The 71,391-nt window shown below is 48.9% G+C and overlaps 2 protein-coding genes and 1 pseudogene across 2 annotated transcripts; 2 read left to right on the forward strand and 1 right to left on the reverse strand.

Annotated features, from left to right (window-relative positions):
• Nucleotides 1-10,915: 10,915 nt before the first annotated feature.
• LOC144148535 (uncharacterized) lies at nucleotides 10,916-12,126 on the forward strand. Its single transcript, XM_077680059.1, has 2 exons — nucleotides 10,916-11,221; nucleotides 11,276-12,126. The coding sequence occupies exons 1-2, from the start codon at nucleotides 10,916-10,918 to the stop codon at nucleotides 12,029-12,031; spliced, it is 1,062 nt and encodes a 353-aa protein (XP_077536185.1). The 3' UTR covers nucleotides 12,032-12,126.
• A 1,670-nt stretch (nucleotides 12,127-13,796) lies between these two features.
• LOC144149578 (uncharacterized) lies at nucleotides 13,797-49,441 on the forward strand. The gene is made up of 8 exons (XM_077681215.1): nucleotides 13,797-14,037; nucleotides 20,136-20,227; nucleotides 27,448-27,549; nucleotides 34,814-34,864; nucleotides 39,370-39,435; nucleotides 41,790-41,839; nucleotides 48,075-48,224; nucleotides 49,195-49,441. Exons 1-7 carry the CDS (start codon nucleotides 13,881-13,883, stop codon nucleotides 48,166-48,168), a joined length of 612 nt encoding a protein of 203 aa, XP_077537341.1. The 5' UTR covers nucleotides 13,797-13,880; the 3' UTR covers nucleotides 48,169-48,224; nucleotides 49,195-49,441.
• A 13,419-nt stretch (nucleotides 49,442-62,860) lies between these two features.
• Nucleotides 62,861-71,391, reverse strand: part of LOC144148536 (serine/threonine-protein phosphatase 4 catalytic subunit B-like) — a 13,615-nt pseudogene continuing 5,084 nt past the window's right edge.

Genomic DNA, 71,391 nt, shown 5'->3' on the forward strand with positions numbered 1-71,391 from the left:
CACTGTTGAGGAAATAGCACACCCGCTTCCCGAAACTATAAGACGGAAACATATAAACTAAAGCGATGCAAGAACGCATAATTACAAGAGAAATGGTAAAAAAAAGAGATAGGAGGCGGAGTTTTGAAGAGAGAAATGAAATTTTTGTACCCGTAAATTATGCTTAAGAATACGAACTGAAAGGGTAGACCCCTGATTATGATGATGATGATGATGAACAACAACTTGGTCTCCGAAACACATGCGTGAGTGGCTGCAGCCACACCTCAGTGACAGAACCATACGGGCTGGTTCCAAAGAGAGAGAGCGAGAACTTTATTACGCAATATTCCTCAGTCCAAGAGTTCATGTGCTGTCCAGGCTGCCGTAGCCCTGGTCACAAGCAGGAGCTAGTCCTCAAGTCGACAGCTGGACAGCAGTATCTCCCACTGCTCAGGGGAAGGGGACGGGTTCAGGGGCGGAAGGTCCGCGTTTTTTGTGCAGTCGAATAATATGTGTGCCAGAGTTCCTGGTTCGTGGCAGAATTTACACTTATCAGAGTACTGTGTAGGAAAGAGTAAATGCATACGGATGGGGTGGGGAAAAATACGTCCTTGAATTTGTCTGAGTGTGATTTCTTGGCTTTTGGTCAAAGATGTGTGAGAACTGGGGAAGGTGTGTCTCGTGGTTCGGTAGTATTGGGTGATTTCTCGGTAGGTGAGGAGAGGTGCGGAAACAGCCCCGGTCTCAGCGGCTCTGTGAGTGCGATCTCGAGCCTGTCGATGAGGAAAATTGTTGCCGGTCAGTTGAGAGTAGGCAGGAGTCCACACAATGTTATAGGGACTGGTCACTGTTCAGAGGGCGCGACGAATAGTCACACCCAGCGCCGCCCCGTGGAAGCTTGAGCAAACTTTGGGACGGTGAGAGCCAGACGGCGGCCGCGCGTTCCTATGTTCGACACATCTTGGTTGTTTGTTTTCGCGATTCTGCAATTGTTTTTGAAATGTTTCTTGTGCTCGAAAACTGCCCCGGCGAATAGTTTCCCAAGTCTCAAGTGCTTCTGTGCGGGTTCCGGACAATTGCGGGGCTGGACTACTAGTTTCGGCCTCGCGTGCGCGAGAAGGGACAGAAATTGTACGTTGCCGGACACGCGTACGCCGTGAAAGATATTGACGGGACAGACATCGTTGCGAAGTGCCAATCTCTGCAAGGGAACAGCGTATGTACAGAGCTTCTCTCCAGGTCAGTACCAATTTTTTTGTGTATCACGGCCTAATCAAGTGACTCCAGCGTATACAACGGCGCTCCACGACAGCTGCGTGTTTGTGCTCTGTTCGCGCGCCACCACACTACAGTTACTTTTTCTGTGGCCCTTCTTCAGCTCGGTTGGTGTTGTCACTGACTAACAACGCATTCTAAACGTTATTAGCTGATGACAAAGTCTCCAAAACACAGTTCCCCCCCAGTGTGACATTTGCTGATACAGCGGATCTAGCTGCGGGTTGTTTACGAAGATTACGTTTAGTTTCGGCTTCTTTCTTGTGAGTATAATGCTAAGTCTTCTTAGCGCCTAATTGTAATGCAATTTATTCGGGCCGTTCAGAATTCTTTGTAAAAGTATTTCCTCCTCCTCCCCCTCTTGTGGTTAAAAAATAATAACCTCAATTTTCAGAGTACGCAAAACGCATTAAAGGAGTCAAATAACGCACGTGAATGCCACCTTGCTTTTGATATCTTGCCACGCTGTCGCTTGGAATGCGTGGCCGAACTCTGTACGCTTTGGAGAACAAAGTAGGGCAGTAGGTGGGATGCGTCTTGACATAGCTTTTGGCACCACTCGCGAAGTGCTGTGAGCACATTCTTGTGCCGCCTTTTGGCGTCCATTCGGTGTTACGAAGATCGCTGAAAAAAAGGTTACTGCTGATAAAGCAATAGCGGCGGAAACCTTAATACCTTGTTTTATGCAAAAACTATAGCACGGGATTAACAAATATCGCAGTCTGCGATGTGCTTGAAACACTGAAAGCAAACGTTTTAGTATTATGGCCTTTCGCGTGTGCGCTACACATAAACGGTAATAGCACTCACAATTTTACTCCTTTCACTGAAAAAACATCGCTTTCATACTTGCTTGACTATTCGTACTGAAGAAATACATTTCTTGCGGCGCTCCTTCTCCCATGGCTGCTCGGGAAACCCGTACAAAACGATGCCAGCCTGCCCTTCGAGATTGTGGCATCACGCAGCAGTAGCGGCGCTGCCGCAAATTCTTTCCGGCAGCATTTTGATCCTTTCGGACACCGCAACTTGCATTATAACTATGTTTCTCAGAAAACTTCCGCCACAAAGCGTCGAACCGCACGCAGCGCGCGTGTTTTCACGTGCGCTGAACGGCCGGTCGCGACATCCACCGACCCAAAGTTGCCAAGCGGCGGCGAGAGGCGGCGCTGCAGTCGCGGGCAAACTTCAGTGTCCGGTGCCCATGGGTAGGTGGATGTTCTTTCAGAAGTCGGCGTGGGGGAGGGGGAGAAGCTACCGTCCCGACGAGAGCCTGCGGCAGAAGGCTTCTGAATCAGTCAATATAGTCTTGGAGGTGGTTTGAAGGCGACCAATCTTGAAGGCGATGAATCTTGATGGCAACGAAATTTTTAGGCCGAAGGCCTCAAGGGCCCCGTTGTACGAAAAACTGCGTTTGTTGTTGTCTGGTCTAGAAAATGAACGCGGCTGCAAGGAGTAAATAAATATAAAAACACAGTGCTATGGAACTTTGACGCAGGTCCCCAAAGTAGGAATCCAGTGCGCTACTATTTATTTTCTCTTTCCCCCCATCCCCACGCCTTTCTTCCATCGTGACCAGTGGTCTTCCTTATCTAGTAAAGGTTCCCTACTACTGCTACCACCGCATGCTTCCAGCAGTGGAAGAGAAGTCGTCTTTGATGTTCTTCCTGTGGACCATACTTAAAGGGGCACTGACACAAAAATTTTGCATCTTGTTTTTTTTGTTGCGATAAGCAGCTAGTGACCTACTTATAACCTGTAGAAACCTCATTTGCTTCAGCGTGCGACGGTTGTTTAATTAGAGGCATTTTCAATGCGGCCAGTCGCAGTTTCGGTTTCAGCGAGTGCCGCGAAACGATGGATTTTGTGGATTTTGTGTGAACAAAGCTGACCACGTGACCGTCGGGGGGATATCACAGAGCAGAGCCGCCGTAGCACTGTCAAATCCGCATCGACGGCAGTTTCGGCGAATGCCCCCACGTACTGTTCTCGTGAGGCACTTAATTAAAAAGCGACCGTGGATGTGACGCAGGCGCTGCGAGTGCAAATGCTACCGCGGCTAAAGAACGACGCGCGACGCTCGAGACGGTGGGTGGCAAGACGCGCGCTGGGAGCAGCCGGCCGGTCTGCCTACAGGTCCGCCTACAGATGTGTTCGGCTTAGCACTGCGGCGGATATTCGAGTGCCGCTCTCGTAAGCGGCGCAGATGACAATTTTTAATGCAACCCGCCATCGCATCATTAACTCCTTTCTCATGTAAGCCACCATGGTCGGGACTTGGGGACAATTTCGTGCAGCGGTAACAAGCTATCACTCGAGCTACCTGCGCCGGCCTCGGCCACTTCGCGGCCGTGGCCGCCGCCTGCACAGCGACCCTGCGGCTAGCTCAGTGGGCTCTTCGTGCCTCCGGCGCGTTTTCGCATCCAATGGTAATAAACAGTAATAGAAACAGAGTGCCTGGAATCGCCGTAGAACTTTGCTCGCCGGCAGCTGCCCGATGAGCTGACGAAATCACGGCGCCTCCGCCGCCAACGATCGGGTCGTTCGTTCTCGAGAGCAGAAGCTCCGCCCTCCGGCCCTCCGATTGGAGCGGCGAGCTGGGCGAGCCGGCGAAAAACGCCGGCAGTGCGGAAGCGGCAAACACAAACTCGAGACGTGTTTGTATGTTTTTTATTTACACAATATCCCCGGGATGTCGATTGCGCGTGGTCCTCGGATGGCTGCTGGGTTGCGTTTCGCACACTTTAAAATTGATTTTAAATATGTTCTAGGCTGTATTCGCCGCTGATATTTTGCAGATGATGTATATGTGCTCCCACCAATCTATCTCCGAATTTATCTCGCCTTCAAAATTTTGTGTCAGTGCCCCTTTACATGGCGGATTGGCCAGGAACCTGCAGGTCTCAGTAGCTAATGTGCCCGCTTCACAAAACTATGAAGTGAAAACGTAAAAGTTATATGTTAGTGCGTACAGAATGACACCTGAACGCGATGGTACGTGAGTAGAACAGGTGCAAGGCTGCCGCGCCGAACTGGAATTCTAGGGAAGCTAGCTGTCGCGTGTGCCACGTCGATTTATGAAACAAATCGCGCCATTAGACGAATTAACGAAAGCGGACGAAGAGACGGAAATACGATGGACAAGTAGCTGGTAAGCGTTACCTGACCTTGGCCTTCAAATCGCGGAAGCATACTTAAGTGACCAGATAAATATTATTTTTTAGATGCGGAGCATCTCATGCTCGGGGCTGTGTCCCTCCCTCCCTTGTTGTCGTTGTCGTCAGCCGTCCGCACTCTACTGCGCATGCGTGTCTCTTCACAGCCCCGTCAGCGTTTGGCCTGACGTCAGCTCAGGCCACTATAAAAAGAAATAGTTAGGCGGCACCCGGTTTCGATCCCAGGAATATCTGGCCGCAACGGGAGGTACGTGGCGCTCTTCCCCCTGCGCTACAAACCGAGACGGGAGCATGTGCTACGAATGCGCCTTATGTCCTTCACTCATTAAAACTACGCCAAGAAGCTACTGATACAACGAAGGCACGTGAAGCTGAATGTCAACGAAAACGACGAACTGAAAACTAATGGGAACTTCAGTCGACCCCATGGCTGCTTCGCATACTACTCAGGGTTCCTCTACGGGCAGATGGTGCAATTTTTTAGGTGCGTAGCCCCTTAGGGGCTACGCACCTAAAGGGCTACGCACCTACGCATTACGACGACAAGAGACGCTGTTGGCGTCTCTTGTCGTCGTAATCGTCGTAATCGTCGTTTCATGTAGTCACGGTATTAAAACACCGGGAAACTCTTTACGCCTCACGCTGGAGCCCATCGAAACGCGTTCTAAAAGAACACCCTCCTTTACGCTTCGCGCTAGAGAGTTTCGTGCTTAAAAGACAAGAGACTGTTACAGCAAAGCTGTATACCTCTACCCCACATCGGTTTCATCTCCGTCGGCAAAAACGCCAAGGCGCTAAGATTGCACTGATACACTGCATGCTTCGTCCCTCCCCAGGTTTCACGTTAGTGTAGATGGCCCGGGATTTTTTTAACTGTGCCTTGAGCTTGTATTCGCTTGTATGTGATGACCGGGTGTATCGAGTTTATCATGAACACGCCAACATGAACACATTCTGTTGAAAGAAACTAAAATATGAAGTTTTGTTGTTGAGTTAAAGTTGATAAAGTTTCTAGTTTTTTTATCACCACTGGTCTGATTCTCTCACTTTCAGACCTGAATAAAAAAAAGTGGCTGCATATTATGAACATCATTCTAGTTGTATGTTTTCTTAAAAACGTAAAGAAGGGAATAATGTTGTCGCGAACCACGTTTGAGGTGAACGATGTATTTACAAGGCGGGCATTAGAAAGCTCGAAGCAAGTTACGCGCCCCACAGGACGTTGCTTTCACCCGCCGTGGTGGATCAGTGGCTAAGGCGTTGTGCTGGTGAGCACAAGGACGCGGGTTCGATTCCCGGCCGCGGTGGCCGCTTTTCTGATGGAGGCGAAAAGCAAACACGCCCGTGTGTCCGAAATTTCGGCGCACGTTAAAGATCCCCTGGGGGTGAAAATTAATCCGGAGCCCTCCACTACAGCGCGCCTCATCGCCTGCGTTGCGTCGGCGCGTTAAACCCTGCAATCGATCAGGCCTTTGCTTTCTTCGCAGAAGGGTAGCAAACCGCTATGCACGGCTGCCATCTTCGCCATCTCGTGGCAATATATATTAAAATTCAAGCGGAGACGAAATTCTGCTACATTTATAGGTATAAACCGAGAAAGCGCGTTTGTGTTACGGGTCGCAAAGCCATACAAAACACCGAGTAAACCTCGTATCTCTCGCATTGAGCCCATTTAGATAGATCAAGCAAACTCAAACTTTTTACCGCGTGTTCAGTCCTACACCGCTCACCGTGTCAACTGGCGAGCTCCTACCAAGCGAAACAGGAAGAAACTCCGAGCACCGATTGTCCACAGCGTCGGGGCGTCCTCGATCGAAACGACCATTTCACATATCCCTCGTGCTTGGACGTGACGCGATGCTTAATCCTGCACGCGGATGACGGTGAAGACGACGAGAACAAAGAGGAGCCGAAATAAGGGCTTTCATTTCATGTCCGAGAACGGGTACCGACACAAAGGGGGGGTAAAAGATATCGGGTTCGTTAAAACGATAATCCTCAAAATACGACGTTGTTCGACAACAGGAGCAACGCGTGACCCCCATATGAAAGCGTACGAGTTCGGTAGGCGCAACGCGCCCATCTCCGACACCGCCGCCTTTTTGTTCAGGTGTGGAATCTCGGCCGGGTCGCGCACACGCAGACATAAGGAGTAGCCGAAACTTTATCGGGACGGCGGTTTGTCCGCGGAGGGGGGTAGGGCGCGGGGAGCGCATCCTACGACTGCGTGGAATTCCAGATGCTGCAGTCGACCCCGCCCTGTGATTCCGCCTCGCTCAATATAACGATGGCCTGGCCCGCGGTGCGCCTGTAGCGGGCGCTGTTACTGCAAAGAAGAAAGGCACTGTTGGGTCTAAAGTGCGATCTTTGCAAAAAAATCAACGTTTATGATTGGGTTGAATCGCAAAGCGTTTCCAGTCGAGGAGGTTTGACCTAGTAATTGACTCGGGGACAAACGCTGGGCGAACAAAGGACAAGCTGGTCGGTGTTATGTTGATCTGTTCGCTGTTTCCTTCGCCGTCATGATCTTGATTTTATTTCCTTACTTCATCTTTTCGTCCCATTTCTTCTTTATTTAAAGTCGGAGTGGGGTTTCTCAACTTCGCTCTTTGTGTTACCTTGTGAAGAAACAGTAATCTTTGGAATGAGTTTATGTGTTCGATGATTTCCTCGTCCTTTGTTCCTGTAGCCATCTTTCTTGAATTATCTCTGTCCGTCTTGGATGCTTTCTCTTTCGCTATACCTTCATATCGCTGCTCTTTCTCCAATGAACGTCACGTACAACTTCTTTATTCAATCACTATTTGCTCGCTACCTCTGATTTTTTTCCCAGCGAACTTTATTCTTCTTCTTCTCGATTTTCCTTCGTTGGCGGCGAAAGTATCAAGTAGAGTGCACGTACAAGAAGATCCATAAGCCCATTCTTTTCGACCTGTTTTCCTCCCCTACTTTCACTTTTCTCCAGTTCACTTGCACAGTACTTTTGTCCCCGCGGAATGCGCCCCCCACCCCCCACCCCCCCCCCCAAAAAAAAAGAGAGAAAGAAAGAAAGAAGGAAGGAACGAACGAACAAGCGAATTAACGAAAAAAAGTAAGGGAAGAAGAACGAATCAACAAACAAACGAACCAATGAAGGAGAGAAAGAAAAAGAAAGAAAGAAAGAAAGAAAGAAAGAAAGAAAGAAATAAATAAAGAAAGAAAGAAAGAAAGAAAGAAAAAAGCAAAGAAAGAAAGAGAGAATGCAGTGTCAGTGCGAGGGGTGGTCCAACCACAGGCGATCGCGGCCCCCTCGATTCACGCGCCGTCGAGCGCCGTTGGTAGAAAGGAAGAGGCACTTGGCGACACTGCATAGAGCAGTGAAACAAACACACAACAGGCAAGCATGGGACCTTTCGTATATAACGTCGCCGCATGGGGTCCACGTCCGTGACTCACATCGAGAGACCTGGGCAGCCGACCTAAAGGTACGTCTGCATTGCATAGGCGGTTCACTGTCCCCTATTGGAATACAGAGCCTTCTGTGCAGCAACCATGCCCCGATGCAAGTGAATGTTACAACGTCGCGTGGAGGACTTGGTCGATTAAATGCGACAAGATGGTTTAGCTGGGACAGAGGAACAAGCAACGGTGCCGACGAATAGGCAGTCGAACATGTTGCTCGAAAGGGTGCAGGCTTACTTGACAGCGATGCAACACGTATACAGGTTTTGTTCACGCTCTCTTTGCCATGGATTGATTGATTGATTGATTAAAAAACTTTATTATCCTTGGGGATTGGGCATCCTTAGTCTAAGACGCTTTCACGGTTGTGGCCCAGTTTTAGACCGCGCGGGATATGAGCCACTAGAGCAACATGATCTGGCAAAGTAGCCGATTGAGTCAGCCGGGCCGGGCCAAGCGGGATGCGCAAGTTTGTCTGGGGAGTACTCGCGGATGTGGCTTAATGGATGGACATTCCACGAGGAGCGAGTATTTAGGCTTCCCTCATCAAACGGGGCTTTTAGGACACTGAAGGCCTTTCCGTTAACCGTTTCCATCCAGTTCTTATCATAGGTTTAGTCGCAGAGCAAATCGAATTTGATTTGGGGGATCACTTCTTTCTGCTTTTAAAATCCTTCGTTCTGCACGCGGCAAGTGTACTGCCACGGTGCGGCAGGACCTACACTGAGTCAGGCTCTGAGCAAGCTTTCTTTCGGTGTTCACCTTGTCACTCAGTGCTGTAGCTCCCTGTCGCTCAAGAAAAAAACAACGGATTTTCCGCGCGTATGGAAAAAATCCTCGTTTGTTTGTCAATAGCTTATTCCTCACACTTGTCCTCAGATGACGGGAAAAAAATCTCTTTCACTGTTTTGAACTGCGGGGGCGATTCCCATTAGAAACAACATGTCTTCACAGGAGGATATAGAGTCTCCTTGCGGAATGGTCACTCGGAGACAAAACAGCCTGCTGAGGTCAGCACCTAAGTTTTAAAGCGAAACCTTTCTCAGCGGAACCGATGACGTCCTATCAGAAAACCAATGCATTTCTCCATAGACCGGTTGGTCGACCGAAAAGCTCCGGTAAAATTTCCGGGCACGGGGCGCCTGCGTGAAACCGGGCCTACCTTGTGTCAAAACACTTACTTAAACATCGCGAAAGATGAACGTTTCCAGAAAAGACAATACACGCATCGACCATGAAGAAGAAGAAGTAAAATACTAGTATACGTTTATCTAATAAACCACGTATCGGTACGCATTTGGATCGTTCGTAGATGAGATCCCAAAAATCGCCGCATGGATCCGTTCTTAGTTTGATATTTGGGACATTAAAGGTTTGGTGATCGACTACACGTACTTTCAGCGAAGGTTTAGCTTTCGCGCTTCTCTAAACTTTCTCTAGAAAGGGATGTTAAAGTTTTAAGGAAGGGGGGAAGTGTCACAGTGCGGATGCTGATATCTCTGCAGCCTTCGTGTCTAGTAGGTGTTTGTTGGGAAGAACCGCGTTGTCAACATTATCATCATCCCTGCTTTATATCCCAACTATGTTTACGCTCACCGGTACTCACCTGCAGGGTACAAGCCTGGAGGCTGACCAAAAGGGTTCAACTTAAATTGAGGACGACTCAGCGAGCAATGGAACGGAAGATGATAGGTGTAACTTTAAAGAACAAGAAGAGAGCGGGGTGGGTCAGGGAAACAACGCGTGTTAAGGAAATATTAGTAGAAATTAAGAAGAAGAAATGGATGTGGGCAGGGCATGTAATGCAAAGGCAAGATAACCGTTGGTCATTAAGGGCAACAGAGTGGATCCCTAGAGAAGGCAAGTGTGGCAGGGGGCGGCAGAAAGTTACGTGGGCAGATGATATCAAGAAGTTTGCGTGGATAAATTGGTTGCAGTTGGCACATGACCGGGATAATTGGAGATTAATGGGAGAAACCTTTGCCCTACAGTGGGCGTAGATAGGCTGCTGCTGATGAAACATAAGACCGCGTGTACCCTTGAATGCGCTTCGAAAAGAATGTTTTATCAAATTTACGACACACCATTAAACAAGTCTAACTTTGGGGTGGTGTAGGTAACTAGCGGCCGTTCGACTTCAACATGCCGACTGCTATGGTGCTGCAATCAGAGGCATGCGGTTATGATAGCATATTGCATGTGTTAAATTTTCGAGGCATGTCGACGGTCATCCACTTTAGTATGTCATTGTCAGATAGGTCAGTGTCCAAGGCATTGTTCAACTGAGCACAAGACCATGCGCACGTTCATTTCTAAGCCATTGTGGCCGTTTTCCGAGTTGAGGCGATAAACCACAGCGCTGGTTTGTAGACGTTTCAGTGAACATTTAAGAATCCAAGGTGCTACCAACTAATGAGTATCTCATCACTAAGGAAGACCTCATGGCCGAGGTGTAGCTGCAACAGGTAAGACTTCAGTTTGAAGTTGAATGTTTTGTACGTATTGTCGACAGTTGATATGGTAAACGCTTTTTTCGTTGGAATTTATTCGAAATAAAACTCTTGGTTTCGAAGACAGCATATCTTTCCGGAAATTTCACTGCATTTAGACATGCACATCCTGGTCATGCCATTCTTAATTTGTACAGTCATTTTTAGGTTGTTCTCTGCTCATTGCTCAAAGTAGCGCGCATATATGTTGGGCCTTGATCTTTTTACTTTCATCTAAGGTGTAGCGACTTGTATCCTCGGTTTTTGTGTCCTCTGGCGGAGTTTGTAATTTATTGTGTGGTCTTGTCTTTTTTTTGCCGCATACTCAGCTAAGCGTTGGTATGTTTCGTTAAAGTCGGCTTTCGTTAGGGGTAAATGCCAATATCTTTTGATGAAGGTGTCTGCCGCTAGTTTTCTTGCTTCACCTCCAAAGTGAGCTAAAAGAAAACAAAACTCGGGGAAAGGGAAAGTAGACCATTTTGGACTCCTAAGAGCGGCGCCTGATAATACGAGCAGTGTCCCTTCGCAGGTAGCCCAGCGGTGCGAGTGACCATGACAGGTTCCTGCCTTTCCCTCGCCTCCCTGCTGTCTCTTCTGGCCATTGTGGCCAGAGCCGGCCAGTTCAGTCAGAGGCTGGACGCCCCGTTCTCGGCGTTCGGTTGGGCGCCGCTCGTCCCCGTGGCAGCCAACCCCCAGAATCTACAGCAGCCTGTAGACAACGGCCGAAGTTACAACGCAAGAAACCAAGACAACACTCCGCCAGCGAACGGGGCGGTGGACAACCCCAGACTGTTAAGCGCCAGTCCTCCGCACTCCCGAACCGTCACGGCATCCATTACCTGGCCACCAGACCACGCAGTTCCCGAAGTGCGACCGGAGTCTCCCCATTCGGAGCCACAGCCGCAGCCACAGCCGGATCCAGGACCACTACCTGATGACGATATCGACGGTTCAGGACAACAGGACGACGATCCAATAGCAGCACCGCAAACAGATCCACCAGTATTAGAAACACCGAATGGACGCCATCATGAAGATGACCGAGTGGTTAAAACAACGCTGAGAACACCACTTTCGCACGGTTATGTCGTTGCCCTGGTCAAAAAACCGCGACGCCTCAAGTCGTACTTCAAGTCGAAGGTTCAGGATGCAGTGCCCGATGACCAGCCAGCTTTCTTCGTATACATGCCGCCGAACCGACAGAACGGAATAAGACGGAACCAACTGGCGCTAAGGGCACGAGGAGCCCCTCAGCTAAGAGCCAACGGAGGGCCGCCACCGGTTCAGTACCAGAGAGCCGGACCAACAAGATCTAACGGCGCCATGAGGTACGCAGTTCTGCCAATCGTCGGCCCCCCAGAAGCCGTCAACGAGCTGTCCCAACATCTTCAAGGGCTGAGGAGGCAAGCTCCACCGGCAGTCTTGGTCTACCTGCCTCCGGAGAGGCAGCTGCAGCTAAACGCGCCCGTTATCATTCCCATCAACCCACCGGTACCCCTGAACAGTGTTCTACACCACAACAAGCCTGACGTTGGCGCACCCGTTCTGTCCGGAGGTTTCCTGAATGGCGCCTCACCGGGGGCACCGTGGTTGCCACCCAGCTTGGAATCTACGCCCGAGGAAGTACTCAAGTATGCCTGGTCCCAGATGGGAAAGTATCGCGCCTAACGGGAAAGCGAAGAGCCTGGACTTGCTCCGCGAGAAACGTTATAACGCACGTATGGCCAATAAAAGTTGGCTGTAAGCTCGTGTAGCTCACTGATAAAAAAAATGGCTCACGGCAAGTAAAATCTCCAACATTTTTTGAGTGTTTGTTCTAAAAAAAAAACGCGGTAATTAGGAAGTTTGCGTCGAAAACGATTACGAACGACAGAAGATAAGCCGAGTTGGCGTTTTGGAGTCAGCGACAATTTGACCTCTAAATAGTGGCATCACCGAAATTCTTGCTCCCATTCAGCTGTTTTCCCACTCAGTAGTTTTTTCAGTAACCTTGTTGATCCTTTGCTTTGCTCAGCGTCTCCAGAAACAGTGGCCGTGTTTCACAGCAAACCATACGCCAAGGCTGCTGTAATATAACAGAGTGACAACGATGTTACGGGACACATCAAAGCGCGAAAGTGGACGAAGACATAAAAGACACAGCGAAAAAGCGCCATCCTGTGCTCCAGTGGAATCAAAATACTTTTTTTCCAGCTCCATCCTCGAAGAACGAATAAAGTCAAGTTGACTTGCATTGAGCCAAAACAGCGGAAGCAGCGAATGCGTTTTTTTTGTAAAACGCTTGAATTGTTATGCATGCCGAGGAACCAATAAAACATGATTTATGAGAAAGGAGACGTTGCTTTCATTGGTATGGCGCAACCGTAGGTGATGTTGCTTTATGTTCCAACAACTTACAAAAAATTATGGCTGCGTAGAAGATTTTCCTCAATATTTCAAAATTGCTTGCGACGGCAGTGCTTCCGTACGCTTTAATGAGCTGATAGCAAGATTTGGGCTACCTAGTTGAGACCGCCGATAAGAAGTACGGGTCAAGTTTGTGGGCAAAAATACCACTACTTATTTATTTTTTATTTATTCATACTGTAAGCCTAATTAAATGCTCATACAGGAGTGGTACAGTGCAAAAATACACTTTAACAAATCTCTTCAAAGGTGTTAGCATACAAGGGCTAATAATGGCGATGCATGTTTATATTTCACAGGCTAACACACTTTCACTGATATTCAGAGTTATACAATATTTCAACTTTAGCAACAAACATGTCCACGGAACGCGCTTCAACAACTTCCCTAGGTAATTTATTCCATGTTTCTATGGTTAGTGGAAAATAGGAAAATTTGAAATATGTCATCCAGTATATTGATGACTACTGTATATGTCATCCAGTCATTTCACGCAAGAGAGTGAAATTTGCAGAGCCAACTTGAAGGGGTTATATCACTCGTCTTGCTGCATTCTCGAACCCCAGCCTGAACCCTAGAACACCTGGCGACCCCCCAAGGACACGACCGGCTGGAGGGTAACGAGACGGTAGTCCAAGCTGCGCACGTCTCACGAACCACGCAGCAAGGACATTCTGACTCCTTCCAAAACTTCCCGTCCTGTTTCAGAAAGCGAATAAAGACGCAACTAGAGCTAGGAGCCAAATGGAGTCACGTTTTTCGTATTTTTGCATGCGCTCATATGATCTTCACTCGGGTTACTGCAAGTGCATAGAACGCACGATCCCCATTGTTTCAACCACGCTTAATGACCGATGAAGGCTATCTTATTTTTTATTCGTTTTTGGCTAAATCTAATGCGCCTGGAATTTATTACCTCTGAACAATGGCACCTGGAATTTATTATCACGCCACGGCAAGCAGAGAATGGGGCCTTGCAGCGTGCCATCCCGTGTTGCGTATCGCTCTGACGCCGCTCGCGGGTACACGTATTGCTCCAAGCGCAAGAGCAGTAGATCAACCCGGCATTCCCTGGCCTACCGGTTCTGCGTAGCACACACCTCCGCTGGCCATGAAGTCGGTTGGGCTTGTTTCAGCCGTCGCTCTGCTCGTGATGAGCATCACGCTGTGGGACGAAACATGCGGACATATAGACGAGCCGGTGAAGATCGATGGGCCAACGGACAAGGTGCAGACAACAGAGACAAGAGAGTGCCTACGCACTAAAGGTAAATCATAGTCGTCATGGTAACTCTCGCCTATCGTTTAGCGAAAGCTATAATCGGTTAAGTAGAATTAGTGTTGCTACTCTGCGAAGTTTGAAAGTGCCCTATTGACGGCCTCCGGTCCTAGCCGCACATATATAAAAAGTGTGGGTGCAAAACGGGGTGAGTTGCAGAAAAAGTTTTAGAGATGATAGCCTTTCTTGGGCTATTAAAATGCAGAATTTTTGGTCTGTACGTCCGTGTGTCTGTGTGTGTCTGTCTGTCTGTCTGTCTGTCTGTCGTCTGTCTGTCTGTCTGCCGGGGACTCGTTCCAGCCATTCGGCCAAAGTGAAACAGGAACTGCGCAATAGTCTTATATACCCACAGCCAAATTTAAACGTCTAAGTCCGGTGGCGATCTTTGTACTTGTCAACATTGTTGAACAAGAACAAAACACTACGCAAATGTGAGGCAGAAAATCAATACGTAAGTGATGTTTGTAGGGTTCTTTTATTGAAAAATTCGTTAATGCTTGGCTTCTACGATAGCAAATGAAATACGAAAATCAATACATACCTGGTATTTGCAGTGTTCCTTTAAAGAAAAGTTCATTGATGCTTGGTTTTTATATAGCAAATGAAATACTACATCGACAACCGAAAACCCTCGCCTGCTGTTGCCCGCGCTCCTGGCAGCATTTAAGAAATCATACGGCAACAGCAACGAAAGGTTCCACTAGATAGTTTCTACGTTCCGCTTGCAACTCTCGTGGAGAATGGCAACGTGGTTCTACAAACGCTGTGGTAGGGTGCCTCGATTCACGCGCGTCTCCGCCATAGGGCAGCGCAGGCATCGAGGCACCCGACTTCGAGCAGGGGAACGCGGTAACTTTAAATTGACTTGAGCAAACCTTCAGCGTGTTGGGGAGAACAAGACGGGAGAGGAACAGCATGAGAGGTGAGCCGGAAAGAGAAGGGAGACATTTACTGGACAGCGCCTCCAGTCGACTATAGTGTTCCGTCGACATTTGCAACGAGAAGAGCAGATACGCGGCCATTTTTTTCTATCTGGCCAAAGCCCAACTACATACAAAAGACAGAATAATGAACAGCAGTTTGTTTTAAAGCAACGCGTTACTAATTTTGTCGAGCCGTTTCCCCATCGCGGAGGATTTGACCTTCGTTTGACCGGAGCTGCGCCGTACCTTTGCCAACGCATCACGTGACTTGCTAGGACAGCGCGTTCGCTATCCGGCACTGCCGGCTTGGAGCATGCGCTCTCTGGAGCTGGGTCGCCGCTTGGCCACGCGACTCGCCGCTTGCATGGCAACTCTGCCATGGATGAGAGCGGTTACAGGCCGTCTTCTCTTCTCTCTTCTCTGAGAATTGCGTGGGAATCGGGAGGCTTTGAGCCGAAAGCGGAAAGCGGCGTCTGACCATCCATCGAATATCACCCGGCGAGCGGCCTCACTGGTGGAATGCGGGGCGCGTGAAAATGGCATCGGAGATTGAGGAAGAGCGAGCCGTTCGGCTCTGAAAACGCCCTAAGCGGTTAACCAACTGAAACAAAGACTTAAACAGGCTACGCCAAGCTCCTCTTCGCATATCCTGGCATAGCTGTGCTAGGCCGCAACCATTTTCTTTCGTTAACAGTTTTCTTGATGTATTCGTATATTCGCCCACACATGAACTGCTTGTTCTGAAGTGTAGTGTCAGTAGGACCAGTCGGTTGGCAGTAGCAAATGATACCTACAAACAAAGCCATAGGTTAATGTAAATGTGGTTGTGCGGCACACACGCAAATATATAGCAGAACAACACCTGGAAATTTCTGAGCCAAATGCACTGCATGCTTTGGACGCAGATGATTTCGGGTGGAAGCTTCCAAGCAGAGTTCACGAATGTGTCCTCAGTTACGCTACTCCATGTTTTAAATGCAGCGCATTTCTTTAACTCACGATGTCACCCGTTCTAGGCGTCCGTAGTAGTCCGCATCGCTCGCAGGTGCGCCCTCTCGGCGCGATCATGGCGTGATAAAGGCGGGTGTCGGCGAGGCTGGAACGCTCTCATCGCTGCGCTCTCTCGTCAGCCCCGCTCCTCCTCGCCTACTCTAAGCTCGCATCGCGCGCTCTCTCCGCGGTCGGTTCGCGCCCAACAGGTGGGGGCGCGCGCGTCGCGGGATCAACAACATATGTGGCGTGATCGTGACGTCAGCATCGCGCGCGCGTGGCGCGATCGTGGCGTGATAAAGGCGGCTGTCGGCGAGGCTGGAACGCACTCATCGCCGCGCTCTCTCGTCAGCAGTTGCCACAAGTGCAACAACATTAACGTAACGCAAACTACTTAGCGTCGTGCGCCCCCGGAAATGCTCTGCATTTGATCGTGCCCCTCGCGAGGGGGATGTTTCTTCCATCAGGAAAGCGGCTACCGCTGGCGGGAATCGAACTCGCGTCCTCGGGCACAACATTTCTTCCACCCGTCGTCTTGTCATCATGCACTCAGTTAGGACGGTGACGCTGCTGAGCCCAGAAAGGGCCGCCAAAGCGCTGCGCCCTAAAATAACAGCTTCAAAATTTTTTGACCTGCAGTTACGTAAATACGAAACTTTTTATATGGCTGTCTGCCTGCCTGTCACAAGAATCATTTGCCGGGTCAAAAACAGCTGAAAAAGGGATTGAATTAAAGTGTACATAAACAATACCATTTGAAATTACAAACCGGCTGCCATGGCTCATACATGTCTACATTGGGCCTCCTCGTTTTACCAGACCTGGACGGTCCGCAGGCAGTCCGAGGACTGCCCTCGGACCGGAAGTCCCATAGGAACACATGGGAAAATCGAGCACCCGATCGCGTCTCGGGCAGTCCGCGGACGGCCCGGGACTGATAATCTAGGAGGCCCACTATACCAGCTCAGAGGAAGCCTCAAGCATATGTTCAGGCGAAACATAAGTACGTAAACGAGAATACTAGCGTTCTTTTAGAAACAAAAAGACGTTGGATTTGTTTTTACCATAGAAAATAAAAACAACGCTGGAATGGCGTCGCAGAGATAGGAGACATAAGAAGCACTAAAATAAAAAAAAAAGGATGTGGCTTGAGCTATTCCAGAAACAACCGAACGCAACGTCCAAACATGTGGCGCGCGAAGGCGGGAAAGAGAATTCAATTGGACAAACCTTGGATTCAAATTTAGCGTGCGCCGCATACTTGGACGAGAAACAGAAACAGTATAAACAACAAATTATACGTTGGAGGGACAGTGGGAAAAAAAGTATACGTTCAAGCGCTCCAACGTATAGTTAACCTCTTTCCACTGTCCCTGTTCCTCGTCCAAGTATGCAGCGTACGCTAAATTTGAATTCAAGCATGTACCAATTAGTTCCTAAACAAACCTTTCAGCAAAACTTTATTGTATTCACCATGAAGAGAGCGAAACGGGAGGAGGAGAACGAGAAAGGTGGAATAACAGAGGGAAAAAAAATTAGCAGTGGCTTAGCTCGGCTATGCCAGGATATACGTAACGTAAGCTAAGGAAGGTTCAGCTGGTTATTCTTAGGTTTCCTGGTTGTCTAGGATTAGCTCATTATCATGCTTACTGCTGCTAAAACGATTTCCAATCCAATCCAATCCAATCCAATGCAATCCAGTCCAGTCCAGTCCAGTCACTGCTCCTCGCGCATGCGCAGCACGGCTCTCCAGAAGCCACGCGAAACGGCTATTAAGCGGCTCCTGCGCAGCATCAGACTTCGCTACTGCGCAACGCAGGCGCACATCTAGGCACGCGCCGGCGCCAGTGCGTTTGCCGCGGCTATGACGTCACTCCTCTGGAATGCGCAGACCCAATTCTCTACACAACCGTACTCCAAATGGACTCGATTTCAATCCAACACAATCCAATTTAATTCAATCCAAGCTAATCCATTCAAATCCAAACCAAGCCAAGCCAATCCAAGCCAATCCAATCTGATCCGATCCGATCCAAATCAATCCAAAGCTCCTCGCACTTGCGCAGAACGGCCCTTCAAGGCCCACGCGAAACTGCTCAACCTCGGCCAGTGTAGCTTACGCTACAAAATTCACGTATCTCCACGAAGTGAATCATCAGGAGTGGGCGAAGCCCTGGGGATCGTTCTTACCGCAAATCCCCCGTGGCATTGCCCACTCGCGCATGTAAATGAGTGACAACGCGTGTGTGCAGACTATACAGTTCCAATCCAATCCAATCCAATCCGATGCAATTAAATTTAATCCAGTCCAATACAATCCAATTCATTTCAATCCAATCCAATCCAATCCAATCCAAATCCAATCTAATCGAACTGAATCGAATCTAATTCAATCCAATCCAATCCAATCCAATTCCCCTCGCGCATGCGTAACACTGTGTACACGGACGCCAAGGGTCAAGCCACGGACAAAACGAGGTCTTAAGGTGCTTCGCCCCTTAAAAAGGCGTCTTCTTCCTCGTCAGAAGACTCCCGTCTTTCGACGAAGTTTGCACCGAAGCAAACAGACACGCTGCCCATTTTTACAAGCCGTTATTCTGCTCGGCGCGTGTGCCGGTCGCTCTGTGTCCCCCTGTCATGTTGGTGCCTCCATGTGGCCGTTACCGGCGCACGTGCGGCCTACCATGGATCTGAAAAACAGAACACTTTTCAAGTTGGGGAGTTCTTGAGATTGAACTATATAAGGCCACTTTGCTTCTTGAGTGGGAATCATAAGTACACGCTCTCGAATACTTGCTCTTAAGCTATAGCTGCTGTTTGGTTATTCATTTGTTTCCGCCCCTTTTGAAAGACCACGGAAATAATAATGCACTCAGGCTTCAAGGTGTCTGCGGAACAGAAGATACGAACATGAGGAATTGAAGGCGGAAAGTTCGGCAAATTAAAACAAGTGTAATAATACATATATAATTACTAGCGCAACTGTAGAGTTCGTCCTTGTTGTAGGTACGCTATTAGTCATGTGTTACTACAGAATATAAGAGCGCCATATGTATGTAGATTTGCTACTTCAAAACCGTGTCTACGCTGTTAAATGATTTGCACTATTAAGGGCGATTTTTGCTGTCTATAACTAACACTCTTAAACCCTAGCAAAAACGCACGAATACACCCTCTTAAAGGGCGTTTTATAGTTAATTACACCCTTTCAAAGAGCGTTTTCCTTTGTTTTTCAATTGGATGTAAAAGTGTTAGTTGTAGCAAAAAAAGGTGCAAATCATTGACGGTGTACTGCTCAAATTTAAACGGACCTTGAAGCACTTACCATCGACTACTCGGAATGTATCTTGCGGTAAAGTCTATTATCCCAGCAACCTCCTCCCGCAGGAATTCTATATATGACAGGGCGGGGAGTTTTCTCCTTTTCTCCGAAACATGGAGAGGTCTATTTCCCGTCTGGTGCCACAAAAAAGCAGGCATGGCTGTCTGCTCGGAAGCTCGCGCTCGGTAGGGCGTTTTTGAAGCAATAAGCGTTTGTTGTCGAGTGGTCTTGTTGAAAGAGGAGTATTGAGTTCGTCACTCAAACACCAACCCCGCTCTCAAAACACAAAAGAAACGTCAAAACTGTGCGTACAGGTTCAGACATAAAAGAGGTTGGTACAAAGCGCCGACGATGCCGGATCGTCACAGGAAGTGCGAGAAATAAGCCGCGAAGCTGACCAGCGACAGCCAATGGACAGCCATGGCCTCAATGACGTCATTTAGGCCATGCCAGGGGTGCATAATGAGGAAAACTGAAGAGAGCGCGGTATTGGTTTTCCCGCGTCTTTCACGGCGATTTGCCCGCTCACCGCTTTAGGTGCAGGTGCAATATTTGGCTCAGATATTCCTGGCAGTGTAAATTAAACGTCCCGCAGGTTTACTTGCACTGCTCAAAGAGTGTTGCAGGGTCCCTTTAACTACACTTTATATATAAAACAATGCTAGCTGCAGCAACGCGAGTTGTTTACAAAGAATGGCTCTTCTTTCTTGGGCTACCTAAATGCGAAAATCTCTGTCTGTCTGTCTGTCTGTCTGTCTGTCTGTCTGTCTGTCTGTCTGTCTGTCTGTCTGTTGAATGAGCCGGCTTTGGTGGCAGCTTTTTAGAATCATCATATGTGAACTTTTCTTGCAGGTCCTCAAAACAACGAATCTTGCAATGCGTTTGAACAGCGCTGGTTGAACAAGAGTGATGCCAAAATTTTGCGCTCCAACATTACCACAACGGTGAGTGACTTCCACAGTTGTCTATCAAAGCAGGCGGTTCCAGGGTACGTTAGAGTTACCGAAGGGATATAACGTGTACAGTTTGCTTTCCCTGTGCGCATAGGCGGATGTCATAATGGATCCTTAGATGGGGTTAAATTTTGGAATTCGTGGCATGACATGCCTTGTCTTGAAAGAATGGTTCCCGCAACCATCCGCAATTGTACATGCGTCCTGGTTATCAGCGACAGGGTGTTCTAGCCCGTTCAGGCAGCTAATTGAAAGAATAGAACACTCATGAAAACTGGTGCAACCCCGGCGGCCTGACCCGTTTTTTGTTTGGAAATCGGGGAGAGGGAGTCGAGGCACTAGATGAACAAAACTTGATGAACGAAACTCGAAAGTTTTTCTTGAATTCAATACCGTAAATTACTAAATAAAGATAACAGTAATCCACCAGACCGATTATTTCAGAAATAGCATGTGTAGTTCAGTGATAAGATAACTTATCCATTTTGCGTGCGTTGCAAGAGAAAAAAAATTTGCCTGTCTTGTCCGGTTTTCTTCATTTATAAGACCGTGTACTCAAGAGACATTCGTGTTGATACCTGCAATAGAGGTCCCTGTGGTACCTCCAAGAGAGATACTTCGGGCGCTCTCTGAGGCATTTATCAGCCCATCGCCAAGAGGCTTTCGGTGCAACTAAATAGCGCCTTCATCTCATTTTCACCGATAGTAATCACGAAGAAAGAGCGCAGCGGCTTCTGATTGGCCTTGACCCTTGGGGGCCCAAGTCAATGACCGTGGAATCATTGACCATGGAACATTTAAGTCATTGACCATGGACCCTTGGGGGCCACTTAAACGGTTGATCATGACATGATAATGTGATGTAGGGTAATGAAAATTGATTCAGTTACGGCTGTGACGTCTGATATTCAGTTCGAGGCTCGGCTCCCGGTATTTGTGTGTTTGTATACTTGTGGCTTCGGCGATCAGCAACGGCGCAAGAGGAGGAAGAGGCACCGCGCCAGTAGGGAGGGGGCAATAGACGAAGAAAAAAGCCTGGTGCACATACGTTAAAGAGAACAATCGAAATCCATTTCGGTCCTCTTAAGGACGCAAATTAACCAAATAGACGAAAAAAAGTCTAATCCGCACACAGAAAACAATCGAGATGCATTTTGGTCGTCTTAATGACCCAAATGAACAAAGTTCAGTTCAGGAGTGTTCAGAGACACATTGGGTACCTCGAGGTGCATGTGCTGAGACGGTCGGCTAGATCAAATGTTTGCGCACCAGCCGAGGAATCCCTCCTGGGAAATTCTGCGCAGTGTTTGCGCACTCGTTCATCCGCAGTGACGTTGTAACTCTGTCCTCGTACGTTCGTGCTCCCCCATGTAGTGACGGCGGTGGTCTGAACTACGCATCGCTAAGCGTACATGTTCGTCCACCAATGATTTGTGGGGATCGCCGGAGCGTTCGAAAGTAAAGGCACGTTTATTTACATGACGAGATGATAGAGACACAAAATATATATCCTGAGCCTCTTGATATATTCAACGTTACGAGGTACACTGGGTTTTCTCCCAGTGCGCCACGGTAGGTTTGTTCAATTGTGTCAGCCGTGAAGTTCTTCGGTGCCACCGCACCGAAGAACTGACCGGTGTTGCGACCGTGTCATCCCAGCGCTGACACCAGGTATGCGACCGAGTGGGGGCACCCGATCCGAGCTCCGTGGCCTCCGACATACGTGTGGTAGCGTGTATGATGCGAGTGGCCAGCAGCTGTTGCAGCCGTGAAGAAGTCCGGAAGCCGTAGGCTAACGTAACTGTTTACTTCATAGCGAGAGGTGAGCCGAAGCCAAAGAACAATGCCCCGACGGGCGAGGTTACAATACATTACTCGAGCAGAGTGACAGCATGGATTCGCTGCTCAAACAGGAAAGGATTACAGCGCTTGGGCAGCTCTATTTATACCCAAAAGCGGTAACGGTCAAACAGCCTTCCCTCTACATTTTGCGCACGCTACGCACTTCACAGACACACACAACGCTCTTTCCAGAGTTCGTAAGCAGTCGGTAGCCTCGGCGCACGTTGAGTCCGAGAGAGGGGAGAGAGGAGGACTCCGCTGAGATCGCGGGGCCTCTGTGTCCGTGAACAAGTCTCGACGCGCCGCTGGCAACCGCCGGAGTTTGAAGCGCGTTGAAAGCGAGGCGTCTGGCTCGGCTTGTCGAAACTCGAATGATGAGTCACCGACATGGTGGCGCCTGACGAAAGGCGCACGTAGTGGCTTCGCCGCACAGCCGAGGAGTGATGCGGGAAAGTACGGCGGCGCTGGCCGATTCGTAACACCGGCGAGGTAGACTGCAACGTAGCCGTCCACAACGAACACAGCCGGGAGTGTCCAATCAGGCGATGAAGACGCAGTTAAGCTCACGTTGCGCGCCCAACACAATGGCGCCCTCTGTACGAGAGGATGAGAAGAGGAAGGGAGCTCAGTTGTCCGACGGCCCTTCCCTCCAAGGCTCATCCGGAACGGGTTCTGCCGCAACGTCGTCCATAAAACAGGAAAGGGAACAAAGCAGGCTATAAGGCCTTTAATGGTCAGAATCGAAAGGGAGCGGTGAAGGGGTGCCATTTGGAGCGAAGCCCCTTAGGGGCTCGGGTTGTCGGGATCTTATGTAGTCGCCGTCGTAACCGCCGTCACATGTAGTCACGGCACTGAAACACCGGGACACTCGTTCACCCCACGCGCTAGAACGTAACGTGTAGTAAAGGAACACGTCGGGAGACTGGTTCACGCCTCGTGCTAGAACGATTCGGGCTTCAAAGACACGAGACTTTTACAGAAAAGCTGTGTACCTCTACCCCCCAATGGTTTCATCTGCATTGGCAAAAACGCCAAGGCGCCTAGAATGCACTTATACACTACATGCTTCGCACCTCCCGAGGTTTCAGGTTAGTTGAGATGGCCCGGGATTTTTTTAAATGCAGAGCATTTAAGTAACTCACGATGTCACCCGCGTTGGCGTCCGTAGTCCGCACCGCACCCCTCCCTACTATATAAAAAGAAAATACTATCCGGCGCCCGCTTTCGATCCCTCGACCCTGCGGGCAGAACGCAATGTACATGGTGCGCTTCACACTACGCCACTAAGCCGACACGGAATCGGACGCTACCAACGCGCCTTATATCGTTGACTCATTAAAATTACTGCTGACGAGCGCTTTCTCGTCAGCAGTTGCCACAAGTGCAACAACATTAACGTAACGCAAACTACTTAACGTCGTGCGCCCCCGGAAATGCTCTGCATTTGATCGTGCCCCTCGCGAGGGGGATGTTTATACAGGAATTCCTACTTCTAGCGGACTCCTGGCGCCCTCTTTCTGCCATTGTAGAGACTATGAGGCGGTCTTCGAAGGGCGCCAAATTTGAATTCTACAAAATCGATCTCTTCTTGCATGCGGTCGACAAAGCAAAGTTCACGAGTAGCATAAAAACGGAACGCTGCTCATCCTATATCCTGAGGTAACTGCAGAAAGTTGCTTCAGCGAGAGCATGCAAGCGAACGCAAGAATTGCGCAGCCGACTCAGCTGACACTGCTGGCCTGGTTGGTTTACGATTTCTCAGCTAATACTCATCGCTTTAACAAAACTCTTGCGGGAGGAGATTGCAAATACATTGCTTTATTTTGTATGTATATAACTTCTGTACTTACACTGCTCATATTTTTATTTCTTCTAGGACCCCAGCAATCGCGAAAGGAATATTTAAAGCCAAAGATTTCTCAGTGGAGCCGATGGCGCCCTGTTAAATCACGAATTAATTCCCGCATACAGCGGTTGGCCGATCGAAAAGCTACCATAAAAATTACTCCCACCTCCCCTCGCGGGAACCCCTGTGTAGATGCGATGCATAGGGGGTTCCGTTGTTGTTTCCGTTAGGTTGATTCTCCCATCGCGTGAAACATGCCGTGAACCCCCTGCCGCGGCTATGACGCAACGTGGCGCGGCCATGACGCAACACAATCCAACACAATCCACTTTAATCCAGTCCAATTCGATCCAATCCAAGCCAAGCCAAGCCAATCGAATCTAATCCAATGACCCTCGCGAGAGTGTTCACTATCGGAGAGGAGAGGGGGTGAGCGGCGGAGAGTGCAGCTCGCGCGGCGAGAATGGGGGAGGGGTGTGGACGGACAACAACAACGCCGTATGGAGGGACAAGGCGAGTGAATGAAATGCAGTCGCATCTAAAATGCAAAAAGGTCCCAGGGCTTTCATATTTTCATATAAGACTGCCTAAATTGCTCCTGAAAGAATTTCTTCTAAGCAATGCACTCTTGCTTAAGGCGAAGCCAACTTTCAAAGTATTGGTGTACGCTTGGATTTTGTAAGCGGGCTTTCATACTTTACTTGTTCTACAGTGAAGCATGACCATCTACGGAGGGAGTTTGATTACAATAAACGGCTCGAAATCCTGTATTATCCAAAGTATTCCGAAACGAATTACATGACAGTTACGCCATACGACGACTCTACACGCGTTAAACTGGGCTTCTATTCTGTTAAAACGGTCAGTTCAAAATCGTGAAAAAGTAACTGTTCTGGATGATGCAACACATGCATCGATTACGAAGAAGGAGTACAATAGTACACCTTTCTTTCATAAATCACGTACCGGTATACATTTAAATCGTTGGTAGTAGCCTTCACTTATTGTGCGAAAAATCTTTGCTTTAGCGCTTCTTTCAACTTTCTTCAGGACGGGATGGTAAATTTTTATAGAAGCGGTATACCACGCATGCGCGGCGCTGCATTTTGACCTCTCGTCTATAGCGACGTCTGTCCACTTTGATGTCCACTGCGACCACGGGGACATCTCCGAGTTCCTACGGGAGATATTTCCGACAGAGAGATGAGTTTATTTGGCTCATGACCTTAAGGGAAGTTAGGTTAATATCCCCGCACATGATGCAATCACACTCTGGACATCAAAGAGATCTTGGCTCATTCGACCTTTTTTATGTCTAAATGTTTTAACGGCGAAGCTGGTTAGCGAATCTTAATTTTTTACGTCCGCAGGTAAAACTACCAAGAAATTTATGAGCGCGCCCGTGAGCGCGGGCCTCGCGCGACCACCCGGCTGTTAACATAACCGCGAAAATGCCGAGCGCTCGCGTGTGCGGGCCTCACGACGACCGCTCAGTGTCCCCTGCGCACTTTTGTCAGGCCAAGCATACCCACTTAGGCAGATTGGCGAAGATTGGCCAAAAATAACTCTAGCGTTCGCCGTAATCGTGGTAACACTTGTTCCGAACGAGAAAGACACGTTATAGCGTACGCCTCTCTAAGGTGATGTCCAAAGATTACCACTTCCAAAAAACAAGTGAAAGAGGCTCGCACTTATAGCAACAGTGATGGAGCACAAGGTCGTTGCGGTAGCGAAGAAGAAGCAAATCGGTGCAAACGCGGACTTAAACCTTCGTGATGGTCGTGAAGGTTGCGCACAGCTTCGCTACCTTTAAAGGAGTACCGACACGAAAATTTTATGTTTCACTTTTATTGCTCTTATGAATGGTTAATGTTCTGGCGAACCCGAAATGGCACTCTAAATACTTTAAATACTTCAGCGCGCGATGAATAATTACATTGATGGGCCTGAAAATCGTTTGTTTCAAATTCCCGCGCTTTCATCCCGAAAGGTGCGTATGACAGAATCCCGGCATGACCTCACCGCTTTGTGCGGACGTCAAAACACTGCGGAGGCCGGTGGGGGCGTTTTTTTTGACAGCGCCGCTGCCGGAGCTGGACGACTGAACTGCCTGAAGGTGCTAGGCCTCCTATTGCGGCGGAAATTCGATGACCGCTTTCAATAAAAGCCTGATGGCGACTTCTATTGCGATTTCGGGGTACATTATCGCTTCCTTTCCTGTGGTACTTTATTTTAGATGCAAAGCATCTCTTAGTCGACACTCCGTCGTCCGGCGTCCGGACCTCTCCTCCTCTCCCCAACAGCTGTGATAACGCCGCCCTCTCCCCTCCTCCTCTCCACACCACCTGTGCGCTAGAGCACGCTGCTCATCTTCTCCACACCACCGGTGCGCTACGCGCGCTACTCCTCCTCTCCACTCTCCCCACCAGCTATCCAATCACGCGCATGCTCGCTGCTCCTCTTCGCCACTCCCTCTGCTCTGAAAATAAACCCGGTTCGTGCTCCGCTCAGTTGCTTCTGCGGTACTGCGCCGTCCGATGACTGGAAATGGACGCCAACGATTCCGCCAGCGAACTGGCTGGCACACCTTCAACTAGCGCCAGCCAGCACACTGTCAGAACCGCGAGCACCTCCTAAGAAAAGGCTGCACAGAGGAGAGCTCGCGACGCCGAACGTAAACGGCAGCGACGAGAAGCGGATTCCTCGCTTCGAGAAAGAGAAGCCGCTTTGAAACGCCAGCGGCGAGTAGCTGATCCAGATGGCGTTCGGCAACGTGACAACGCTTCGAAACGCCAGCGCCGAACAGCGGATTCCTCGCTTCGAGAACGAGAATCCGCAAAACGTTCCCCAACTACTTGATAAATAAAGAAGACATTTAATACGCTACGACACGTGCCTTTCCTCTAACAACCAATTAACACGCTACTACTCCACGGCTTTGTGTCCCCTCAAGGTTCCCGCGTGGGAAGATGGTGTAATTTTTTTGCCAACAGTGCCTTTCTGGACCGTGGTTATGCCTGTAGCTCTGGCTGCGTGCACCCGTTTGTGATTGCGCCGGAGCCCGCTCGCCGCTCGCGGAGCCGCACGCGTAAAGTGACGTCACGAGTTTTCGACGAGCGCTGCCGCGTCACTTCTTCGGGCTACCACGGGATGATGTCGCGCTGATGTCCATTTTCTGAGTGCCGCTCCGCGTGCTGTTCCGTCGGCGCGATAAATGAGATCCAATTGAAGTATGTTTTTCGCGTCGCAGGCCGCTCATATTTCAGCCAGGGTATTCTGTTGAGTAAAGGAAGCGAACTGTGCAACAATATCAACGCCGAAAATTGGTGTCAGTACTCCTTTAAGTCTTACGCGTTACGGTGAGCTTCCCTCATTTTGATGTATATATAGTTGTGAATGCTCATCTTGGTGGGTGGGATTTGGGGAATATGAAAAAGTGTCACTGCATGATCCGGCAGGACATGTCTCTAAAACTGCCTAGTGCAGTTTTTTCTTGGCTTACGATTTTTACCTTCTGTTTCAGATGGACGGTGTGTCAAAGAAAGACGTCGTGGTGACAATAGGCTGCTACGGACTGTACACCTTCTCCCAAGAGATGATCGGTGCATGTGCTGATCCGAAGCTTGTAAGCACTTGATACTTATTAAACTTGTGCTCCATTGCACAACAAAAACCGCGAGGCGCGAAGAAAAAGATGAGGGAAAGACGAAATAAAAGAGGGGAAAATAAACAGCGGATGCGCATTAAGAAGGTCTAGAACAGTAAAATAATGTCAAAAGCTAGAAGCGAAGTATATTTCGGAATTGAAACATAGCTGCGAAATAAAGCTTAGTGCGGCCGCAGGTAAAAATTTGCACCATCTTCCCGCGAGGGGAACCATGGGGTAGATGCGACGCACCGGGGGTTGCCGTTGCGTTTCCGTTATGTTAGCGATGTCAGCGTGTGGATTGCTGTTGTTGTGTATCCTATTTACGCAGCATGTTCACCCCCGATGCGTCGCATCTACCCCATGGTTCCCCTCGCGGGAAGATGGTGCAAATTTTTAACCGAGCGTAAGCTGCGCGCTAACGCACAGCTGGCACGGCGACGGGAGCGAGCGTAGCCGAGCGCAAGCTGCGCGCTGACCGCGCTGACGAACAGATGGCGCTGCGGTGAGAGTGGCGGAGCGCGCAGCTTCCGCGGCGAGGAGACTGCGGGAGGGATGCGGACTACGCCGCGACAACGACGCGGGACAAGGCGAGTTAAAGAGATGCGTTGCATCTAATATTAAAATGCCAACCGATAAGTTAACTCTTCAGTCTAGGTCATGGAATTCTAGGAGGGTGCGAGAAGGTGGAGGAATAGCAGTTTATTTTTCCCATAGACTGGGAAGTTCAGTTCAGTAAAACTTTATTGAGGTATGGGAAGGGATTAAAGGGAGAAACGTGGGTGGAGTCCTCTTTCCAGGGCCCCAGAAGCTTGTGCCCCGGCCCAGGCCATGTCGATCAGCTGGCGCTTGTCTTCCAAGGCCTCTCTGGCCAGAGTCGCCTCCCACGTTTCTAGTGAATGAGGTATATTCTCTGTTTGCCATATAACTGGGCAATTCCATATGGTGTGGAAAAGGGTGGCTTTTTCATTGCATGGATACTGGTCCTCACTAAATCTGTCTGGCAACATAAACGCCAGCCTTGATTTGTGTGGGAATGCGTTAAATTGTATTCTCCTCAGTGTTTGTGCATCGTGGGCGTTTAGTGCCATGTGAGGAGCGGGTAGCGTTCTCCTTTCAAGTCTTTTTCTTTAAAGACGTTCTCCGTAGGATTCGTATGGTGGAAGGGCGTAGGAGTGGTCCTCGTCACTGCGGTTCGTAAGACTTCTCGCAAGCGACTCAGCGCTCTCGTTTCCTTCCAAGCCTTAAAGGCTCTGGGATGGCTTTCGATTATTCTGAATGGGTAGTGTCCCTAGTCCCTAGGTCGTCCTTAGCGGTCCCTAGTCCGCTAGTTTAGGAGCGCATGGCCAGCTGCAGCTCGAAAATCCCGGATCACCAGGCTGCGCCGGTTCCCGAAATCTCCGTGGTTAGCAGTCCCTTTCACTGCTTTGGGGGCTATATGACTCGTGTAGAAGATTTTTTAAAGCACAGCTCTTTGCCGCCCGTTCGTGGGCTTAGCCGCGTCACCGTCGTCGTGACCGAGCGACCGATGGCTGTACCCATCAGTGAAGAAAAAAGCGAACGATGAACGAAAGCAAAGGAGGAGAGTCGCTAAGGGGAGAGGGGAGGGCGGTTAGCCGTGGCGGCGCGAGCCAGCCCCCTCCGAAAGTGTGCGGTAGGGGAGGGGAGTAAGCAGTATGCTGTGCCCGCACGAGGAGTATGACGGCGCGACACTTGGCGAAAACGTGAGGGAGGCGTGCACGTGACTATGATGTGCGTTCGCTCAAGACGCAGTTCGCGGTCCCTTACTGAGACGCACTTCGCGCCGCCGACGCAGAGGCTCATCATCGCGGCCGCCGAGAGAACCGACGCGTGAGTGCTGCCTCAGTGCACTGCTCCTGCTGCGCCCAAATATCGCGTTAGAGAGCATCGTAATCGCCAGACAATATATATATATTTTTTTTTTGGGGGGGGGGGGGTATAAGGAGGGGGGAGGGGCTTTGTAAGCGCTTTCCAGCGCAAAGAGCTTTCCAAGGACGGATGAACAAGCATCTCCTGGTGATCACAAACCAGCATAACCAGGACTAAGTTAAAACCAAATTTAGAAGAGATCTCAAATTACGGCAAAGTGGAACGGGGATGGCCATGCGTTGCTGATGGTTGACAACAGGTTGACTAGCTACCCGAGCGAAAGACTCCTACAATGGGACGGGGTGCAAAGTACTAGTTAGAGTCTGAAAACAGCGAAGGGTGTGCCGGGTGGTATGGGAAAGTTCATGTTGAAGGAATGCATTGCAGTGATGCACGGTTGGATTGGAAAAAAAAAATTAGCGGGGAAACCTTCGTCATAAATTTTGCTGGCGATGTTGTGATGAGTTTTACAAAAACGGCGCAGACCTTGTACATAGCACTAAGGAATGATCAGGTTTTGATGACGAGACGTTGCGACTCATCTTCAAGAAATGGTCCCAGCGATAAAAGAAACAAGATGGCGGCTCAGATCAGATTAGTTATCTCGGGCTCCTTTAGGAAGCTGCGCAGTATCGGCTTCACACAGCAGTCATCAGAGAAGAAAGGAAGAAGACAGCACTGTGTATGGCTAGCTTCTTTTATGGTACTTTTTTTAACACGAAGGTGTTTTATTCCCCGATTCACAAAATTTCGCTGACGTCACATCCGTCCCGGAAGTGACGGTAGTACAACGAAGAAAGCGGCCTGTAAAGGGTGCCCCCTGCACACATGGTCTTCTTGCGGGGAAGCGACCTTTAGTTCTAAAGAGTACGTTATACTTCTGGTTGTTCGTTTCCGGGTTTTAAATTTTAACACAAAAGTGTTTTATGCCGGCATACACCAAGATTTGACTGACGTCATATCCGTCACGGAAATGACGTCAGTACACCTTTGCCGAAGCGATCCGCCAGCAGGACGTCGCTCGCCAAGCACACGCACAAGACAGGCGCCGACCCGCCAATGATTATCAGCTGCAGATTTCACTGCACATTCGTCGGTCTTTGCATTCCACAGGAGTGACGTCATAGCCACGGCAGACACACTGGCGTCGGCGCGTGCTCAGCTGAGCGCCTCCGTTGCGCAGTAGCCAAGTCTGACGCTGCGCCGGAGCCGCTTGATAGCCGCTTCGCGTGGCTCCTGGAGAGTCGTGCTGCGCATGCGCGAGAAGCAGTGACTGGACTGGACCAAACCGGACCGGACTAGGTTAGATTGGACGGGACTGGATTGGATTGGATTGGATTGCTGAATCTTAGCTCACGCTACGTATATCCTGGCATAGCCGAGATAAGCCACTGCTAATTTTTTTCGGTATGGTTGCTCTAACTTTTGTGAGTGCGAGAAAGATTACAATATTTGGTCGTTTCCTGCCACAAAGAACCCATTGGAATGGCAGAGCACTCATACCGAAGCGCTTCTCTCGGCATGACGTTCCCCCCTTTCGCGCCCATCCCGCACTCTCTCCAGCTCGACCACAACTGTTTAAAACGTGTTGTCCCTTCTTCTGCGTACTCCCTCGGCTCCAAGAGGTTTCATCACAGCTGGAGTGAAAACTTGTGTAAACCTTCTAGATACCGGCCTCATCCTGCTCGGGAGACAATTGGAGGAAGCCTGTGTCACGTGCAGAGGTAGGCGGACTCCCTCCTGAGTCCACCGACTCAGACTTGTTTCGACTCAAACTCAAGCGTGAGTTTGAGTTTGAGTGAGCGCGAGGCTAGTGTGGCATGGTGAGTTTGAGCTTGAGTGAGTTTAAGATCGACTCAGTTTGAGTACGCCTGAGACCGAGTGAGTTCTGAGTCCTTTTTGAGTTTGAGTACATATTGAGTTCTGAGTCCATTTTGAGTTTTCAGTCCATTTTGAGTTCTGAGTCCATTTTGAGTTTTCAGTTCATTTTGAGTTTTGAGTACATTTTCAGTTTTAGTACATTTTGAGTTTTTAGTACGTTTTCAGTTTTGAGTCCGAGTGAGTTCTGAGTTTTGCGCTTACAGTGAGTTTGAGTTTGAGTGAGCGCAGATGTGCTGCTCAGCAATGAGTCTGAGTTTGAGTGAGTAGTGATTCGAAAATAAATTTGTGAGTGAGGTTGAGTGAGCCGCGCCAACTTTGCCGAGGTATGGTCACGTGGCCCTTCCGAAAAGAAACCGGAAACCAAATTTCTTCGATGGTAGTAGAGGTGGCTGCGCTGCCTTGGCCCAGTAACGTTTGCTCCTCGTGAATGAAACGACCACTATGGCTAAAATAGGGCTGCTTGGTACAATTTGTTCAGCTCTAAGCGTTATAGCTGAACAAATGCACACGATACGAACACCATTAGGCTTGTAGTAAGCCAAAAACGATATTTACGGCGCATTGGAATTTTGAACGCATTACCACCACAAAAAAAAAAAAAATGCCGTTTTAACCTACAACATTGCTCGGGTTGGCCATGTGTATGAATTCCGGTTGCTGAGCACGGTTTATTTCTGTTCTTTTGCTGTAGTAAATTTTGTAAAATCTCCCGAATGTTTGAGCACAAACGAAGAGATGCACGCAATAGAAACGCTGACGTATGGACGGTACCGCATTTCCGTACAAATTGTAAAATGAAATCTTTAAGAGATTATCTCCGGGTGACATGTAACAAATACAAGCAAACCGAAAGGGAATGAATGAATGCATTAATAAATTCTTTATTTCCACTTATGTACATCTATATATACAGATATTTTCGTATAAAGTGGCGTGGCCAAGGGAAAAAGCTGTACTAGACAGCTTGACTAGCCCTTGGCCCCGTCAGGCACAAAGCAAAGGCAAGGTGGTCAGCACTTGATACAGCAAGTAAACGAGTAAAAAAAATCAACAAGAGACAAAAAGGGGCCACATTACTGCACAACCAAAAAAAATGTTATTGAGTCTGTAGTCAACTTCGCAGCAAACTAATAATATCTTGTAGATTGCATTACATGGTATCCATGTTATGTTTACACAACCGGTTTAGCAATGAGGGTAGAATAAAAGACAACATCTGTGAGCCATAATTTGTTCTGGGGCACATTACAATCTATTTACCAGGTTGTCGTGTATATAGTAGATTTTGCTCGGTAAGGTGCTAATTGAAGAAAACTGTTTTGCTGGTGGGAACGGGATGCTTTTCTATAGGCCGTGAATAAACAGATTTCGTATAGAGTTAGAACACTGAATTTATTTAAGGCATTCAAGGCGGATTCTATGGATTGGCTATTTGAATATTGCAAATTGCCCTCAACGCTCTCTTTTGCAAAATAAATATTTTTTTGTTGATTTGTTTGGGTTTTCAAGCCCCAGACAAGTTGGCAATGACTTAGATGAAACAGAAAACGAGTGGTAGATTGGTATTTTTACTGCAGTTGATATTATGCATCTCAGTTTTAATAATTCGCCCACAACGGAAGATAGCTTATTTATCGCATAGTTTACGTGAATGTTCCAATTAACTGAATTAGAGAAATGTACTCCGAAAATTTTCTCGAAGAAACAATTAACAAATGTACTCCTAAAATTTCTCCGAGTAACAATAAGTTATTCTTTGTGAGATTGTAAGTGTAAGTTCTGTTGTGGTTGTATTTTCCTCAACTTTCGTTGTGTTGTCTAATGTATTGGGAGGTATTATGCTGGATATTTTGTATCTACCCTTAAAATGCACGCTACTGTAATTTTGCGCTTTGTGTGCTTCAACTATTGAAACCGTTTTAAATATTGAGCTGTCCAACAACTCGTATCTTTTCAAGAGTACGTGTTGTTTTTGTGCGCTGTTCGCTGCGCCCTGTCACGGTTCCCTGGCCTAGGTCAAACTACTGCAGTAGCGTATACCTCGGGAACCGTCCACGTTTTTGGAAATAAAATTAATTTGATTTGATTTGATGTGTATGTTTGTTGGGGCAGAGAAGTAGATGTCAATTTTGGTCGTCGAAGTGCAAGTCGACCGAGGCCCGGCATCGAAATTACGGTGGATGCTAAAGATCCGCACAGGCCTTTATTATTCCGTATTCCTCCCCTACGGCGTGCGCCTCAAAACCCGTGCGTCGATTCGAGACGTAAAACCACAATTTCCCTTTAATTTTAATGCCTAACGTTCTTTACCGAGGACCCCCACAGCCAGGAACGTGTAACGCCGCGCATTTCCACAAAAATGCAGATGTGGCGAAAGTAACACCTGTAATCGTTAAAATAGCGTAAATGGAGCTATTTAATAGACAAGAACTTTTAAAAAAATAAAAATAAAAGGAATTAACGAAAATGGTCTGACAAACTCAAAAATATGCATCTTATACATCTCCCCGCAAAACCTAAAAATAAACAAAAAAGTTCACAAAATACCGTTGGAGATATGTATAAAAATAGCGTAAAGGGCCAACTTTGCGGTGCCCCTTGCTTCTTCGGAAAAAATAAATAATCAACGAAGTAAAGGCACTTCATCGCTATAACGGTAAATAGTTAAATCATTGGCGAAAATAAACAAAAAAAACAACAACTCAAAATAGCATAAAATAATCCAGCGACTCTTGCTACTCATAGCCATAATTGACTTAAAGAACTCATACTAATTGATTGATTGATTGATTGATTGATTGATTGATTGATTGATTGATTGATTGATTGATTGATTGATTGATTGATTGATTGATTGATTGATTGTAGGGTTTAACGCGCCGACGCAACGATGGCGATGAGGCGCGCCGTAGTGAAGGGCTCCGGATTAATTTTGACCACCTGGGGATCTTTAACGTGCGCCGAAATCTCGTACACACGGGCGCTTTTGCTTTTCGCCTCCATCAGAAAAGCGGCCGCCGCGGCCGGGAATCGAACCCGCGACCTCGTGCTAAAGTACTCATACTCTAGACAAAAGTGTTTAAAATGCTAGATTTAGAATTTCTACAGATTCTTCCTTCCATTCCGCCCCCCGTTCGGAAGTATCGTAAAACCAGAAAGTGTCAGAACTGTATAGCACCATTTAGCGCAGGGAAGAGCGCTCTGTTATTATCTTTCAGCGCGACGAGTTTTTAGAGAAAGTAAAAAAATGTGACAATAATTTTACTTCCCATCGCACGTCACCATGGCCTTATCACACATTTCTTTTCTAAGTCGTTGAGACATGGCATCGTACATTGCCATTATATACTCACATGTTTCCTATTTAAATAGTTGATACAAAGAATGCTGTAATCCCTTGTAATCACCACGATGTAGCCATATTTTTAATCATGTGCGGCAAGTGTCGAGCTTCGGTACTTTCGTTTTTCAGCTGCTGGATCTGCTGTTGTGCCAGTATGACTACTTGGATAACAAAACCGTGGTAAGTTTGGCTTTCATAACGTTGTTTTCACTTGGTACTGCGGGATGTGCAACCTACCCTGTTAGTGCTATACCAATCAGCGAAAAACTTCGAGTGCATCTAATCATCTCTACGAGGTGTTAATGCGAAAGCAATAATGTCCAGTTGAACGCCTGGGCGTTACGTGTTGCGGGTATGGTCGTAGATTTTTTTTTTTGGTACGGTTTGCAGTTTTGTGATTGAATTCATGCGGGTCACACCTCAGCGTTTCTGAGGTAGCATGCTGGAGGAAAACTGGAATCTTTTGAAGGTGTTGCTTAGAATTTGAACGCATTTATTTCCACGCAGTGATTTCAGTAATGCCTACAGAGAGGTTCACGCCTTTGATGTCTTCTTACGTAGCCACATTGTTGTCATCGTCCGACGGGTAGAGGTTTCACTGCTGCTTCAAAGGACCTAGCTTGCTGGTAACTCATTGCCAATGTCGCAACTGAATGGCAATTTTTCTAGTAGTTTACGTTATGGCCTGAAGTCTATATTACAAGAAGGTGTCAGCTCCCGTTTCGCGGAGGTACCGTAATTACCCGATTCTAACGCGCACTTTTTTTTCCAGAAAAACAGGCCGAAAAATGGCATGCGCGTTAGAATCGGATACGAAACCAAAACTGCCTAAACAGCTGAAATTTCGTTTTACCATTGCCATCGCCATCTCAAGATGACGCCAAAGCTTTCAGCAACAATTTTTCGGATCTAGGCGCCTAGCACGCCTAGGGTTTTCTATCAGTGTTCACACAAATCGTCAAATTATTCCACTTGCGCGCTTGATAGCAGCAATGGGAGAAGCGGCAACGAAGGTGCGCCGCTTAAACGGCTTACGAGCGGCTTCCACGCGTTCACAACGAGCGGTTTGCTGAAGCGTGCACCTTTGGAGAAGCTGGCGGGATGGGCGTGCGAGGCGTGGGCCACGATCCCATCGACCATGGTTGAACATTCGTTCAGGAGTGTGGCATCGTGAACGCGTTTGATGGCACCGAGGACGAGATGTCGCGGTCAGCGAAAGGCGACAAGGAGCTCTCGGAGAGCGATGAGGAGTGAGATGCGGGAGACTACATCGCGAAATAAATCTCCCGTTTATCTCGCATTCGTTTTTCTTGCTCACAAAGTTCCGTGCGTGTTACAATCGGAGGTGCAAGTTTTTTCATTTTTTTGCCTGGAAAATCAGGTGCGCGTTAGAATCGGGGGCGCGTTAGAATCGGGTAATTACGGTACGCGAGAAGGGAGCGGCGGTGGGGTCGTCATATATCCACCGACGGAGGTCGGGTGGTCTTCCGGGGTGGAGCCCTGTGCAGAATAAAGGGCACGTCCGCAGCACGTACAAGGGCACGTCCAATAAAGGGCACGTCCGCAGCAGGTCTTCTGTGTCAGGCCTCTTCAGAAAAAGCTGTGAAGAAGGGGCAGTTCTCATTGAACGGGCGTGATAGCGTGGTGACCACGCCCGGGTCACAGCAGGAGAGAGGGCTACACCAACACGAAGTCTGCGCAGCAAGACCTCCTAGCGAATCGACTGGGGATTTTCGTTCTTCACGGTGGGATAAGAGCACATGTGGCGTGATGGAGATATTCTGTCAGTACTGGCAATGGTCGTGGAACGAATGTTTGGCGGCAGGCACTATGTGCAGCAATGTGAGCGCCGGACCCATGACCACCGGAGAGGGCAGGCGTACGTATCGAGTATCTCTTTAATGTCCCTCTAGAGAGCCAAGTTGTTATTTACTCAGCAAAAAAATTATGTATGGCCGCCGCGGAACTTGTATAAAGTTGTAAAGGGGCTTGAAGAAGAGAAGGAGTAAGGGATAAGGGCTTGCCAGCCGTTCCTGATGGCTGTAAGCTCGGCCATCGTAGATGGCAGGGCGCAGTGTGTTTCATAGACGAAAATTTGACAGGCCTCTGGGTATGCGGGATGTAGCAGTGCTGTAGTGAACACGTGATCCTTGTTCACGGCGTCCACAAATGCCTGTACCACCTGGGTTGTGACTCAGCCGCCACTACTTTTGCGATCTCGAAAAAGTGCGTTTGTATGTCCTTTGGATCGATTATGAAGTCGAGTTAATTGCCTGTTGTCGGTCACCTGTTGGTATAGCCAAGGTGGCCTGGCAACGGCGCAGGCTGGGGATGTGGGTAGTGAACGACCCATGTAGTTACCTAACGCCGCTGCCTCAGCAACAAAAGTGAGTTTGGGCATACGGACGGACCGACGCTGATGGATAAGCTCATCCAAGGTGTTAACTTGAGCTTCAGCCTGAAGAGCAGGGATCGGTGTTATCCTAGGGAGGCAGATAATGGTACGCATTGCAGCTATGTTGATTGCCTCAAGTCGGGCCAACTCCGCCTGGTTCAAGTGTCTCAATTGAGCCTGGTAAACAAGTGGAGGATGGAGTACAGACCGCACCAACAGACGGGTCTGTTTAAAACAGGAAAAACTAGACTTATGTGAGATGCGGCCGACGAGGTGGAGCATTTGGTTCGCTTTTTGTAGAGCGGAGCGTAGCCACATGTGCGCTGACCCAGACGCGGTTCTCTGCAATCCCAGGACGCGAAGTGAAGTGACAGTGCGAGCAGGTCGGCAGAAGAGTTGTAATGTGATAGGAGACACCTACAGTCGGCGACGGCCCCAAGCACTGGCCACAGGCAGAATAGCTGTTTTTTCGACGGGAGGTGTTAGTATAGGAAACGACCATTTTTTTTGTGCTTGTTTCCAAGCCACTCCATGCCGGGAATTTCTTGCCACACTTAGCGCCTTCTAATGGTCTGCTTTGAACCCAGCCGCAATGTTATTGACGGACGGCTAAAACGAGCTTGCTGTAGAAACCTGCTATAGCTTGCTGTAGACCACCTGCTATAGACCACCTTTCTGGTCTATAGCAGGTAGCGTCGTGGAGTCTTGAGAGTTGGAGCCCCAGCTCAGTCTACCGTTTTCTGTATTTCAGGAATTTTTTTATTGGAAAAAAGTTCCCTTAGGTCAGTTCTGCGTATTAAAGTAAACTGAATTCCAGATATGGAGGCTACCTTATTTGTTTCAGTTTATGCTTTTAGTGAAGGCTCAAAGCGATAGTCTGAAAAGATCGAGCTTGCTACGAGCCACGGCGTACAAGGTCATTGGAATTATGTCGGCCGTTCTGAGATTCCCGCTGGGTGGCCGTTTTTTTTTTTTTGTGAAGCAATAAAATCTTATTGCAGCTTTCATGCTATATATTGAACATCGAGGAACCGATCTACAGCATACCACTTTTCTCTGCGCCTTTGGGGCTCACATACGGCGCGAAAAAGGCACGAAGCGCAACCACAGTGTGCATTCTCTCGGGCCGCTCAGCGGAGCATAGCAGCGCGACACTGTCGCCACCTACATGTCGAGCTCGCGGCGAATAGGGCGTAAAGCAAAGGGCTGTAGAGGTATGTTTTCACCTGCAGTTTTCGGAGGGCGTGGGCTTCATGTCTTGGTACCCCCCGCCGCGGGGCCAGTATTATCTTTTAGCGGCTCGGGCTTTCGACGTCTCCTGTCATCGTCGTAGTCGTCGTTTCATGTAGTCAGGGTACTAAAACACCGGGACACTCGTTTTCCAACGCCTCGCGCTGGAAGGCTCCAGACGGGGTCCTTCCCTTCGCGGGACAGGTTTAGCCATTTCGCGCTCAACATTCACCCGCACTGTCCGGACTGCGGAGAGGCGTATTACTCATTAGATCACATGCTCTGGCAATGCTCTGCAATACGCGACGCTCTGTTTAAGTACAAAGACTGGGAGGAAGCCCTCAAAAGTGGCGACCTCTCTGTCCATCTCGTGGCCGTCCAGAGGGCATAAGAAAGGGCGGAGGGCCACGGCCTTCCTGTCCCTACGGGGGAGCGGCCCGCAACTACAACCCCAACGTAGTTCCTCAGGACCAAAAATAAAAGTTATTTGTCTGTCTGTCTGTCTGTCTGTCTGTCTGTCTGTCTGTCTGTCTGTCTGTCTGTCTGTCTGTCTGTCTGGAACGTTTAATCTTAATGGGCGAAAACGCGTACTAAAAGAACACAGCGGGACACTCGTTTTCCAACGCCTCGCGCTAGAACGCTTCGTGCTTCAAAGACACGAGACTTCGACGGCAAAGCTGTATACCTCTACCCCCAACGGTTTCATCTCCGTGGTCAAAAACTCCAAGGCGCCAAGAATACACTTATACACTGCATGCTTCGCCGCTCCCGAGGTTTCCAGTTAGTGGAGATGGCCCGTTTTTCCCTTAAAGGTAGTGGATTATAGTGTGTCGGCGTACTTGATGCGTGGTTCGGTCTTGAAGGCAAGAGATGAGATTGTTTCCTATTTGGTAATGGTTCAGTGTATTGGAATGCAACCTGTACCGAAGTTGTTTGTAGGGGTCAGTTTTTAATTGCGCGAGCTTCACTCACTGTGAATGGATAATGGTTACATTTCTCGGCACTCCTTAGCGTTTCTGGCTGGTTCCAATGCTGTCATATGTTTTTTTATACTTTCCAGATTCTGAGCCAGTTCCACAATGTAAAAACCCGTGACGACATTATAAACTGGATGAGTGACTTTAAGGTAAGTGGCAACGAGAGATGTAAAACATGATGCTACACTATTTTTCGTCTGCATTACGAAATGGAACACGTGAGGCCACGTTTACCCTGTTTCCTAACACCTGGTAACACAAATTGAACATAAAACTTATTTTGATTTATAAAGTACATATTTACAACTGTCATAAAAATCCAGCATGAAGACACTGAAGCCAACTGTTCATCCCGTTCCTCATGTAAGATGTCGAAACACTTTTAAGCCGCTATTAGAGAGTCTACAAATATTAAATGCGGTAGCGTGCACAGAGTTGGCTTCCTGCGGTGCTATATATTGCCTGTATATAGTCCGGCAACGCGGCGGGATAGGATGAGGAGACGGTGGGAACGAGGATTCGAGGTTAAAGCGAGCGAATGTAGCGATATCATCATCATCATCACCACCAGCCTATCTACGCCCATTGCAGGGCAAAGGCCTCTCCCATTATTCTCCAATTATCTCTGTCTGTAGCGATATGGTTAGAGCGCAAAGCATGGTTGCAAGCTGGAGCAAGGCATGCGCATCGGGCCGACGCTAAAGTTCGCGGGGGAGAGGGACGATACGCACGTGCATTCCAAAAGGTCCACCAATGAATTTCCCGTTAAATTTTTGTTCGTTTTTCTCCCAATATCCTTAAAACGTTTAGAAATGCCAATCGTTAACACGAAAAAGCCGAAGCACTTTCTCTACGCGCTTCTTGGCGTCCTAACTAATGGCTGATCTCTCTATATCTCTCTGCTGAGATAAAAGTTCCCACGCGTATGCAATCCTTTGAGCACACCAACGTCATAAAACTTTGGTTCGGGATAGCTGTAATAAAAAAACTGGTTGATTTCTCTGTCATAGGAATCGGTAAAACACGAAAGTGAAATGGGCAGCGAAATCAGAAGCTGAGCATGATTTGCGAGTCTTGTGGGTGGGCTTGTGGAGTGACGTCCTGCTGGCGGGTCGCTTTGGCAAAGGTGTACTGGCGTCATTTCCGTGACGGATATGACGTCAGGGAAATCTTGGTGTATACCGGCATAAAACCCTTTCGTGTAAAAATATGAAACCCGAAAACGAACAACCCGAAGTATAACGTGCTCTTTAGTTCTTAGGGATGCTTCCCCGCAAGAAGACCCTGAGTGCAGGGGTGCACCCTTTACAGGCCGCTTGCTCCGTTGTACTGGCGTCACTTCCGTGACGGATATGACGTCACTCAAATGTTTGTGTAACCGTGAATAAAACACTTTCGTGTTAAAATACCAGTTCCGACCATTTCCTATGGCAATACACCTTCGTGCTAAACGTTCACGGAAAAAAAGGGAAGACCACAGAAAGATAGACGATATGGGCTCGTACCGATATGGGCGATATGGGCTCGATACGCTCACTTCCGGTACGAGCCTATGCATTAAAATCAGGCGTGAATTCCAGGCTGTGGTACAACTCCACGGAAAAGTAACTAATTAGGACAAGTAACGAATATATCAATATGTGTTATAGTCATTAATATGCTGGCCCACCTGGACACCGCCTGGTAATACCTCTAGTCCATACATAGTGCAAACATTTGCGGGCCTTCTCTTACCAGTGCAGACCCGAGCGTTTTTGCAACTTGCCCCTTTAACTTTTGAAAAGATTGTCGGATAGAAGCCCAACAAGCAGATCGGCTGCTCTTCATACCCTAGACCTATTACACTGTGAACCCCTAAGCGAATGAACTGCTCCATCAGCAGAGCTATAGTGGCGTCGATTACACAGCAAAAGGACTAAGCCAAGTCCTGCGATGATTTCCCATGGGAGATCCGCCTTTTGACACAAGCATCCAAAACATTTCAGCGCGCGCGACTAATGCATAACTACATATGTCGTAGTTACTGCACAGGGAAAGTAATAGTTAAAACTCAAAACGGAAGGGGAATCCCCTCTTTGCCTAACACTTTTCTCTTGTTTCTCCGAACTTTAGTTCAACTTTGTTATAATTTCCTGGCTTAGGGGAGTGCAAAAAGGGGGCAAAGGTCAACGATGCAGAACTGGGGAAGTAAAATAAAAAAAATACTGGAGCATCGTTCAGTAATGCTTGGTGTCGGGCTAGTTGGTATAACATCTTTTGAAGGGAAATTGCGCTGGGTATTGCTCACGAACCCTTTATTCACCTCAAAGTGTACGTTTTTCTGTGCCCGTCTTCGTGGGCAATACCCAGCGCAATTGCCCTTCAGTAGATCGAGCATTGTGCCGAGCATCTTGAAAAAAAAAAAAAAAACGGGGCTACAAAAACGGCATGGGTAATCCACGGAGAAACTCACCCGTATTTAAAACCCCGCTTTTCATTTCCTTTTCCTTGTTTTTTTTTGCAGAAATGCATTGGCACAACATCATATCCGCCACCAGTCGAGGATTCGGACAGGTTTGTGGAGAATGACTTTGATTCTTATGTGAACCGCCTTACAATATATTTCGTTTCTGCTGTAGAATGGAATAGCGTTTATTCATATAAAATAGCGTTTCACGGAGGTTTAACAATGCGATAAGAGTCGAAGCGGTGTGACCATCTCGATTTTGTCCACAGAAACTTTATTTGGACCATAATCCCAAGCTGTTCGCCGTGCACCAGCAGCTCCGCGGACATGCAGGGAGTTTGTGGTGCGAGTGAGGCGCCGGCTGATTTTGTTTACTGGCGCAAGAGGCGCTGGCCGCGGCAGGTAGACAAACCTGTTCCTGAGACAGACCGGCGGCGAGGAATTCGGCCGTCCCGCTGAGTACCTTGCAATAGAGCACACCAGGAAGCTTGTAACGTCTTTCTCGGAAAATACTTGATGTTGCGTGCCAAATTGGCTCCCCTGCGCTTTTGTCACATCGAACCGAACACAGTGATGTTCTGTGCGGGTAATTTCCCTTTTTCGCAGAATTTTCGGCTGTAATTGTGGCCCAGAAGGGGAAAAAGGAATCTTTAACATATGCAGGGAATTTTAAGAGTCGTGGAATAAAAAGGAAAAATAATGTAAGCACACCAAACCCCGCATCATTTATTATTGGAAAGACTAAAAGGGGGCGCTCGCTAAGCAGACGAAGACGAAGTAAGACACAAACTTACTTCGTCTTACTTACTTACTTCGTCTTCGTCTGCTTAGCGCCCCCTTTTAGTCTTTCCAATAAGCATGAACCAACTAGCTCAACAAGTTTTGTTAAATCATTTATTACTTTTTTTTTAAAGTTCACTTAACACTTCGGCGGATATGTGTTCAAATATCCGAAGTCCTGTTCCCGCGAGCCAAAGGAATCCAAGACCGCTTCCAATCCTGTTCATGAAGCAAGAGGGAGAATAAGGAAAAGAGTATTCAATAAGAAAGAGCTAGTAAAGCGTGAAGCGGCGGAGGCTGAAGGGCTGAAGCGTGTTCGCATGTATTCCTGTGCGATATACAAAAAAAAGAAAAAAACCTATTTCGGGTGTGCCTCAGTTCGCGTGCTGTCAACAAGGGGTGGCGCCAGCAGTCCCGGCCTAAGGTAAAATTATTTCAGTTACCCAACAATGTCTCGTTGAAAAATAAGCATGCAAAATAAGCATGCTGTTTGGTACGAAACCGAAAATGTATAGTCAAATGCTGCGGAGCTGTAGATGTAGTAAAATTTATTGCCCGCTGAAACTCTGATTCTCGCAATGGCGTCTGCACCCGAAAGACTACGTAAAGTAGCCAGAAGTTGCGCTGGCTAACGCCGAAAACCGAACAGGAATCCACGTAGAGGTCTATCAGCTGCAAGGAGAGAATGCGGGGAAATTTGCAGGGAATTCTTGAGAAACCTGCGGGGAGAAATTGCTAAAAATAGTGAATTTCTCAAACCAGAAATCGAAATTTTTCTACCGAGTACGAAACATCTCTGACCGAAAATGCCATTCACTGGAGACGTAAGATGGATGATTTGAATCATTACTTTTCTTTAAAGTACTTTTCACAAGAGTGCAATCACTGTTGTTTCTGAGGTCGGGTGTATACACGTTGCAGACGGGGCCATACCGGGCCATTGTGAAACGTTGAAGTTGTCCTCGTCTAACTGCGCTCTAGGTTCCCGGGGACGTTCGGTCTTCCGCGCCAGCATCTTTTGTGCTTGGCCCTCGCCCAAGTGGGCTCTGTGTTCCCGATGGTGTCAAGTCGTCCGCCCTATAATCATGACCTTATGCGAATCAAATTAACAGAACAAATGATTCGCCCCAGCCTCGAATGATTTTTAGAAGCGGGGCACCATCTCCCCCCTGCCATGATTCAGTTCAGAAAGTACGTAAGCACTCAAGACGGGGCTGCGCAGTCAGAAGTTTTTAAATGCCCTGGCTGTTTCTTAAAAACCTTTAAGAAACAGCCTGGCACTCGACTCTTCAGCTGTATTAGAGGCTTCCGCATTTTTCCGTACTACACGCATCATTGAGCCCTACAACCAAGCGCCACAATATTTTGAAATGCGCCATGCATAAGTCCCAAGACTCCGACCTATTCCCCATCCTGTTCAGTATAAACATAAAAAAACCTGCCTGAAAATTAGCATTTGCTTTCGATCTTTGCAACAGTATTTGCACTGATGATATCGCCATTTGGAGCTTCCGCTGCAGTCCCAGGAACGTGCCCGCCACGATGGCTTGGAAATTACTAAAGCCCACGTGTTATATCCCTGAATCCAAAATGATCACCTGAGAAGTCGGAATACGTATGTCATTGTCTTGAACGATAACGAGAATTTTCCCTCCGTCTAACACCAACGATGATTGAAACGCGACGCTTTCTTGCTTGCGAAAATCAAACGGAAAAGTGCCATAAGTCAAAGCCGCTGCAGTCAAAGCGCACCGTGAGTCAAAGTCAAAGCTTCAACGATCAAAGTGCAAACCGCCAGAGACTCAAAGTCCAAACACAGACGACAGAAAACAAATCCCTCAGTAGAAAGCTCAGCCCTCTGCATCGTCGTCGTTTAATGTGAGGCGTTCAAATTCGCTTTAAAAACCAAACTGCTTCGACCATGTCGAAAGAAGAGAGAGAGAGAGAGAGAGAGAGAGAGAGAGAGAGAGAGAGAGAGAGAGAGAGAGAGAGAGAGAGAGAGAGAGAGAGAGAGAGAGAGAGAGAGAGAGAGAGAATAACTTCAATGAAAACCAGCGATGTTAGTCGAGCCGTCGGGCTGGCTTGCTACGCTAGATGAGAGAAGAAAAACAAAACGAAAAAAAAGAGAGAAAAAAAAATGTGAAAACGAAATGATGTCATTTGATGCCGCCAAAATTTTCAATCACAAAACTCTGTCCAGTTCTGTGCTCCGAAGAAACTGTGGCCTAAAACACCACCTGGTTTATGGTACGTACCCATAGAAAACGAAAATTCCACATCTTACGACATGTTTGTGCATCTTGGACTCCACATCCTGTGGAATACCAGGATGGCTGCGAGTAACGCCGATGCGAGCGCTCGTCTCCTGTGCGCGAAAACTTTGTTGAACGTATTGCGTATATTCGCGATGTTTTTCTGACCGAAGCAGAGCCGCCTGAATGGGCAGAAATTCTTCTCGATGTTCTGGTCTGTCCAAAAAAACGTTCTGATGTGAAGGATCAGCGAAAGATAGGCTGAGATGTTTCCGTGGTAATTTCGCTATTTTCTCGCAGGCGATAAAGAAAGATAGTGTCGGATTGGCGCAGTCGGGTCGATGTCGGATTCAGAACGCGAGGGATTCAGAGTCGATTCGGACTACAGGAAGCGTTTTTTAGATGTGACGCTGAGAGGAGCATCTGTTGCCGGCGGCCCTGTCCTGCGTGCGTCCGTCGTCCGCGTCCGCCCAGCTGCGTCTCTCTTCCGCTCGCCTCCTCTTTTCTCTCCGATAGCGAACATTCTCTCCCAACATCTGCGGTCGCGCTGCGCGCGGCTGCGCACTGTGCGCATGTGCAGTACTCTCTCTCTCTCCGCGGTCTCCTCTCCTTCGGGCGCGCTGCGCATAGAAGCGGAGTGCCGCGCTCCGGCCGGTCTCTCAGTCGACGGTCGTCCGCGCTTGCGTTTGCGCTTGCTCTCTTGCCGTACCCGACGATTGCTTGATGCGACGCCAATGGAACCCCCTTCAGCGTCGCATCACACCAGGGTTCCCGCGAGGGGAGGTGGGCGTATGTTTTTCTTGCCACCACCACCACCACCACCACCACCATCATCATCATCGTCGTCATCATCATCATCATCGTTGTCATGGGCACTCTCAGTGTGTAAAGTTGGTTTTCTTGCATTGAGTTTTAGGTAGTGACACTGGGATCAGTGAGACCAAGAAAGCGTGGCTTTAAAGCTGGCTGCGTGAACGTCGTGACAAGTTTCCTTAGTCAAGGCGATGGGCGGGAACGTCGTTTTGCCGCTCACGAGGATGTATCGGCACTGTAGTGGGCGCGTTAAATGTCCAACCTACTCTGATGAAATCGTTCCGGCCTACCTTCACCACCTGTTATGCACATGCTCTGGAACTAAGGACATTAGAAAGAAATGTCTGATGGCAGCAGGCGTAAATTTGCGGCAAGACGCCCATTACCATCGGTGGCTGCATGCATGGCCCTTCGTACCGTTCTTTGTCGGAATTAATCCGGGATCCTAACTATAGTTCCCTGGGTATAGAGCGGACTCGTTTAATGCCTACGAAGCCTTGAGGCTATTAAACGCAAACACAACAAGTGAGATACTTGAATTAAGCCCGGGTCGTCCTGGTTCAAGACAGCGAATTTTTATTTATAACAAATTGCTTTCATTCTGAGTTTTGCGTCGATTTTTATTTAGACAGCATTTTCCTATGCACATAAAGTGGGGCACATCAAGCGCCACAGACGGTTTTCTTAGTTTAGTCCATATAAAAGCGCTCACACATTTAAAAGCGGCTTTCTAAGGATTTAATAACGGGACTTTAGTTGACTTGCAGAAATACGCGTCACGCGAAACTGCAGGTCGCCGGCTTCCTACGCAGTACACCCGTAACAGGCTGCCGTAGGGGCGCCATGGCTGCAACTGACCCAACGTGCGACATGCTGCACACTTGTGACCAGTTGAACCACCCCCGATACGTCCCTTATAATTTACACATGCATCTAGTAGCCGCGGAAACGCGAGGTGCGTCGGACGTGTTGAACAGGCCGTCTTTCGGGCTAGCGTGGCCCACGTGCAAATCCTACGGGGTTTTGCAAAACTTCCGGTTTAGGATTGATTTCTCGTGTGGTTGCGCGTGATAGGCAGCGAGGGCCGTTTTTAAAGAGAATAGTCTTTCCTTGGCTACTTAAACTCGAAAATTTTTGTCTGTCTGTCTGTCTGTCTGTCTGTCTGTCTGTCTGTCTGTCTGTCTGTCTGTCTGTCTGTCTGTCCCTCGATATCACCAGCCGGCCAAAAGATGAAAGAATTCCGATATATGTAGCGAATCAGAATGGGAAATGAGGGGCTCGTTGAATTAAGACAGAAGTAAGGGTTGGCAGTCAAGAATGCCTCTCGGAAAGCGAAGGTGGAGAATGCTTTAGGTCATTGAAACAGATGAAGAATTTTGAAAGACAGAAAGAAAGTGGAGAAAAAATGCCCGCAGGTTGGGATCCGAACGCGTAGTCTGGACGAGTATTCTGGACGTCGTGGGGTCGGATCCAACCCGGGAATTTTTTCTTCACTTTGTATTTCAAAATTCTTCATCGGTTTCAATGACCTAAAACATTCTGAACCTTTGCTTTCCGAGGAATTGTTGACTGCCAACCCTTATCTGATTGATTGATTGATTGATTGGTTGGTTGATTGATTGATTGATTGATTGATTGATTGATTGATTGATTGATTGATTGATTGATTGATTGATTGATTGATTGATTATGGGGTTTAATGCGTCGAAACTACACGGGCTATGAGGCGCGGCGTAGTGGAGGGTTCAAGATTAATTTAGACCACCCGGGGATCTTTAACGTTACACCAAGAGTACGACATAGATATTGTAGATTCTTAAGTGAGATGACACGTCACCACCAAAGGGGATACCATTAACAATTAATCACAAATCTATCAAAGCGAGAAAATTAAATTAATTTGAGCATATCTCCACGTGTTTGTCATGGGAGAGTGAGACGGGAGGGGAAGGGCGTGACAGGTGGGCGGGGCGGAGCGGAACGTTCTAACCAACTGCATGTCCGGCGCGACAGAAGGCTATCGTCTTTCAACGACATTTGCGGAGAAGTGAGTGGATACGGGGCCAATTTTTTCTTGACGTTGTTGTATGCGCAGCCATTCCCGTGAGAGAGCACATGAGAAATAAACCGAGCAGAAATTTTTTTGGCGCTTCATATTATTTCCCCCATGTTGAACCTGGCGTCGCTGTTTTCTACAGCCGCCGCCAGTCGGTTCCGCGGCGCTGCCGAACAAAGTGGCCGTAAGAGTGACGTGAAGGACTGCCTAAACTGGCGTCTCCATGGTTTCTTGTACGAAAAAAAATCGTTGAATTGCGTGCGAAGTTTTCGTATGCGAGTGCAGTGCCAGAAAGAACAAACAGGAGACAACAGAACAAGGAAGCACAAAAGTGTCGAGCTCTCTATTCGCAGTCGTGAATCAACTCACTATTTATGTAGGCTTTGCTAAATCTCTGGTGTGCAAACAACGTTCTAACCAACACCATGTCATTCTCTACAGCACGGAAGAAATATGGGGGAGCGTCGACGTCATCAGTATTTTTATCGAGCCCGCTAAGCAGATGCGAGCGTACATCGAGAAGAACAATCTGTGAGGGCGCCGGTAAGGTGCTTCAACGCCCTCCACACGCACGGCATTGCTACATCCAAGGTAGGTACATTAAATGTGGATAGAATTTGCGAGCATGTGTTACATCGTAGGAGTGTTCAACATAATACTGATAAAATTTGGAGAGGATGCAGTGTACATGGTGATAAATATCCGGCGGGTTGTCGAAGGTGCGCAGTGTTGACCAGTGCTTGCTAACTGTTGAAAGTCTATACTTGTTGGCAAACATGGCAACGAAATTGCATTTTATACCGCAAATGTTAGTGCGACCCCAGATTTCCCAACTTCACTTGGCTGGCTCGTTCGCCAAATTGACTATTATTTTTACTACATGGTGTGTACAGAAAAATAATCATCCCGCCTTCGGGATTACGAATTCTTGTGATAGGTAATATAATTTGTGATGGTGGCTTCGGGAGGTTAAAAAATAAAAAGACTGGAGAGTGAAGATCGGCACAGAGGGAGAAATGAGAAAACTGTAGGTAAAACATTATTCCCTCTTCCCCCCCTCCCTTTGTGTCTTTCAAGGACACAAGGCAAAGGCTGATAATGATATCGAGCAAAACTGATTATCAAATGCGATGTTTAAGCGACATTTACCCAGAAATATCAGTTGGTTTGAACATCAATTTTCTTTCCCCCTCCAACCTGCCCCATCCAGCTGAATGCGAAAGCAGAAACTTGAATGCGAAAGCAGAAACTTTGGGAACTTAGTCTGGGGACCAAAAAAATATACCGCCTGGTGTCGATTTATCCTCGAAGTACAAGTTGAAATGATGGTGTTAGAATGGGAATAATTCGCATAGGTAGTAGGAAACACGATTCTCCGAAACAATTTCCTGCACCGTGAATCATTAGTGTGTTATTTCTTTGCTCGCTTTTACTGTAGTTTATTACACTGATCCCTTGAATATCAGTTTGCCTGACGCCGACTAACAGGTGAAAGGCGGCTGACGGGACTACGTTTGTGGGAACGTAGAGCAAGGCATCGAAAGAGTATCTTTTGTTTCAGGTTCAACGAACCGGTCATTTCCTGGAGGCGGATTCCGGGCCTATAAGGACCGGTGACTTGGCTAAGCCTGCGTGCGCCTTGAAGCAGATGTTTTGTGTGCTACAAATGACGCCAACCCTATAATCTCTGCTTTGAGCCGGAGTATGGCTGAAGTTTTGCTGACGGCTCGCTTCCGCTTGTGTGATTGCTTATATTAACCCAATACTTCCTGCACTAAGCCCAAATAAAAATCTCGGCTGCTGTTGTATATCAGCAGAGTTGGAATCACAAGTGATCCAGAGGTAGCAACGGGTCATAGTTGCAATTCTGTCATTTTGTTATGCACTATAGCTCAAAAAGTAATTCTTTTTGTTTATATTGCGCACCATCCCGTCTCTTGTACTTAACTATGTCATATACTGTTCCTGCTGTCTTGCGGGAAGAACGGGCATGGATTCAAGCTTCTCGCTGTTTGTGCAGAAGACTCGCTACGTCAGGTTTTAATTTACAGGCCTTGCTGTGTGCTTTTTAATGGTTAGCCAAATGCAATCACGATAACAGAAAACCATGCCCTCGCGCAGCGAAGCGTTCATGGGGATCGTAGCCACACCAGCGTCTGCTTCGTTGCAAATGTCCTAGAAAGACGACATTTTTCTGTCGCCCTTGCAACGTAAGACGCCTACGTCTCGCCCCCTCCTTTTCCTCATGCGCTTCCACTCCCGTCTAGCTCCTCCTGTGGTTAACACAGTGCTTATTGTAGCGTGAGCTACACTGGCCGAGGTTGAGCAGTTTCGCGTGGCTACTGGAGAGCCGTGCTGCGCATGCGCGAGGAGCAGGGACGTCACACGGCGCACAGAACGCTGCTCGCTGCCCGGCGTCTCTCACACACCCCACGCGCCCAGCGTCTTCGCCGACCTCCGTTCCGCACCTGGCGGCCCGGTCGACTTAATGATCATGCGAGGGGTGGCCGGGTGTGGACCCGATGGCTCATGCGTCGCAGCAACACCGGCGTGCGCCTGTGGAACCAGCTCAACTCTAGGGCGATTGGTGACCCTACGCCGGAGCCGCTTGATAAATATACGTGTGTCACTTAATGCGTATACCGTGTGTGTGTCACTGGAACAGCAGTAAGCATGACAATCAAGCTAATCCTATAGACAACCAGGAAAACTAAGAATAACCAGCTGAACCTTAGCTCACGCAACGTATATCCTGGCATAGTTGAGCTAAGCCACTGCTATTTTTTTGGTCAATTCAACTTAATTCTCTCGTGCTCGCACCGCTTTCGCGCGCTCCAATGAGAAATCGCGTGTTCTTGTTTTAACTTGCTATCATAGAAACCAGTGTAACATGTATTCTTTCTCTCCATTAAGTGCTTGCAAAGGGCACCGAACCTGTTGCCCGTTCAATTGAGTCAATAGATTTGTTTTCGTACGAAGGTGTGCAGAAGCTTGACTTGCTATCATCTTTCATCTGAAGGGTTTCGGCCACTAATGTACAAAAGCTGCTCCACCACACAGGGCCTAAGGTTAGCCAAAGTAGGCCGATGCCGTTTTTTCTCCCGGGCGTACTTGCTACCAGGCGTGACTTATACCATTGACAGTCATAAATAAAGATACACACATTTCGAGGTGAAATGGTACCTCCAGATCAGGCCATTTCTTCCGCGATGTCTTCAGCATGTGTCGAACCGAGCCGATACGCAGAACAAATCGTTAAGAATAATTGACCTCCACTTAAGAAGCACTAGACATAGTAGAAAACATGTTACACATTGTGTTGTCTCTATTAGGGTCACTCCAAGCTGCTTTTTGTAGTTTCTCTCTGATTTCATCTGTATGAGTTTCGCGCTTGATTTACATAAAGTACTCCACCACAAGGGGATAAAGGTTAGTCAAAGTAGGCTGATGTAATTTTTCCTTACGGGCGTCAATTATTACCAAGCGGAACAGCTACCACAACCTGTAAACCCGTAGGTAGTCTAGCTCCCGCTCGTGTGCTGCCTGCGCATCAGTGAAGAAGTCGATGCACGAAACCTATGCTTACGGAGGAATTAGAAAAAAAGGGATCAAAATACGGTGAAATCCGCGTGTAGAAATGTCTAGAGTCGCAGACATTCCCGCCCGTTGCATTCCCTCTATTTTGTGGTTGTAGTTTTGTGGATCTAGTGGCAGCCGTTACGCTTGGTAGCAACTACGCTCGAAAGAAAAAAAATCCCGGACCATCTCCACTAAGGTGAAGCCTGGTGAGGGGCGAAACATGCAGTGTATAAGTGTATTCTTGGCGCCTTGGCGTTTTTGCCAACGGAGATGAAACCGTTGGGGGGTGGAGGTATGCAATTGTGCCGTAAACGTCTCGCGTCTTTGAAGCACGAAGCTCTCTAGCGCGAAGCGTAAAGGAGTGTCCTGGTGTTTTTTTTTAGTACGCGTTATGTTCCAGCGCGACGCGTAAATGAGTTTCCCAGTGTTTTAGCACCATGACTACATGACTGCATGAGACGATGGTTAAGACGACGACGACATGAGACGCCAACAGCCCCAGCCACTAAGGGGCTTCGTCCCTAGAGACGACATGAACCTACTTTGGCTAACCTTTAGCCCCTTGTGGTCGAGTAGTTCATGTAAATCACAGGGCAAACTCACCCGGATAAAAGCAGAGATAAACTCCGAAAAGAAGCTTTCAGTGACATGAGACCACACAATGTGCAACGTGTATCCTACTATGCCTTAAGATTATTGATAGTGTATCTAAAGTCGCTCTCTGAAATAGAGTGCGGCATGCAGTGCAAAATTCTTTCTAAAACACGCAAAAGTGATTCAAAGAGTAAACGAATTTCAAGCCCTTGTCATGCTCATTGTGCGGACCTCTTCATAGTCTCCGGTGCTAAGGCCCTTAAGCATCAGCCTGGGAAAGCCGACAGGCCACCCTACTGAAGCTGTGGACCCTATAGCATCCACTCGATATAACATATCTGGCTCAGCACGTAGTTGAATAAACCGTAGATGATGGCTCATTGAACGAGATTAGCGACGCAACCATGAGGTTTCAACAAATCAAAATACCGTTCTCCTGGTTACTGCAACAAGTCAACAGCACCGCAAGAAAGTAACAAAATGGAATGTTAATTATTGCCCAACCATTGCATATGTAACGAAGCCACGACTTCATTCCCTTCTTCCATTATATCGCCATCTTCACACTCAAAGCAGCCCAGAACCCGTTTTTCATTATGGGGGATTTCAACGCTGCTCACCCTCTGCGAAGCTGAACACCCTGGACTGCGGAGTCAAGACCTACCAGTATGTCAAGTCTTCCCTCACAGATCGGAACGCCATACTCAAAGTAGGGGACCACACCACGGACCCCTTTCCAATAGGAGGACGTGGAACTCCTCAGGGGGCTGTACTATCTCCCCTTCTCTTTAACATTGCTCTCATAGGACTCCCTGCACTACTTAATTCTATTCAGGGTATAAATCATGGTCTCTACGCGGACGACATTACCATCTGGTCCACCACGGGTTCAGTGGGAGCAATAGAGGAGCGCCTACAGGAAGCAGCAGACGTAGTAAATGGCTACGCAAGGTCATGCGGGCTGAGCTACGCCCCTCAAAAATGCGAACTATTGCTCGTGTCTCCAAAAAAAAAAAAAAAACAGAAAGCTTCAGGGACACCCACCATCGCCACACACATAGATGGGCACATTATCACCCCTGCTCAAAGCATCAAGATACTGGGCGTCACCTTTCAGGCGGACAAGAAAAATATCATAACAATCAACAAGATCAAGACCATGACGGAGCAAGTCACACGCATGCTCAAGCGCATAACAACTAAGGCAAGGGGCATGGGCGAATCCGATACACTCCGACTCGTACAGGCGTTTGTCATCTCGCGGATCACTTACGCAATACCCTATGCTCTGCTCTCAACAACGGAATTGAAGAAACTGGACACCATTATACGAAAAGTCTACAAGCAGGCTCTGAGCCTACCAGTCAGCACCTCGACAGACAAACTGCTTCGTATCGGACTCAACAATACAGCTGATGAACTCATAGAGGCACATCTATCCCACCATAGGGCAAGATTAGGCACTACAGAAACCGGAAGATCCATCCTTTCGAGACTTGGACTATCGATTCCGCTTCAATACCCAACACCCCAAGTCACAGACATCCCGCATGATATCAGGCGCCACATTACAGTACCTGTGCTACCGCGAAACATGCACCCAGTGCATCACGCCGACCGCAGAGAAGCAAGAGCCCGTGCTATCTCAAAGCGGTATGGAAGCCATCCTGCCGTGGCGTACACGGACGCGGCCCTTTATCTCGGAAGGCGGGCATCAGTAGCAACAGTTATTATAGGCCAAGAGCACCGCACCAGCGTATCACTGGACCGAGACAACCCTCTACTCGCCGAGGAAGCGGCCATTGCCTTGGCGGTTACCCAAACTCAAGTTGACACCGTAATTACTGACTCTTAACAGGCTTGTCGCAACTTTTCCTGCGGGAGAATACACAAAACTGCACTTAAAATACTTCAACAGAAGCCACTAAGAAGACCCGCCAAGATAATCTGGGCGCCTGCGCACATTGGACTCTCGGGGAACGAGATTGCCCATCTCACCGCTCGAGAATTGACCGGCCGAGCACCTGAAGAAGAAGATCTGCGTCCGCTTCCTCTAGTCTCGTTTCATGAGATTACCACGCACTATCGGCTACAAAGACAAACGTACGCCCCACCGCACAAACAACTACCCAAGGGCCACGATAGAATACTTCGTGCCCTGCAAACTAATACCCCCACCATAGCAGAAACCCCTACATAGCCCCCACCCTGTATCCCCGTTTGTGCCGCTTCTGCGGGGAGTTTGGAACACTTTTTCGTATGGTCGGCGGCTGTACACAAAGCCCACTTGACCCGCCCAATCCCTTCCACACTTATCAGCTTTGGGAGAGCTCCTTGGCCAGCTCTTCCCCCGACGTTTAGTCTCTCTCTCTCTCTCTCGCCATTTCCTCCTCCAGCTGCCCCTATCGTCCCTCATATTATTCCCCTCTTCATACCTTCCACCCCCTTCAGGCCTTTGAGCGGCCCCTGGAATGTTTTGGTGTAGTGGAGAAAATGTTCCGCTCTATATGAAGCAAGGTCTCCCCTTCAAGTGTATTCCTTCTTCTTTACTTCATACTGTTCCTGCGCCTCGAACTGACGGTTTACGAAGGAGAGGGATAATGACACACTAGGGGAGTGATTTCCCGCAGTGGTATGCGCGACCTTGGCCGTTTTTAAAGATGAAGACGCCTACGGTTTTCCCTCTTTTTTTGAGGGGAGGGGGGCATCTCTGTTTTTAGCGCAGCTTCTCCCATACCCCTATAGGTTTTTGTTCTTCGGAACCAAGAACTGCCTGGTATAGAGCACCGTATACATTGTCACTTATATATATCGGGTAAGCGGTAAAGTCCGTTGTTTGAAGCATGTGTGTGGGATACAGGCAATCCCTCCCCCTGCCCTGTGCAATTTCTCTGCACTGCGACGCTTACGCGTCCTGTCTCGTGGATGGTTGTTAGCTCGAAGACGACGGCGTAAAAATGTTTGCCCACCACTCGCCGGCCTGAGTGCGACAGCCATTTATTTGGCTGACGTCGCTTTGTCGAAAGCTGGGGAAATCTTCGCCGCGGAAGCCAACCTTCTGAGAGTGCGGACCCCAGTGACCATGTGTGGAGACATCCATGGACGCTTCTCAGACACCACACAGCCCTTCAAGCTGAGCGGAGACCTGCTCGCATCAAATAACATCTTCCTGGGAGACTATACGTAGACCGAAGATGGCAGAGCGTCGAGACTTTCCTCCCACTGCTCGCCCTCGAATTACGCCATCCCGCTCGCATCACGCTGATTAAAGACAACGACGAAAGCCGTCACATTAAGCAACTGTTCTGACTGCACACAACACACTTCACCGAGTACCGCCCTCTTGACGCCCGGCGCTACTGCAGCGATATATTAGACTTCCTACTCCTTTCGGCTCTTATCAACGGCACGGGTTTTTCTGCTTACTGTGGCCTGTCGCCATTCCACCGAAATCTGCACCTGATAAGCGACATTCAGCGCGTACGGAAGGTACCCCACATCGGACGCATGTGCGACCTTCTCTGGTCAGACCCTGAAGAAATAGGGGACTGCCGTTTAAGCCCGAGAGGTGGGTGCGCTGTTTAGCAGAGATTTAGTGTCAAAAATCAACCACATCAACAACATGGACTTCGTATGCCGCGCCCAAGAGTTGATCACGGTCGGGTTCCAGTAACATTGCGAAAAGATCCTCGTCACCGTCTTCTATAGTCACCGTCTTCCGTCTTGCAGCTGCGAAAGGACGGAAAACCAGGATCCACAAAATTCGGCTCAGCCTCGCGTGAAGAGACAGAGATTAAAATCAGGAAGCCACCGCTTACGCCAGTACCTGTTTACTGTTATTGTAAACATACATTATATATTACGGTGTCTGAATGAAGCCAATGCCAAAAATGGTGAACATAAATATGCATTTGTCGTATACTCAACTGTATACAAATTGTTGAACGTACTTTCGTCCATGCACGTTTGTGTGGATGGTTTTAGCGCATGTTTGTACAATAAAATGTCTTCGTCGTCAATGGGGATCGATACCTCGTGTCGATGCATCCGAAGCGGTGAGCCATAGTGTTCCAAACTCACTTTCTTTTCTCTGTGATATTCATTACCCAGATACGTAAAATTATATCTGGGAGAACTGTTCATTAATTACATACGCGTGATAGAAGGCGGAAGGAGCTCACAGCCCAATCGAAAAACACAACAAAACTTTGTCACACAACAAAAATTTCTGTTGCACAACAAACATATCTGTTGTAAAGCAGGAATATCTGCCGCAGAGCAGATATCTCTGTAGGGACTACTGAATGGTCTGTTGTGCGACAGGAATCTCTGTTGCTGAACTGCAGAATGTCTGTCGCACGACACAGGTTTCTGTTGTAGAAACGACAGAATGTCCCATTCTCTTACAGGATAATCCTGTCTTATTTTCTGTTGTGTTTTGACTGGGCGGAATTGAAAGTGACATTAAAAGCTACTTGTGAGGAGGAAACGATGACCATTGATGGAAAGGGGATACTAACCCATCAGGAAATTCCTTTGGAACACTTTTAATTTCACTGAAGTGGTATCTCGCGGATAACATCGATTAATCCGGAATTCCCATCATCTGCGCTCTCCGTATACGCGTAGGACCTCCAGAAAAAGTATGTAGAAAGCTACATGATCTTAACTCTGTGTAATCACACACTTTGGGGCGTGGAAATAATGAATGGTTCATGCAGATTTTTTTGAAGCGCATCCCGGAACAATGAGTCATCTTTTCAATCACTTAAGCAGGGTTCACTTGTATATTAGGCGTCACAAAGTCCCAAAATCTTTAAAGCGAGGAGGAAGTTTCTCTCTGGAGGCTTCAGGCTGGGGTGGCCCTCACATCTCTAGTCACCTGGACTTGGGAACCCACATGAGAAGACCGAGGAGCCCGTGCCAAGTGTCCTGTACTGGTGACGGATGCGTATTCCAAGCATCTTCGGTGGATGTGCCCGCGTACGAAGACAAGTACAAACAACGCGTCAGAAGCATCTGGTCACCGGTTAGATAAATCGAATGACTACAAACGTTGGCACTGATACTGAAGGTAGCTACCGAACTTTCTGTAGGAATCTTGACCATATGCCTACCTACAGACTCGACCGCTCTTATTAACCTCCGTGTTATCTGTGATTTTCCCACCCAGTCTTCCTCTCATTCCCTACTTTCTTCCATCTGTTATTGTGCAATCCTCCTTTCATGTGCCACACTGCAAAAACGTGGAGTAAAAGAAGACATCAGTGTCCCATTGTTCGATAAGCTGGTGTTGTGGCTGTGGTTGTGCGCGCAGAAAATTGCCGCGATGTAAGGAGTATATGAAATAAAACACTTTTAAGTTTCATATGTGACTACCCCCTTTGAAAAATAATTTCCTATGTGGATCTAGGTGCTTTGTAGGTATTATGTATGTTAAAATTGTTGTTGCGTGATGATATATTGGGTCATGTTCACACTGTCATGCAAAGGGATGCAGGTGTTTCTAAATTTATTGATTGTTTGCTCGGCTACCAGTCGTAAGGAATTTTTCATTTGGTATCTTTTAACTCTGTGCTCCTGCTGATGGCCGTACGGGGAACGGGAACCCAGTCAGGTACTTACGTGTAAATTTTGTCCCCGTATCCTTAGGTTTTCTTTGTGAAAAACTAGAAAGTAGGGTTCGCGTGGCAATCGAACCGGTGTCTCCAGAGTTGTGACGAGTGCACCCCGCAAGTGCTACCTAAGCAAGTGGGCACGAGTGTTAGCCTTATGCAGCAGTCACATACGTCATATCACGTGACAGGTCACAGGGGAACTTGACGGTGCGTGAGTAAAGCCGTTACCCGCCAGTCACGGAGTGCTCTGTGTCTCGGGAAGCTGTGGCGTGAAGTGTCTCCAGTCTGCTTGTAGAAGCAATGCACCGAAAGACGAACCCCACCCCGCAAGTGTCCCAATGTGTTTTAATTCGCCTGCTCTATTCACCCAACGTCGTTTTAAAAGACGATAATCTTTCTTGGACTACTTAAACGCAGAAATTTTGTTCTGTCTGTATGACTGTCTGTGACTCGATTCAGCCGCCTGGCCAAGTAAAACAGATACTGCGCAATACTCTTATATACCCACAGCCAAATATAATCGTCTAAGTCCAGTGGCAATGTTCATTCTGTGACAAGTGTGTGGCGCCCCCCATCCCTGATATTTGTTGGCCGCTAAGTTCAGTGGCCCCACCAGGCTCGGTGGGCAACATTGTGTGTGGCCGGGCAATAAACACCGCCGAGCACGGCTGCTCGGGGGTCAGTCCCCGTCACCACCAGCACGCTGCATGTCGTCTCTCGGCTGGAGGGTACCCCTACCCTCCCAGGTTCACGAACGCGGAGCTAAATCGTGACACTGGCGACGAGGGAAGAAGCCCGTGGAGCGGCCGAAGCCACCGTGAACGCCGCCACTGAGAACGCCCAGACACCACCCCCTCAAGACAGCCGCCATTACGCCATGCCGCTGTACGGGAGGCTCGAGCCGTTCGAGGGTGAAGGGTCCGCCTGGCCGGTCTACGAGGAACAAGTCGGCGTGTTTTTCCGGGCTAACGACACACCCGAGGCAAAACAGCGCGACATCTTCCTGGCCAGCTGCGGGACCCGCGTCTTCGCTCTCCTGCTCGACCTGCTCAAGCCGGCCACGCCGCACGAGAAGTCGCTGGGTGAGCTGCTCGCGACGCTACGCTCGCACTACAGCCCGGATCCGTCAACGCTAATGGAGTGTTTTGGCTTCAACAACCGGAGCCGCCGAGACGGAGAGACGCTCGGGCAGTTCGTCGCAGCGCTGCGAGGGTTGGCGAGCGGCTGCGCCTTCGGGGAGCAGCTCGACTAGCTGCTCCAGGACCGTTTCGTCTGCGGCATCAATGACCCCGCCATGCAGACGCGACTCCTGGAGCTTCCCGACCCCTCGCTGGACGACGCCGTGAAGGCAGCGCTGGCGATGGAGGCTGCGGGCAAGGACGCGGGCGAGATAGCGCGTGCGGCCGGCTCACCGTCGGCGGAGGCGGCGGTGAACAAGATGGCGGCACGGCATGGCAGGTGCGTTCGCTGCGGTGGTGACCACCCCCTTCACAGTGCCAGTTCGCGCAAGCGGAGTGCTTTGCGTGCGGAAGAACTGGGCACATGGCTCGGGCGTGCCGAGGGGGGACGACGGCGGACGGACGGAAGCAGCAGCCGGCGTCGAGCACGTGTTCCGAGCCAGCCCACGGCCGAGGGAGTCGGCGCAAGGGTAGGCGGCGGGGGCGTGCGGCAGCAGCTTCGGGTGCAACGGCTAGGCTTCACGTCGTGACCGAAGACCCGCAGATTTTCGACATGTGGCACGCGGCCACAGTGCAGCCGCCGGTGCCACCATACTGGCTGACCGCGAAGTCTGCGGGCGCCTCATCTCCATGGAGCTGGACACAGGGGCCAGTGTGTCGGTCATGGCCGGGAAAGCATTCAGACGCACCTTCCCTGGCGTGGCCGTCGAGGCGTCGGGCGTCATGCTGCACAGCTACTCCGGACAGCTCGCCTAAGTCGAGGGTCAAGCCCAGGTCAGCGTCCGCCTTGGCGACAGGGAGGCCACCCTTCCCCTGTACCTGACCACGGTGTAAAAACTATATCTTACACCGTGTACCTGACCAAGGGGCCGTCACCGACGCTGCTGGGCCGGAACTGGATCCAGGCTTTGGGCGTGCGGCTGTCGGAGTACCAGGAAGCAGTGCGTGCGGTGGAAGACGTCCCGAGCCTCCTGACCAAGTTCAAGGCCCTGTTCCAGCCCGGGGTGGGGACATTCACTGGCACGTCGGCAAGCATTCATGTGCCAGAGGGAGCACTGCCCCGCCCAGCCAGACTGCATGGACGGTGTCATCGAGCAGCTGCTGCACCGGCGAGAGGCCGGCACTAACGGCGGCGGGGTGCTGGGCGCCAACGACCGCCTGCTGCACCTGGTGGTGCTGGGCGCCGGGGGCTGCGCCCAGCAGGTGGCGCAGGCTATGCGGCAGGTGCTCCCACAGGGCTTCCGGCTCGACGACAAGGCCCAGTACGCGCTGGATTTCAGGATCATCGACGGCGACGTGGGCCTGCCGCACAACTCGTCCCGCACGGAGCCCCTGCCCCACGGCTGCCTGTGCGTGTACTCCAGCCAGCCGGGGCTGGAGTACATCCGCGAGAGCCTCGAGAAGACCCTGCTGGCCAATCTGGAGCAGGAGGACCGGCTGCCCTTCCACGGCCTGCCCCTGGTCATAGTGTTTGCGGGCCAGAGGGACTTCCTGCGCGAGGAGGGCATCAACCGGGCCAAGATCCTGCAGTGCCCCTTCGTGGACGACGGCGGCGGCCTGTACCCCGTGCGGCTGGAGCAGGCGCTGTGCGCGCTGGTGGAGAGCATCGAGCGGCGGGCGGGCCGGCTTCACATCCACCAGGCGCTGCCCGCGGCCGCGGGGCCCCGGCCGGACCTGCGGCTGATGCTGTGCATGGTGTGCGGGGACCCGTACGCGCCCGAGCAGGTGCTGGCGCCCCTGCTGGCGCAGCCGGGCTGCCTGGCCACGGGCCCGCTGCACTGCCTCAGTCTGGACTCCTTCAAGGGGAGCCAGCTTCACCGACCGCTGCCAGCACAGCACCAGGGGCTGGTGCTACTCGCGCCACTGTGGCGCCACGCGCAAGTTCTTCGACACCGGGAAGGCTGACAGCTGGTGCGAGAGTGACACAGGTGGCACCCAATGCTGCCACACCTGCATCGACACCTGTGCCCAGGCGGAGTGCGAGACTACGGAGACCACCAGACCATTACTCGCCGGGGGGGGGGGACAAGTGTTGTTTTGTGTTTGTGTAGGACAACGAAACTTGGGGGTGAGGGGTGTGACAAGTGTGTGGCGCCACCCCATCCCTGATATTTGTTGGCCGCTAAGTTCAGTGGCCCCACCAGGCTCGGTGGGCAACATTGTGTATGGCCGGGCAATAAACACCGCCGAGCACGGCTGCTCGGGGGTCAGTCACCGTCACCACCAGCACGCTGCATGTCGTCTCTCGGCTGGAGGGTACTCGTACCCTCCCAGGTGCACGAACGCGGAGCTAAACCGTGACACATTCTTGTCAACATTGTTGAACAAGAAAAAGACCTTGCGCAAATATGGGGCAGAAAACCAATACATGAGAATATTTGCTGAGTTCCGTTATCAAAAAAATTATGGATGCTTGGTTTTTGCGATAGCAAATAAAATACATCAACAGCAGAAAACTGTCGCCTGGTGTTTTCCGCACCACCTGGCGGCATTTAAAAAAATCAAACGGCAACAGCAACGAAAGGTTCCACGAGATACGGTACGTTCCACTTGGAACGCTGATGGAGTAGGGAAACGTGGTTCTATAAACGTTGTAGTAGGGTGCCTCAATTCACGCGCGTCTCCGGCAGCGCTGGCATCGAGACACCCGACTTGGTGCAGTAGAACGCGGTAAATTAAAAATGACTTGAGAAAACCTCTAGCGTGTTATCTTGGGAGGAACGAGACCGGAGAGGAACAGCATGAGAGGTTAGCTGGAAAGAGAAGGGAGGTATTTACTTGGCAGGGGCGCCAGTCGACTATCGTCGTTAGTCGACATTTGCAATGAAAGGAACAGATACGCAGCCATTTTTTACCAGGCTATATCTGTAATAGATGGAGTTTACGTCACTCGAACAAGCTCGCGCTGCATCAACACCTTCCGGAGGCTCCTAAAAGACCATGCAGCTGACGGCATTGCCTTCGTGAAAGAGGCCTGATAAGTGGTATGGAAACAAAGGTAACAACTGTGGAAGTTATTTTGCATTCATTCCGTCGCAGGTTCTTAACAGCTTAGGGGTAACCAGTGAGGTATATTTTACCTCTGAATATTAACAAAACTTGCTCGCCATTTACGGATAAGCTTGCGTTCACCGACGGCGCGCTCATGCCAGTTTCACGCCAGGGGACAATCGATGTGGCCGCAACACTCGCCAGATGGCACAGGCATACCTCAGCCAGGATTAGATAATTGGGCTTGGATAAAATAAGGAGCTCCCTTCCTTGACTATTTGAGAATACAGCACATTGACTTTCTTTGCGCACACCAAAATGCTTTATTAGTCCACTCGATTTTAGGGCAAAAGCCTTAAGTGCCTCATTCTTCAAAAAAAAAAGAACCTCGTCGTCGTCGTCATCGTTGTTTTTTGCCAGGTCCCGAAAATTGCCGCCACTGTAGGGGTAAATAAAAAGTCCATGTGTGATTCATTGGGAATTGGACCCGGGTTTCCACAGTCCAATAACTGAGCTTATTCAGCTGACTTCACTGCGGGCAAGCTTCGGTACGGGAGGTTGACCGATATCCGCGTCAAGATAAGTGCCTACGACATTTTCATCGTTTCCTCTTTTATTTCTGCTCTTATCCTGTATCGGCATTGAACAATGTGTTCGCAATGTTCAAATATTTTCTGTATTCCGGGAATTGTGAGACCGACTCTGCCGCTTCTCGGTACGGCCAAGCTGTTACGCTTACGTGACTGTTTTCTGAGGTCCCAGGGTGACCTATTTTAAAGTTTCATAAATTGACCTCGCGGCACCCTTCATCGTTAGCCGGGCAGAGCTCGAGGCGCTGACCTGCCCGCGAAAAATTCGAAAAATCATTTTAAAACTCCTGCAACTGGAAACCATATACTCGGTTTTATTTTTTATTTGGACACATTTCCTTTAGTTTCAGGTTTTCATACAGGTTTTCGTGGGTTTTAGAGAACCCGACGTTAATCTTTTGCACATTTGTGACACAATATTAGCTAGGGCCGGCAGTAGCATATCGTTTGGAGGGGAGCTTCGGTGGTGGCGTAAGTTGCGGGCAGGGATCACGACCGTGTAAGTCGAGCAGGCGTCTACCCATGGCGCGTAGACATGAACTTCATTGCACCGCCACGACGCCTGCCTGAATCGCGTATCTTTTCTTGCATATTGGCCATAGTGTCATTGTCCTGATTTTTGCAATCTAGTTGCCCCTGCTCTCTACTCCTGATTCCGGCGAATCCTTCTGTCTGCCTCAGTTGTAGTTTCTTGTTGCCACAGATGACGTAAACTTCCCCGGACGCTTGATGTGCACGCCTGATAGCGGACGCTAGAAGGCACAGAAAAACCCAGAAATGATCCTAATAATGCTATCGCGTTAAAAACAGATAGCCTTCAAAATATGTGCAATCTGGATAGATTACCTGTGCTTGTCGAAGCGGTCAAAAACCACGCGGCCTCCGGTGCAATGGCAATGCGCACTCCGAAATCCCGACGGGTACAATAGTGACGCTGTGGCATTCGGCCAACGGACCAAACTCGTAATATGGACCCAAAAATTTGTTTTTCACACGTGTGGTCAGATAGCGAATAAACTAGTTGTGGATCTGTCATCGCCCCTCCCTTTATTTGGTGTACTTAAGGTTGACGAACACTCAAGAATGTGTTAACAAGGGCGCCTGGTCGTTGTGTGCGCTGTATCTTGCCCAGAGTCAGCATCTTAATTCCTAATAATTCACACAAAATGCCGTAGACACTTTAGGTCTGGATTAATGAGAATATGCTGTTTGTCTATTCGCCCTAGCTTACACCGGCTCACTAGGTCACTTCTTTGGGGGGAAGGCATCTGCATTTTAATTATCTCCAAGTGAGGGAGCCCTGGAATCTTCTGTTAGGGTGGTGTTAGGTGATACATTCTAGTTGTAGAAACAGAACACAACGTCTGTTGAGTTAGGACGTACGCGACGACGGTAGTTTTCTGGTCTTAAAGGTCTCGTCACAAATTCTAACGTAAATTAATTGTATTACTACTATAATAAACAAGATATGCAAGCGTTATCGGTAGTAATGAAGCGGTGGCTTCCTTGTTTTAATCGCTTTGTTCTCGTGGCGCGCCACGTCGAATCTTGTGAAGTCTAGCTGTACGTGGTCATCCAGCTTCAAGACGGCAGCGGGAATACCGAGAACTTCAGTAGTTTGGCATCCAGAAGATGGAGACTACATTGTCGAAGAAAAGTCCCGGCATGAATAACTGTCAGGCGCCGCGGATGAAGTCCACATGTTCTTGGTAGCGTTGAACGTAATACAACGTCGCTGAAAAGCACCGAGCCCGCATTTGGGGGGAACGGACTCCAGCCATCTATTTCCTCAGGGTAGGACCAGAGGAGGTCGCGCATGCATGGATCCGCTGTGGGGCGCCCTCTGAATGGGCTGAATTGTGCGTATCTGATCCAGCGTTTGAATGGTGGGCGACAGGGCGCTGGGCACTGAAAGAAGTCTTCCGTCGAAAAGAGCGGAGAGGGGGAGAAAGTCAAAGACGTCGGGGCAATAGCGCCAGGTGACAGGAGGGCGGTACTTGCGGAAGCACTCGTCGTAAAACCCGAACACTTGAGTGATGTGCCGGCTTTCGTGGTCGCCCTTAAGCAGCGCGACTCGAGTTGGATGGCGGACTTTCAGGGCCAGCAGTAGGAGGAATGTCTCTACGCTGTGCAGTCCCCGGTCGACGTGGTCTCCCGGGAAGGCGTGGTTCGTTGCCGGCCCGCCTCCGCCCACCTTGAAGAGTTCCATGAGGTCGGAGAACTGTCCCCGCATACTCACGGAGGACTGCACTGTCTGGAGGTTGGCTTCCAGGGAGTTCTTGAGTCTTGGTGCAAAGCGACTTCACCTCGGAAAGGTGGTTCACAGCACAGGCAGGCGAGCGTTGGGCCCGCACTTTTACGCTGTCGTCTTCTAGCTATCGGCCTACCATGATCTACGCACGTGTCTCTGAAGGGGAGATTGCACGACGCAGAGATATTTTTTTTGGCTGGTAGTTCCGCAGCATCACGCTGTTTCGAGTGAAATAAAATTGAAACAACTGGTTAGGTAAGTTTTAGACCGGGTATGCTTAGGTTCGGTTGGGTTTAACTTTGGATGGGTTACATTACGCTAGGATGACACAAACTTTTTAGGTTGGTGGTGCTGCGGAATCACCTGCCAACAGACTCTCCAAATGCGGGAGAGCGAACGGAAGGGGTGGTCGGTATTTTGACCCTTGACTCAAAGAGAGGACTGCGCAACTTTGCAAAGACGTGATTAGAGTCCTCAAATAAAAAATATAGAGTGCCAACATAAAAAAAAATCGCTTAGCCTTACTGACGTACTGTCACGAACGCTGATGGTAACAGAAAAGCTGCTGCCTGGCGTTCCCAAATCGCAAGGCTAAGCGGCATAGAACTTTTCAAAGCCATCAGATTGATTCCCGTTTGCGCCAATTCATTTTTGCCGTGTTTCCCTGTTCACGCCATCTTTTGGTACAATTTCTAACTTTTGAGCTTCGAACACTGCCATGAGGGGGCGCCGGGAGCGATTTTTCTTTTCTCACGCCATACGTTTTTCTTTTCTATCGCGAAAACCAAGCAGCCCTGCATTTTAGATGCGAAGACATCTCATTCACTCGCCGTGTCCCTGCATCCATCCGGCGTTGTTGTCGGCGTTGTCGGCGTCTACCCCTCCCCCATTCTCATCGCCGCGCCAGCTGCGCTCTCCGCCGCTCACCCCCTCTCCTCTCCGATAGCGAACACTCTCTCGCGAGGGGCATTGTAAGGGACCATAGGCATTGGATTGGATTCGATTGGCTTGGTTTGGCTTGGCTTGGCTTGGCTTGGCTTGGCTTGGCTTGGCTTGGTTTGGCTTGGCTTGGATTGAATTGGATTGGATTGAAACTCTGCTATGCTTCGCATCACCTCAGTGTTCCCCTCGGCAAGATGGTGTAATTTTTATTAAAAGAACAATGTAAATATCGCTTAGGTATAGATGTCTTGAATCAAAAATGCCTAATGTTTTCTATTTGCTAAGCAATGTTGACAAGTATATACAATGCAATCAGTTTTAGTAGTTTAGAAAAGCTTTGCCTGCTGTATAAGCGTCTCGTTAAAGGGTCCTTTTAACTTGCTGCATGTGTGCTTGTGTGCTTGCTCTCCCCGTCGCTCTGACGGCGTTACCGCATTTCGTCCCATGAAAGCTTCGACCCTGCACAGTTTCGCTGTTAAAATCATAGGCCTTTGCACTACGGCAAGTTGGATGACCAACGAAGCTTTTCAGGCGACGATATAGAGGTGGAACTGAATATTGGTTAAATATATGAGTTAATGTTTTTTTCTCTATAGCGTTAATGGTGGTCACTTGTAAGGAAAACACATCCAGTTCGGCCGTTTTCTGATGAGCACTGGCGATGAAGTCGCCTTTGTTGCAAGGCGTTCTTGCCCATGCAGAGCAAAAAATTTCCCCGAATTTCCCCGAGGGGAAGAATGTGAAAGTGCGAATGCACGAGTTGAATTTGCGCGGTTCGGTAATGTTCGCGAAAGAGAGATCACACACACACACGCAACTACAAAGAAAGAAAGATGCATTTATTCACAGACACCTATTTGTGTTGTCGTTGTACTTGATTGCTAGAGTGGATCTCAGCTTTGAAATTTCGTGTCAGTACTCCTTTAAGCGGGTGCATTAGCCCTTCGCACGCCCGATTCCTGGCCCATCCCCCACGTGGGTATGTGCCATGCACAGACACCTATTTGTGTTGTCGTTGTACTTGATTGCTAGAGCGGATCTCAGCTTTGAAATTTCGTGTCAGTACTCCTTTAAGCGGGTGCATTAGCCCTTCTCACGCCCGATTCCTGGCCAATCAACCACGTGGGTATGTGCCAAGTCAGCGGCCAGGCAGCGCGCGCCCATCTCCCCCCGTTGCCAAGGAAGACGAGGAGATTCCTGGCCAATCCCCCACGTGGGGATGTGCCATGTCAGCGGCCAGGCAGCGCGCGCCCATCTCCCCCCGTTGCCAAGGAAGACGAGGAGCGCGCGCACCCGCAGCTGTTGCTATGTGGACGGACGGCGGTCGCCGGAATTCAGGGTCGCTTATAAAGTGCATTCACACTTAAAATACGCTCAACTCTAGCCCATGTCCGCCTCGCACTCAGACCACGCCATCCTGTGTGCTAAGCAGCATCAATTAAAAAACGAAATGCATTCTCGATGTTTTCGGGGCGTGTGCTGCAGTCGAGCCCCTGTCGTGAAATCTTCTCCTGATGAATACGAACATCCCGGTGTACGCTACTGTTACGTGGCGGCAGGGCGAATGACAGGAACAATGGTTGAATGCGAAGCGATATATTTACATGATGTCCATCACAGCACCAAGCAAATTGTTGTTGTTGTTGTTGTTCCTCTACAATGGCACATACCCACGTGGGGGATTGGCCAAGAAACGGGGTGGCTTTTTGGGGCTAAAACGCAGCCATGCACCACACACACCACTTCGTCCTCTTCGTCTTCTCGCCGTGACACTATAATTGCGCTGTCACGATCTAAATCACTGGACTTTTGAAACATGGGGTCACACACACCGGGGCGTGTTATGGGCGGAGCCCCTTAAAGGCCAACTGCACTCAAATTTTCGACAACGTAAAAATAATGTCAGCTAATAGTACATATAAAAAGGGCGCGAAATTCTAAATACTGCGCTTCAAGCATCAACGCCCGCGACGCAAACGGCTCGCGGCATTGGCGTCTTCGGAACCGAAACTGAATAGAAAAGTCAGCCATAGCGGCGGGCGGACGTGACGTACGTGGTGGAACGGAAGCAGCCGCGCCAGGACCGGCGGCCGCTCAGAGCCGCCTTCAAATGCGCGTGGTAGCGCCGCTTTTTGGTCTGTTTCGCACAGAAGAACTTCCACTAACGTTTGCCCATGATAATAGAGTTAGGCGCAATTCCGGCATCCCGTTGCTATCAGTCTAAATGAAGTAGACCGCCCGACAGTAATTTTTTTCCATCATAATAACTGCCGGAGTAGCAATTTTCGGCATTGCAAGTAAAAAAGTGGACCCTGATTTACAAAGCTACTTGCCCGGACGATTACGAGAAGCAGCTTTCAAAATGTTATAGCCGACGCCTCTGCTATCACATCGCTCTCATTGAAAGGAACAAACCGCACGCGGGCGGCGATCAATCACTATTTCTACTATACATTACGTACAAACAGCTTCACGAATATCCGCCTAGTATTTTTCGCCTTGTTGCACATCGAGAATCGAATTATAAAAGTGGTCTGAAACTATAAGCCAGCTTACACAGCTAAATAATGCACTAAAACACGAAAACATTTCCTATCTACCGCTGTTTTCTACTTTAAACAGAGACAGCTGCTGTTGAAAACATTTTGCTTTCAAATAAACTAAACCTTACGCTCAAAGTAAATACTTCACTTGGGAATTGAACAAAAATCTAGTCTATTATTTAGGAGGGGAGCAGTTTCCTTAGTTCTCGCACTTCGTGAAGACGACTGCTAATATTTGTGGGGATGTATTTGTTACTACGAGAAAGGCCGATTTTGATTCACTAGCGAGTAAGGCAAAAGTCGCACAATTGTTTATAGCCGCGAGTACAACAGCTATATTTAGGTCGTCAAACTTTCGGAAAGGACTAAAGGATGGAGGTGGAGTTGGGCCAGCCCAAATATGGCCAATATTGGACGCGGAAGTGCAAGTGGTCAAGAATTTATAAAATATCTTTGTTTTCTGTGGTAAATGCAATAGGAAAGACACATTTAAGGCAAGTGCTCGTTTCGCGCTAATTTTTTCTTTGAGTAAAAATATTATTTTCAAGTAAAAAGAGTTTTGCTAACTCCAAGACGTTCGCAAGCGCGTGAATAGTTTGTAGGCTTCTTTTTTTTTTTTGTTTAAAAAAATGGCGGATATTACTGCCTATGCGTTTAGTTTAAACATGTGATGGCGACCGCGGTACATCGCGCTGGTGTAGCAGAGAAACCCCGGGTACTGCAAGTTGCCCTGCAAGCGCCCTGCAAGTTGCCGGAGAAGCGCGAGCTTCACGGGACAGGTTCCCCAACCTCCGTCACAGGCCGCTCGAAACTTGTTTCGGCGACTCTCCGCCAGGTGCCAACGTCGTCTGCTCGGAGGTACTTTGAACGGCGGTACCTAGCGCTCTCTGTGATTACGAAGCTAAGTATTTCGCCATGGTGATTTTAAGAGCATAGACTACTTATTTGAACAAAGAAAAAATTGAGTGCAGTTGGCCTTTAAGGGCTCGGGCTGTCGGCATCTCCTGTCATCGTTGTTTCGTGTAGTCACGGCACTAAAACACCGGCCACTCGTTTTTCCATGCCTCGCGCTATAGCTCTTCGTGCTTCAAAGACACGGGACTTTTACAGCAAGGCGGTATACCTCTACCCCCCACGGTTTCATCGCCCTGGGCAAAATTTCAAAGGCGCCAAGAATGCACTTATACACGGCATGGTTCACCCTTCCCAAGTTTCACGTTAGTGGAGATGTCCCGGTTTTTTTAAGATGCATGGGCTTTGCATTCTTTGGGTGCACCTCCTCCTTAGTACGATGCTTACCGTTTGAACTGGACCCTGTCATTGCGGAATGAACTCAACCAGATGTGCTCGAAATAAACTCTGATACAGTACACTACTGTTGTAGATATCGTTGCGTGGATACCGGTTAAGTCGGGCAATCTTACCCCTGCGTCAAGTGTCGAGGATAGCTGCACCCACTCCTTCTGCACTGTGCCATTTGCCTGCGAGGGATACGTACCATGTATCGTGCATGGCTAGTGGCTCGAAGACGACGGCGTAAAAGTGCGTGCCCACCGCTCACCTGATGGTGGGAGGCAACCAACCAACCAACAAGGAGAGTCAGCCATTTATTTATAGCTGGAGTCGGTTTGGGCAAAAGCTGGATAAATCCTCGTTGTGGAAGCCAACCTTCCGAGAGTGCGGACCCCAGTGACCATATGTGGCGCCACCCAGGGACGCTCCGCAGACGCCACGCAGCCCTTCAAGCTTCAACGAGACTTTCGCGCAACAAAGAACCCCTTCCCGGAAGTGTGTACGTAGACCGCGGATTGCAGAGCGTCTAGACTTTCCTCCTACTGCTCGCCCTCAAAGTCCTCTATCCCGCTTTTGTCTGGCTGACTAGAGGAAAGAACAAGAGCCGGCACGTTACCCAAGTTGTATCCGCCGCCCACCGAGTCACCATACGTGGCAGAGAGACGCAGACGCTACCTCGTACCCACGGAAAAGAGAGCCTTTATTCTTGTTACACGATATTTATAACCGGGCTTGCTGTTGCTGATGATGATGCTGGAAATTGGCCACCTTAGCATTGTGCGCCACCTGGTGGCATGAACAGAACTACATTACACAACACAACACAAGTGTTCGGATTTTATGACGAGTGCTTCCTCAAGAACCGCACTTCTGCTGCCTGACCCTATTGCACTGATGTCTGTGACTTCCTCCCTCTCTCGGCTCTTGGCGACGTCAGACTTTTCGGCATTCATGACGGCTTCGCGCCACCCATGGGAATCCTGCACCAACACGCAGACTTCAATGAATACACAAGGTGCCCCACACTGGACCCATGTGCGACCTGCTCTTGTGCGACTGAAGATATCGTCGGCTGCTGTGCCAGCCAGAGATGAGTGGGTTTCTTCTTTGGAAGCGATGTTGTGTGTAGGTTCAGCTCCACCAGCAGCATCGACTTCATCTTCCACGCCCACGATTTAGTCATAAAAAGGTTCCACTGGCACATCGTAAAAAGGGCGGCGACGTCTTCTCGACGTCAAACTGCTGAAACAGTTTGCGGTAATATGGCTGTCCTCTTGAAGCTGGGCAACCAGGTGAACAATCTTCACAAGATTCGACGCCACGCCCTAGTGCGATTAAAACCAGGAAGACTTCGCTTCATCGAGTTCGGTGACGCCCGCACTGTTTCTTTTTATATCATAAGTGTACCTCTTAGATTGTGCTTTGGAAAGGCATAGTCCCGAGAAAAAGTGAAATAAAATTCCTTTTGCAGCGTCCAACTTATCGTCAATGTTTGAGCGTGACGATGCATACGTGCACTAATGTGCGCTTTTCACACACATTTGAAAAACGAAACGTGCTTGTCAATGTCTGCAATCGAGGCTTCGCGTTAATTCACCCGGAGCGGTTAGTCGTTATGACCACTACCCATGGCTTATTTTTATTTCTCGATATTCATTACATGGATACATGACATTACACGTGGGAGAACAATGTCGAAATTTGATACGCGTGCAACAAAGAGCCCAACATGGTGACAAGATATGTGCATTGAAATTAAGCTGTGGCATCTAGTTACTGGCAAGGAGGCAAGTGACCATTGAAGCAGTCTGGGATACTAACCCGGCGTGAAATCTTATTAAATACTTAAAACATTTCAAGGTGGTCTCAATGACGGAGGTTGTTGGTATGCATGTTCTTGTAGCGCTTCATGTGCCACACTTCCTCTCCATACGAAACTGATATTAGTAAAATATGCCAGGATCCTGATACATTAATTTGAGGTCCACGACATTCTGCTTGGAGGTCTTCCCAGCAGGTCAGTTATGTAAAGCAGTGAAACCAGCTTTAAATGCACTTTGTGTATAGTGGTTTTAGGGATACGTCAGGTCTGTAGGCAGTATGTGAGGGCCGTTAAGCCATCACAATTTAACACCAATTTTATTATACTGCCTCCTACAAAGGTTTACCCAGGAATGCA

The sequence above is a fragment of the Haemaphysalis longicornis genome, unplaced genomic scaffold (assembly GCF_048455015.1).
Source record: "Haemaphysalis longicornis isolate Haplotype H1 unplaced genomic scaffold, Haemaphysalis longicornis Haplotype H1 scaffold_8, whole genome shotgun sequence".
Lineage (NCBI taxonomy): Eukaryota > Metazoa > Arthropoda > Arachnida > Ixodida > Ixodidae > Haemaphysalis > Haemaphysalis longicornis.

Excerpts from the sequence above, each read along its gene's own strand:
- LOC144149578 (XM_077681215.1), top strand. The coding sequence starts at position 13,881 with ATGAAGTCGGTTGGGCTTGTTTCAGCCGTCGCTCTGCTCGTGATGAGC. Across the intron at positions 14,038-20,135 it reads AGAGTGCCTACGCACTAAAG|GTCCTCAAAACAACGAATCT; the intron begins GTAAATCATAGT and ends CTTTTCTTGCAG. Across the intron at positions 39,436-41,789 it reads ACTGGATGAGTGACTTTAAG|AAATGCATTGGCACAACATC; the intron begins GTAAGTGGCAAC and ends TTTTTTTTGCAG.
- LOC144148535 (XM_077680059.1), top strand. The coding sequence starts at position 10,916 with ATGACAGGTTCCTGCCTTTCCCTCGCCTCCCTGCTGTCTCTTCTGGCC. Across the intron at positions 11,222-11,275 it reads CCTGGCCACCAGACCACGCA|CCGGATCCAGGACCACTACC; the intron begins GTTCCCGAAGTG and ends CCGCAGCCACAG.